The sequence below is a fragment of the Ixodes scapularis genome, unplaced genomic scaffold (genome assembly GCF_016920785.2).
Source record: "Ixodes scapularis isolate PalLabHiFi unplaced genomic scaffold, ASM1692078v2 PGA_scaffold9__187_contigs__length_104089568, whole genome shotgun sequence".
In the NCBI taxonomy this organism is placed as follows: Eukaryota; Metazoa; Arthropoda; class Arachnida; order Ixodida; family Ixodidae; genus Ixodes; species Ixodes scapularis.
Window position 1 is genome coordinate 39755550 of NW_024609884.1, and position 72089 is coordinate 39827638.

Below are 72089 nucleotides of genomic sequence, written 5' to 3' on the forward strand. Positions count from 1 at the left end.
TGAGCCCTTTCCAAATCTCTTTTACCACCTCATACCTGTTGTAATTCCAAAGTGCTCTATTTTTCATTACAGCTGCATTTCTGTTGCCCTTACCTATTATATACTTTGCATGCTCACTGAGATATTCTGCACCGTCACATATTCATACTCTTAGATACTTGTATTTGCTAGCTCTCTCAACTGTAATATTCTGTATTTTCAGCCTCTCAACTTCATCATAGTTAAAAATCATGACTGCTGATTTTTCACTACTGAATTCTAAACCTAATTCCTCTCCTTCCTTACCACAGATGCTCATTAATTCCTGCAACTCTGTCCTGTTGTTAGCCATTAATTAGTACAATATCATCCGCATACATCAATCCCGGTAAGGATTGCTGAATATTTTGGCCTAGCTTACCGTACGAAAGGTCGAATCCAAGCCCACTCTTCTCTATACTCCGCGACAACTTTTCTTGGCAATACGTCCCGCGTCCCCTCTCCCATTTTGAGTGTACGCAGGCTCTCCTCCTCCCCGAGAGAAGGCGCACGCACGGCGACACGCCGTGCGTGCGCCTTCTCTGTATGCTTTCGGTAGAATGTAGTAACCGACGAAAATGTCGTCCTTTCGTCTGAAGTGCACGGAAGTACCACTCGCGTATCCCTCCGCGAGCGCCGAAGACGCGAGCTACGCGATCGTCCTCCGCGTCGTTTGCTTCGCACACTTCGAAAACATGTTTAAAAACATCGCTCGCGTTATAAAACAACGCGATTATACTGTGTCCAGTGACTACACATAATGTTGAATGGTCAAGGAACCTTCCAGTTCGTTCTATTTTGGCGTAGGATGATTATTTCACAAACGCATGGCAACTTGAAACACACTCCTCCCGAAACTCGGCGCCTGCAAGGTCGCTTTCCCGCAGGAAGGTCGGATCCAGATCGGCGCACGTGACCGCTTCTCCGCCAACACGAAGTTGGCGACGAAAGGAAAAGGAACGCGATACTCTGGCTCTGCAAGCAGAGCCTGTGCAGTTACTCTATTTTGCTCCCAACGCCATCTATCAACACGTGCCAAACGCGCCCCGCCGCTCGATTCGGTCGTCTGCCTCCTCCGCCGTTGACCCTGGCAAGTTTTCTGGACAAGGTAAAACCGACCTGTGAAATACACCTTTGTCGAAAATTTTATTTTACGGGCCATTTTAGATCAAGCCTCGGCATTTTAGACGCCTATATTCAAACTTTCATCATTGTACGTGGTCTCCGAAGAGGAAATAATCGAAAATATGTAGATGTATAAACCGTACTTGATAAAGAAAAAAAAAAAAAAAAAAAAAAAAACGAAGTTGCCGAATTGCAAAATTATTGGCGGCTTCATAGAGTTTGTTTCATTCACTCAAGTACGCTTCAGTCGGGTCCATATCAGAAGAGCGAATGACATTTTAGCGAAAGGCGACATTTGAGCGAATGGTCGTTTTAGCGAATAACGGGGGCGCGCGTTAACCCATCCGTTGCGCTGCGCTTTACGCCGCTTCGCGGCGACAGTCTACGGCAACTCATTACAAAAATGTGAACCCATTTGGCCCACCCGAAAACGCCGCTTCGCGGCGTCTGACTATTCGCTAAAGTGTCGTTCGATGAAACGTGGGCGTTCGCTAAAACGTCATTCGATCAAGTGAGTGCCTCCCGCTTCAGTCGACCCAGTCTCCAGGTAAATGCACTATGCATCGCAGAAAGCTCGAACTCCGTGAGACTGTGACGCTAGCGTTTTGTAGCGTGATCTACACTGGCCGAGGTTGAGCAGTTTCGCGTGGCTCGCATAATGAGCCGTGCTTCGTGCTGCGCATGCGCGTGGAGCAGTGACGTCACACGGCGCACAGCTGGCGCGCCGTGTGACGTCTCTGCCCACCTCGCCAGTCTGCGCATTCCAGGGGAGTGACGTCATAGCCGCGGCAGACCATGGCAGACGCGCTGGCGCCGCCGCGTGCCCAGCTGTGCGCCTCCGTTGCGCACTAGCCAAGTCTGACGCTGCACCGGAGTCGCTTGATAGCGCCTCTGATTTTGTGCGCATAAGCATAGCCGAGTATAAGCCACCGCAATTTTTTCTATGAGCCGACGTCTATCTAAGCCTACTATCGTCAAAACAAGAACTGACATTGTGGACACTTGTGAGATTTATATAAGTGGAAAACACTTATCAGCAAGAAAGAGTATATTGTTTTCTTTCTTGATTGAGAAGTTTTACTGAAATAGATGTTACAGGCACCCACGATGTCATTTCTTGTTTTGACAATATTAGGTTTAGGTGGATATCGGCTCTTAAAGAAATTTCGTTCTTCTCAATTATCTTTTGATCTAGGTAAAGTCGTGTTTTCAAATATCGTGGAAATGGGGCGTGCTGATAAAGTTACGGTGTTGGAGGAGAATTATATAAATGACGATCGTCCTGTCCTCGACATTTAGGTAATGTTGTCATATTTTCGCGTTCTATCTCAACCGCTAGCCTCACATTCTCACGGTGTTTAAGCTTTGTGCGGTGTTTTTTGTTAAATATTTACACGGTTGGAAAAACACGATTCTCCTTTATATTCACTATTCAAATGATATTCAGACACCATATGGTAGATGGCGCAAGATACCGCCTGTTGGAAAACGTTAGCCGCCATATTTCTCCATTCATTCACTTATTTGTTCTTGTTTGTGGTGCCGTTTTGTTTTGTTCCTTAGCTTTCTGTTCGTATGTGCTGCAAAATTTGTGTCGCACTGCTGGCCCGTAGTAATGCAGTTATTCAGAGGAAAGGTGCATGACATTCCTTTGTTCCACATGACGTGGCTTACTACCTTTGACTTTGCTAATAAGAGCACGGAATGGGCCTGATCGAGGAGTAAGTTGATTTACTTTCTCCCGGAGAGCGCTGGGAGGGTAGTCATATCTTTAGTGTTCCTCTGTCGAGAATGTCCTTTGCCATTCCTCAAGGGGAAATAGCTTTGCCATATTTAATTGCATATTGTTTTGTTTTGTCTGTGTGTGTTATATGAGGCATTTTGACGGTCAAAGTGCTACCATAAATGCAGTTCCGTCATCCGCAGTTCGGTGCTGATTCAGTTTGACAGAGACTTTTTCCGTGGTCATTCAGTTATGTTTGACACACACTTTTCCAGTGGTCATTCTGTTAGGCCGAGCGTTTTGAAAGTTGAGCGGGGTTCTTAACTCTGAAATCTGACTCGACGTGTGCATTAATCTAGACATTTGCCCGTAGCGTCGTAACGGAATTCGCTCTCCGTAGCAAGTGTCATCAACCTGGAGTCCTCGAATTTCTTGTTGCGGATAGCTCTACCTCCAGGACGTACTTTTCGCGTTTTAAAATGATTTCTGCCCTGCTCTTGCTGTCTTGCCTCCAGCTGTATTTGGAAGTGTACGCTGTAGAGATAGGAAAATGGGGCAGTCGGTTTTAGCGTAACCGCCGTGCGACTTTCGCCATTTAACTGAGAACCCTGTCATCATTTCAGAAAATCCGACGATGACAAGTCGCCCGAGCTGCAGGGAATTCTCTGGACCTGCAACAACCCTTTGTCATCGATTTCCATCAGCCGGCACACAGTGACATGTCTGAGCTTTGGCTCCAACCACTGCCTTTTTTTGACTGACAGTGGTGATGTGTTTTCCTTTGGGAAGAATGACTTCGGGCAGCTTGGTTCTGGTGACAAAGTAGAGCATACCTCAATTCCTTTCTACATCTGCAGCATACAGTCAAAAGTGAGGGCCATAGCATGTGGTCCGAACCACAGTGCTGCCTTGACGGTTGACGGACTCTTATTCATGTGGGGGCACAATGACCATGGTCAATGTGGCTCTCTCAAGGAAGGAATCTACAGTCCAGAACTTGTTGAAGTTTATGAGCAGCTTGGGAAGTGTCAACAGTGCTCTTCTGTAGTCTCTAGTCGCGCTATTCTTGTTGATGTGGCTTGTGGTCCATCTCACACTCTGGCTGTAACGAGCAGGTATGAGGTGTTTGCTTGGGGCACAGGTCCACAACTTGGTCTCAGCATTCAGACGAGAAGCATGCCTGAGCGGATAGATTTTCTTCGGGGAAAGAAGGTAATTTCAGTTGCATGTGGTGGAACTCACAGCTTGGCTGTTACAGAAAGCTCTCCGGAGGCAGATGTTAATGATCCGGTTGTGATTTGTGCAGCCTGTACCACAAAACCAGTTACATGCCCTCTAGGCCTGCCATGTGCTCATGCACAGTCGGAAACCTCTGTAGATGCTTCAGCTGAAACTGTAGATTTGCAAACAGATTCGGACGCCGTTCTATCGATGCACTCTCTGGTTAATGGAGGCAAAGAAGGTGGGGACAGCTCTAGCTTTAAAATCTCTGATGATCAGGAAGACCACATATCCAAAGAAAATCCAAAGCCAGATGGTCTGACCATTGTGGATACAGCGGTGGACTCTACAGGTGGGAGCAGCTCTCAGTCACAAGCAGTGACTTCATCTGATGCTCTTGAAAGGACTAGGGACAGAGCCGAAACAGAACCAGCGGCACGAGGATGTGGGACCTCTAGTGAAACACAGGGAAGGAATGCCGAGACTGTCTTGGAACAGGCAGCTGTAGAGCCGGATGTGTTCGAAGGAGTACAGCTACGAAGAGCGCCACAGTTTACGGACCGCTTGCGATCTGCCTCAGTACCAGTTAAGAGGACGTCCTCCATCATAGATCCGGAGTATGCTATGGAGTTTCTGGATAGGCAGCTTGGTCACAAACCTCGAGACAAGAACTGTCATTCTGTGCCCGAAGAGTTTGTTGGTGCACCGAGTCGGGAAAGCTCATCGAGCTCTTCATCGGCTGTGGTCAAGAACATGTTAACTCGTGTTACTTCCTCAGTCGTGGAGCGTTTGAACTTCGTCTCTTTCACTCCCCGTCTTGGTGGGACCTCCCAGAACAGCTCTGCTGAGTCGTTTGAGTTCATTGATTCAGACGGAACTTCGAAGAGTGACTCCGACAAAACAGAAGGTCGGGGGGAAAAGACAAAGAAGAATTCACGTTCTACAAATTCAAGAAAAGTGCGACCTGTCAAGCAGGGATGCCGAACACAAGTCTGGAGTTGGGGCAAGGGATCGTACGGCCAGCTGGGGCATGGCGATGACCTTGACAGGTAAAACATCTCATTTCGGGGTCTGTCTTTTGTCTTAAGTGCTGAAAATGGCATAGCAGTTTTGACTGTAAGAGACATGCGACACTGTGCCCCATCTTAGGCTTGAGGACAATTCTTAGACGTCTGTGACAGTGTAGTTTATGGGGCCCATATGGCTAGGTAAACAAAAGTATGGTAGTATTTGGTTATGATTTTAGTGACGATGGTAGAACTTATTATAGAATATCAAGTTTGTGTTTATGCTGTTGTAATTCCATCCAAATGCCCATCCAAAAGGCCATGCAAAATTATTGCATGGCATTTTGCCCATCCAAAATTATTGCCATAATTTGGGATAGGCATTGTTAACCATTTTATAGTACTTGAGGAGGCAGGAGGCCTGGCCATTCAGATGAGGGACAGTGCCCAGCTAAGTTGTGTGTACATTCTTGGTGGATGCATGTACAGGGTGTCACAAAAGAAAATTTACACGGTCTTTTTTACCACAAAAATAAACTAGGCATCGCCGAACGCTCATTCTCCGCCCAAAGGCAGCGCTAAAGGTCACAACGAGATGCCAAAGTTTCAGCCCGATCCGATAACTTAATCAAAAGTTATAGGTGATTTTCTGAAAATTTCAATGGGAAAATGGCGGCCGATAGAGTTTTCAAACACATGGGACTCTATGGCACCAGAAACCGAAAATGGGCTCCATTTTCCCATTGAACTTTTCAGAAAATCACTTATAACTTTTGATTAAGTTATCGGATCGGGCTGAAACTTTGGAATCTGGTTGTGACCTCTAGCTCTACCTTTGGGCGGAGAATGGGCGTTCGCCGATGCCTAGTTTATTTTTGCGGTAAAAAAGACCGTGTAAATTTTCTTTTGTGACACCCTGTAGTAGCACTTTCAGGACAAGCCTTTTCAGTTCCAAAGGAATCCTTTTCAGGGGTGTATCACTGTGGCTCGGGCAACTACATGCTAGGTATTTAAGAAATGGAAATTTATGCAGTGCATTGTGCATGCATGCCTGTGGAGCAGTTTTTGCTGTGAAAGAATTGAAGTATAAACAAATAGTTGCATTCAGTTCTATTTAAAAGTGCTCAAGGTTTAATTCTTTAACATAAAAGTTTAGAAGAAAGGGAGAAATTGCAACTCGTGATGCTTTTCCCATTTAAAATGGTAATGGCTTAGTACATTGCTCTGTGGAGAGGACATCAACTAAGGCTTTTGGAGCTTTTCTTTGGAGAGAACAAGATTAAATTGGTCACTCTCTCTCTTCCACTATCCTGGTTGATGCTGTGACTTAGAGGTGTTTTGACTAACGATTTGAATTTCCCCCATCGCATAGACCCCTTTCCCAAATTAGTTACTGCACGGATTGGCAAACTGATGACTCTGTGCTGGCATTTTGTGTGCAGAGCCCAACCCTGCCTCATGAAGCATCTGAGCGAATCAGGCGTGTTCAGAGTGAGCGCAGGCCACGGACACTCTTTGGCACTTACCAGTCGCTTCAGCGTCCTCAGCTGGGGGTTGAATGACACCTTTCAACTGGGTCACAATGTTGCATCAAAGTGTATGTCCACCCCCAAGCTAGTTCACGTGAGTCCTGTGCCACCTTCTCCTGCAGAAGGGGCCGCTTCAGTGCATTTCAAGGCAAATAAAATTGAGATTTATATCTTTTACTGCAGCTGTTCCTTGTAGCTGTGGAAAGAATAAGAAAGCATTGCAGTTGGGTTGGAACGTCATTTACACATGTGATATGCATGTTGAAAATGCAGGCATGAATCATGTTCTTGGGCCAGATTTATTTTTTGCTAGCTGATATAATCAACATTTGTCTCGGTGTCTCTTTTCAATTCAAGAAAAATATATTGCAATATGTAGGTTTGTTCGTGGCACTTCAACTTCTAGATCAAGCTTGGGCAATTTTTTCAAGTTAGAGGGCCTCTCTTTATGTAAGAAAATGTTGTACGTCAGCTCTATGGGAAAGTCGTTGAAACAGGCAGATCTCATCAGCTGATTTTGGACATCAAAGGGTGGGCTATGGTGACTTTATTTGTTAACTATAAGGATAACAAATTCAGGTTATCTTCAAGCCTCTTAAATATGTCATGGTAATAAAATCCGAGACTCAGGAACACAGAAGGGGACGAACACAACACAATGTCCCTTTCTGTGTTCCCGAGTCTCGGGTTTTATTACCATAAACCACCACCAGCTAGCTTGCTTTTTTTTTTTTAAAAGTATTGTTGTAGTTATCCTCTTAAATGTACCACAAAATGCTGAAAGCATTTCAGTCCCTTATTTGAATTTGTATTTTGAAGGTTCAGTTCTGCTCTGGAGTCGGCCGGCAAAAGTAGTGTTGTGGAATGTATCTAATCTTACATTTTTACCACCTAGAATTTCTAAAATAATTTTTTAAATTCTATTTCAATGTATAGATTGCAAAAGAGGTAAACTATGTGTATGCTTTCTTTTTTTTTTCTTTTCACTCAACACTTGCAACTACATAACTTAATTTATCATATTTTCCGGTCTATAAGTCTCACCCCTCTATAAACGGGTGTTTTCACGAAAAAAAAGGTGGTATTTAAGTCAGCCTTATATACCCGTACGGTTGGTGCAGCAATGCTGCATTAATGAGCCGGCATATGTGTATTGTGATCACGATATATGCAGAAGGTTTAACATTCTTGTCAACAAATCAAACAAGAAATATAACCCCTGCAGCAAATTTGCACAGTTAAGGTCCCTACAACGCAAATGAGTCACCATTTTATAGGACAGAAATTTTGTAAAAAATCCACGACTTGCACATTGAAAAATACAGTAACTTTAATGCCACACGATTGCCATGACAACTAATTGCATTGGGTTTAATGAACTGACTTTTTGTTCAGATGCCCAGGAATGAACTGGTTTCTGACATAGCAGCTGGCCAGAGCCATTCATTGTTCTTGGTCGACTCTGGAGGATCTCAGCCAGTCATGTACGGCTGTGGCCAACATCAGTGAGTGCTTTCTAATGCATGCATGATATATATCAGACTGTCCCATTAATAGCTGATTTATAATCTTTTTAGAGCGCAGCTCTTAGGCGCCCGTTTCCGACTTAGCGGCGTCGACGTAACCACGCGGTGCATTATGGGTCAATTTCCCCGCTAAATCTAGCGGAAAAATTTCCCCGCTAAATCTGGCGGAAAAATTTCCTCGTTAAATCTAGCGGAAAAATTTCCTCGCTAAATCTAGTGGAAAAATTTCCCCGCTAAATCTAGCGAAAAAACTTCCCCGCTAAATCTAGTGGAAACATTTCCCCGCTAAATCTAGCAGAAAAATTTCCCCGCTAAAGTGGAAAAATTTCCCCACTAAATCTAGCGGAAAAATCTCCCCGCTAAATCTAGCGGAAAAATCTCCCCGCTAAATCTAGTGGAAAAATTTCCCCGCTAAATCTAGCAGAAAAATTTCCCCGCTAAAGTGGAAAAATTTCCCCACTAAATCTAGCGGAAAAATCTCCCCGCTAAATCTAGCGGAAAAATCTCCCCGCTTAATCTAGCGGAAAAATTTCCCCGCTAAATAGACCCTTTCCGGAATTCAATGCCATCTGGTGACTCAAATGGCGGTTAATCTTTTACTATACTAATGGCGGCAACGAACCTGTGGTCTGCAGTATTTAATGGGGCACCATCACTTAAAGGTCAATGGTAAATGAGAATGTGCACCTCACTACAATTATTTTCAATCTCTTTTAGTGTCAATGGCGAAACAAATGCAGCCAGTCGGAACGAAGCGCCAACCCACATAGACGCCTTAATAGAGTTCTATACATCAAGGAGCTTTGAGGCCGAGTGAGTGCTACTAACAGATTGACTGGGACCGAGTTAGAAACGAACGCTTACGCAGCTCTTACGTCCAATTCCCGCTTCACGCCGCGCTAACATCGAGAATGTATAGGCCTCGAATTATCTGCTTAGGAGCATCTTCGACTTCTTCCTTCATCAGTAAACAGAAGGCCGCCATTAGTATAGCACATATGCTGTTTTCAGATGATGATGATAGTGATCAAAGTGGCCAGTCTGAATTCCGGAAAGGGTCTATCTAGCGGAAAAAATTTCCCCGCTAGATTTAGCTGAAAAATTTCCCCTCTAAATATAGCGGAAAAATTTCCCCGCTAAATGTAGGGGAAAAATTTCCACGCTAAATCTAGCGGAAAAATTTCCCCGCTAAATCTAGCGGAAAAATTTCTCCGCTAGATCTAGCGGAAAAATTTCCCTGCTAAATCTAGCGGAAAATTTTCTCTGGGGGTCACGTGACCCCCTGAGGTCACGTGACAGCCCCGCAGATCACGTGACCCCCCCACGTGACCTTGGGGGGGGAGGACGGGTCACAAAACCCCTCCCCCAGGTCATGTGACCTCTCCCCCAGGTCACGTGACCTCAGTACCCTTCCCCCTCCTCCTCAAGAGCTGCGCTCTAATTCGGCCTTACAGGGAGTTGTAAACGGCTTTCATTTTTCTTTGGCCTCCTCCCATTTTTGTTGAATGGGAAAATAAACTATTTCATTTCATTATTTGATTTGAGTCATACTTGTGACATTCCAAGGTTGGGGAGAAACAGATTTTACATGACATCACGTACAAGCCAGAGGCTAAAGAAACACTCCTCTTTCTTGAATGCGAGTTGTACAGAAATATGACATTTTGAAGTTGAATAACAGTGAAAAATTTATTTTTTGTGCCAGAAAATGGTAAGAAATGAGCATAATCAAAAGCGATTGCTGCGTTCAAATTAAGTTGGAAACACACTGTGTTTTCTGATTTCTATGTCTAAAAAAAAACTTTAGGCAAACAGAAGGTAGAAGTTCGAATTTCGATTGTCGTCTTCTGGTCACTTTGCTGATGGGCATCTTGTCTTCCGTTGCATTGGTATGACACCTAACGCCATTCCATCGGCCTCGGGTCACTGAATGGGTGCTTGAACTGGTTGGTGAACGTGCCTTTGTCTTCCTTTGGGTGTTGTTGATGGCGACTACTAATATGGCCGTTTTTGCAAAGTGCCGCCATAGCTCACCGTGCCAACTGCGCTGATTGGCTCCTAAAGGCTACCGAAATTGACGGGTCACTGTTTACATCACTTTTGTTTTTATAGGGCTTGTAGGACAAGAAAGCATAACATCATTTTCGTTTTTGCCAGCTTTTTGTGGGTACAAAATAAGTATAAAAATTTTTGTATAAAAATAATTGGGCGTTGTACCAGGTTCCCACCTCATCGAAAAACACATTAAAAAAAATAGTTTTTCGTGAATCGAAGGCATCATACATGAATCACTTTCTTCAAAAGACGTTCACTTTTTCTGGCGCAGATAAGGTATTGTGATGCCGCCGACTCTGGACAGAGTAGCTATGGAAACTTCTGAAAAGTGTCTATTGCTTTTCATATTTGGGTAGAGAACTTTCGGTGCCACTTACGTAAATGAAGCACCCCATAACATCTTTTTTATTAATAGTATTGTGTTTATTCTTGTAGTAGTCTTATCTATTTGAACTGACTAATTGCTACAGCTAGGAGCCTATTAAAAATCTTAGCTCGATTAATCAACCAATGAATTGGTTTTACAAGTTCTTAAGTATAATGAGAAAGAGCCAAAGATCATGTTTTGTTTACAGTTGTCTTTTACACATAGAAGGTGAACTGAAAAATACTTTTGAATGGGACTTCAGAGTCTGGACTGGCCGACGAGCATACCAACATAAGTGCTTATTACCACATGGTTGATTGAGGGTCCGATTCCTCACAATATGTTGATTCAGTTGCGTTAACAGGGAAGCTTCTATCATTCTCAGCAGATTTCAAGTTTCATTCTTTTTCTTATATTATGTCTACAGCTGAGCTAATCAAGCATTCTCATGGGATTTACTAGCAGATATTTTTCACAACCAGGGGCCCTAATCTAAATGGTGGGATCAAGGTACTGCCTGCTGCGATTGGTCAGCGGTGCAGAGCTGGTTATTCGCAGCAGGCGATGATGTCCCGGTCCCGCGCTTGGTCCTGCCGTGTAGATTATGGCCCAAAGTGGTGGTGCAGGCAAGTTGGTTCATGATACAACTGGAAACAGCACACAAATAACAAAGACGATGAAGGTGTAGATTGGGCAAGCGCTGGTTTTGACGCAAAAGATGGCCTGGTTGGTGATGTCGTTAGTACACGTGGAAGGACCTGCCGTAGAAGAAATGTAATGGATCAAAGTGGCGATGCAGGCAAGTTGGTTCATGATAGAACTGGAAACAGTGCACAAATAACAAAGACAAGGAAGGTGTAGATGAGACCAGCACTGGTTATGGCCCCAGAACACCTTTTACTTCTCCCATTTTTTTTTTGTGTCTGGAAATGCTTATAAAGTTGAATCTTTGAAATTTCTTATTCCTGTTGTCCTGAGGACATTGTAAGTGCAGCGAATGGGGTGATCCTCAACCATCCTTTATGTTTTCTGGTTTGTATGGCTCAGAAGAGTTGTCTATGCATTCACTGGACTAAGCAAAACTTAGTACCCCTTAATAGCAAGAACAAAAGGGACAAACACTAAAACCTATTTGGTGTTCCACGACATGCACTCATAAATGCAGGAGTACTGAAGATTGGTGGCTTGCTTTGCATGACTTCTTTTTCCCACCCTTCCTAAGACCAGCACAAATCATTGTCACCTTGATAACAAGATAAAAGAAAAGTGCATAGTATATAGACTTCATTTTTAATTGTAAGTGGCAGAACAGCACCTGGAAGGACATGTAGACTGCATCAATAAACAGGAAACAAAAAACAAAACCGAGCACTTGTTTACCGCTTTCCTTCTGTGCACCAATCTGTATTTTAAACCATAATCTAACCGATAAGCTGATTAAAAAAAATAATTTCTTGTATTTGTGTGTGAACTATTATTCAGTTCAGTGTAAAACTAATCGATCAGTTCACTGGCCTTTTTGTCATGTGAACTTCACTGTTACATATTTTTCAATGATGTGTCACACAGGATATGAATCAGGCTTTCCTGCAGGAACTGTATGCAGGAAATTGCACACACACTTGCGACCAATAATTGTTACCATCCTGACAGTTTTTGATGGAGTTTTTGTTTGTTTTGGTGGCTCATTCTCATTTAATGAAGGTCTTACTTTAGCATGTATTAACATTTGAAAGCTGTCCATCTTGTAGAATGGCAATCCTTTTGTCATTTTAAACTTGCCTGTATAATTCTAAGTTCTTTTGTTTTCTTTTGCTTTGAGTATTCACAGTTTTATGCATCAACGGTAAAAGTTTGCACAGTGTTCAAAGGACTCTGTTAGCTTTCATTTTTATTTATTTTGTGTTTCTTTTTTAATTCTTTTTGAATTATGTAATTTTGTATATTTTTACTCTTTATTTTCCTACAGATGTGAAAGTTCTCCTTATGGATGTCAAAAGTCGAAGAAGATCTTCCCTGTGACTGCTTTGAAAAAGGTCTGATCAAAGTTTTAAATAACGGCAAACAGAGCTACAGAAAAGTTTTTGCAAAGCATATACTATGCATTATAAGAAAAACCTGTGATGCTCTCAATAACATGAAGACGATATAATACATGGAGTATCCACACATACAACAAAAGTTTCCAATTGACCTTCCTGCTTTCTTGTTTCAACAATCTATTTCTAGGGGGGTGGGGAACAGTCATGCTAGAGATCTGGGGAACATACAGATGTGTTCGCACTAGATATTGCCTTTTTATTTATGAATAAAATAAAAATACACAAGGGGATAGCTTATCTCTGTTTAAACTAGCACATTAGTTATGCTAATGTTTCAGTATAATTGCACATTTGCCAAAACCTTAAGCAAGAATTACCCAAGTCTACCAGGCAGTTTCTAGTTACATTTATTTAGTGCCCTTTGGTTTTGATGTTTGGAAACTGCATTATTGAAAAAAAAAACAAGGAGGGAGCTGTGCTTGAGACCTGCATGTGTTGTCCCCCCCCCCCCCCCCCCCCCTTTTTTTTTTTGTTCCTAAGCCTTGGGTTGTCAAGATGTTGAAAGTTCACCAGCTCACCTGCATGTTTTCTCTTATCTCTCTTATTTCAAGAAAAGTATGTTTGCATGTGTTGAAGGTGGTGTAATTTGATGGGAGATATCTGTTAAGTTACATACAAACTACTGTATTTACTTGAGTAATAGCCGCACTATTTATGAACAAGGCCCTTGTGTCTCCTTTTTTGCAGAACGCATATACAGCCAATCATCGCGTTGCGTATAAATAACATAGCAAATAACTAGATCGAGAGCATGATTCTCCATACAAATGCAATCTTCACAGATGGTATCTTCGCGCAAAGATATTATCTCCGTCCTGTAAACCGCTGGAATCATGCTGCCGATTGCGGTGATTGGCAAGCCGCATGCTCCGCGGAAAAGCGAACCCTCAGGTTTTCTTCATAAACAGTGCGGCTATTACTCGAGTAAATACGGTAGATAAAGAAAGACACAAAAAAATGAACCTTAACTAGCATTGAAATACTTAAATGGTAATCCATGGTATGGTGCACACTATGCGAGATGGTTTAAAAAGAGGTTTCAGATTTGCCAAGAAAGCAAATGATGGTTTGAGATCACTCATTTTTAATTTTATAGGGAAACTAAGCCCATTCTTAGAATTGGCTGTGTTCATTCATAGTCATGCATACGAGCCTGGTTGGCCTTTGTTTTTCTACATTATGTTGCTCCCACATATGTCAAGGAAACAACCAACAATAATTTTTAAAGAAAAAAAAAAGTCTTTCAATAGAAGCACTGTTCTGAGTGCGTTCAAATGCCGTCACTGATTTTGAATTTACAATTTACGCATTTATATTACACAAACTACAAGTATCTTAGAGCTAAATTATTTTGTATAAATAGTGTCTTATGTTGACCATAGACACAATTACTTATAGTATTCTGCATAAAAGATACATCAACCTGGCTCTGTCTCATAATGTCTTTGAGTGACAACATTGAAACTTTCTACACATTATATAAATTGTTGCCTTATGTTGTACATTCAGGAATTTACTGTGTTCCAAACATGTTTCAAAGTGCAAAGTTTCTCTGCTTCAAGGTGAAGCCGTGTGTGTGAGATGATCCATCAAAAGCATGTTGAATCATTTTATCTGGGTGAAAGCTGCGGCACATACCTTCCAATATAAAGTTTTTGTCTCTTGAGGAACTTTCTGTTATACCAAAATTGTGTCGAGTATGTTCACTTCACTCACTCATGTGTAGATCATTTTCAGCAAACATATCCACTTACTATTTACAAGTTGCTGACTTGAGTTTGTATGAGCCTTGCAGTCTTCCATGGGACAGTGGTGCTGAATGGATTGTAACCTGGATATCTTGCAGGGAGGCCTGATCACGCACGTGTTTGCTGGTGGTCCTTCTTCTGGTTGTATCATGGACTTGAACGAGACGGACGAAATGCGGACACTCTACGAGTTTGCAGCATCAGAGCGAAGGTGTCTCGACAACATGTGCATGGTGCAAACAAAGGTCTTCCAAAACCTTGTTAAGGACGGTGTGTGCCTATTTATTTGCTTCACTAGTCGTAGAGCTTGGAACACTGCATGGGCCAGGATTTCTAGGCCATACCCAACTCTGCTCGATAGAGACGTGAGCCTGAGTCTGGCTTGAGCCCCACAGTTTTATTTTAACATGGGCCCGACCTTGCGCAATAGCTTTCATTTGCTGTTTTAACTTGGTCTTCCACCATGCTATCTATACCAAGCAATCCAAATGGGACATAGCCTGTCAGTCAAATGTTTATTGCTCATAGGACTTGTAACAGGGCAGTTCGTTGCGTTAGAACACCATAGACCCATTCAAATGGGTCATTGTGAAATCGATACCCAGACAAGCAATAAAGAGAGAAAATGTTAACTAAACAATTCAAGAAAAAAGCTACAAAATGCTTGTCCTAAAAAAAAAAATATATATAAGAGTGAAAACACAGGGCGCAGGCACGAGCTGGTGTAAGTTTACCATTATGTTAGGACACCTGAGACTGGGTGTGAAAACACCTTAAACAACTAAAAGTAAAAGAGGTGGGGAAAGAAGTCAGTCAGACGACGTCTCAAATTAGGCCAGTAAGTTTATTCCGTCAACCTCTTATATATACATTGCAACCAAGGCCTGGACATGTCATAAGTGTGTACATAGGTGGCTGCAAAGTTTGTAGAAAAGATAGGAAAGGGAAAAGAAACCTTTTTTTTGTTTTGTTTGTTGTGTTGGTTGGTGACGACTTTGGTTTCAAAGTGTATAAGAGAGGTTTACTGAATAAACTTGTTACTTGAGTTTGAAACGTCCTCCGACTGACTTCTTTCCCTGTCTATTCTACTTTTAGTTGTTTCAAGGTTTTTTCACATAATGGTAAAATTATAAGAGGAATTATTGACAGTCTTAGTTCACTTTTTTTATTCCCAGAGTAACAAAAGGAGAATGGCAGCTCTGCCATCCCTCTTAAGTGAATTGTGCCCCTTCTCCAACCTACTAAAGCATGTCCTTTCCGTTTTTCTTTGAACCATTGGTTTGTAGTAGGCTCATATTGTTCTCATCATCTTGCAGAGTGTGAGTCCATGTAACACTCGCTTGTCCAAATGTGGCCCGAGCTCGAAATGAAGTTTCAAATGCGAGCCCAGCTTGCGGGAAAATGTGCACCACCTGGGCTAGGCCTGGGGTTTTGGGTGGGCCCGGGCCCGTGCAGTGGTCTTGTAGAGCTTCACCAAGCAATGGCCCTCTCTACCATAACGACCAGGCTATGCTGCTGGCCCAGAAACATTTGACCTTGACGCGGAGTCTTAAGAGGAATGCCTCATTGCCTTGCAACGTTGTTCTTGAGTGCCCAATAAAAAAATTATCTCCAGCGGCCTAGCCTGTTACGGGAACCATTGATGCTAAATGTTTTAACGGCATGTGAAGGACTAGAATATTTGAATGTTGCTCTACAAAAAAATTGGGCACAAAACTAAAAGCATGAGAGATAAAACATGAAACGAGAAGGGGAAAAGGGGAAAGGAAACAAGCATCGTTCTGAGCTCACACCCTTCGTCAGACTTAATCCCATTATTCAGTTTATTTCAAACTAGGGTTATTATTTTTGTAATTTGAAAGAAACAATTGCATTGTGTGGATACTGTTGAAAATATAACCTATACGGGGGAAAAAAACATTTGCAGGCAGCCTGGTGGCAGATGTTCCAGACTACGCTTGCAAGCCACTGAAGGTGATGGTGGGATCTGCGCACAAGCTGATCTCGTTGCTGTCTTGCAATGCGTACGACCTGACTGAGCTCCTGCAGAATCATAAATGTTCTGCTGCAATTGCAATCTTGGAGAATACACCCGAATGGATTGAAGCTTTCTGGAGTTACATCAAGGCACTCACCAACTTCCTTGCTGTTGGAGGTTTCGTGCTGCTCTCGAGGATGATTGTGTAAGCTATGAAGCGGCCTACATGTTTTCTTTAAACTGGATTGCATGCTAGGCAAAAATGCTCTTTGGTCTATAAATTTGGGGAGTATTTATGATCACTGTTGATCTTCTTGAATATCACTTGTTACATATTTATAGCACTTGTTGCCCCCCATTTCATTAATTAAAACACAGATGGTCTTGAGAACCACCTGAACCGCACAGCTCTTAGGCTTTGAGTTACTTCATAGTGTGATAACTGAAGAGTTATTGATGCCTTAACCCGGTGTCCTGACTTCAGCATGTTCTCCAGCACAAACATGATTTTGTTTGTGTTGTTGTTTCAGTACGTAAGTATCTGGTTATGGTGAACATACATTCTGGGCTCATCCTTTAACTTCATAGTGATCTATAACACCACGCCATACTTCGTTTGCTGTCCGATATCAACCGCATTTATTATATTGCCAGCCAATATTTTTCCTCTTGCATTCTAGGTTTTCTCCCAATGCCCTGAATCGGTTTGCCAAAGAGATTGTAGGAGACATCAGCCTGAAGAATTCCCAGTCCATTTTGCTGCAGCTTTTGAGTCTCCCTGTGAAGAGGATTGGGGAGTATACGAGGCTGTTCAGTCGGCTCTTGACCGGGGTGGACCAACAGGTTGGCCTCACCACATTTAGTCTTTGTTTCTGTTCTTTTTTTTACCTTCCCATAAAGTCCTGAACAAATGCCCACTGATGGGGTAGAAATAAATAGTGAAATATATTGGGTGAGCAATCTTTCGATATGCAACATTTAAAATTTATACAAAATGAGTATATGTCCATTTGCTACAGACTCTCACGATGTTAGAATGGATGCTGCAGATCATGGACAGGACAAACTTGCATACCACAGTAGTGGTCTTTGACTGCTTAAGACTGCTTATGTGTAGGAATGCAAAAGGCTTCCCTACACTCAGCACATTCCTACAAACAGCGCGCCACGTCTTCCTTTTTCACGCGGCCCGCCGGCAGTGACATCACGCTCCCCCACTGCGCAGGCGCGGTGAACCCCGCTGGCTTCACGACAGCTTCCGTGACGAAGCATCTGCGTTGCTGTGCTTTTCTTTGTGTCTTAAGTCCGAGGCACGTGCTTGATGACATATCGGTGTGACCATCTTTCGGGCACAACACCGCCACTTTTTCGCGTAATGGGACCAGTAAGGCTTGCTCCTTGATAGCTTTTGATTATTTTATGATTACGAAGCAATACTAGTGTGATAAGCTGGAGCAGCAATCAGTAAAAACTGGCTTTGTTCTCTAATGCCTAACGGTGGTAAGTGCAATCACCGCATGTTCCGGCAATCCAGCTTGTATTACCAGCAATGGCACAGGTGCCTCTCCTCAAAATTGAGCATTTATAAGCTCCAAATGAAGCCTTATAGTTAATTGTTAATGACTGCTTTTGAATAGCCATGTATGCGTCATTTGGCCTGGTACAAGTGCCTAGAATTGATGATGCCCAACCACTTGGAAACTGTAGCTTTACAGTTGGAGCTCTCATGTAGCCAGAACGTTGGCTGAGACTGCATGCTCTCGGTGAAAGGCTTGTGTTGCCAAGAGATATACCCTGTGGTTTTAAACCTGTTGCTGGCTATAGAATATGACGAGACTTTCTCTCTGGTGTCGACAGACAAAGCCCTGGCGACACTTTCAGTCTTGCCTGAATGAGTGGGCAGTCCTTTCGGACATTTCAAGCAAGGAACTAGCTTTGGCGGAGGCAACCAAAAATTTCTGGGAGAGTGTCTCCCAGAAAGTTGTGGTGAGAGCTGCTCCTTCACCATCATTCTGCTTATTTGGCTTGCATTTCCATATTATCTTAAGTAACTTTTTGTTTTGTAGGAGGCATACAGGCTTCCAAACTGTAGGATGCTGCGGGATAGCAAGGTTCACCCCCTACACCTGGTGTCGGCTGGCCGCTTTGCTTCGCACCACTTCATCTTGTTCAATGACAAATTTGTTCATTGCCACGTGAGTTAACCTAGCCCAGGTATTTTTTTTATATAATCCAAGAAATGACTAAAAGGGGCAGGAATATCACAATCTCTATTTTCAGAATTGTGTTCTTACTCTGGAGGCTTTTTTTTTTTTTTTTTTTTTCTTTCAATTTTCTAGTTTGGAGGGTTCCAGAACTACAACTTGGAAACTGCATGGGTTGAAGCGGACACTGAGTCAGAGTAAGTGAAGTGATTGTGTGCGACTTGCATATTTTAATGGGTGGTATGATTTTCTCGTAGAGCTAACTTGCATGTCTGAAATTAGGCAGGTCATTTGTTCATTGTGCTGCTACTACAGTGCTGCGCATTTTATGGCTGGGCGTTATATTTGAATTTGGCTGAGTGGATTCTGGTCTGACATTATCTCACAGGAACGTTTTTGCTATAACAACACCGGAAGAGGTCTTGGTGTTCAGCTGCCCCACTTCTTCTGAAAAAGTGAGTTGAATTGGAATGTCCAGACAGAGCTTCCATTTGCACTAAAATTTGTTGCAGCACTTGAAGCAAACATGTTGATGTGCTTGTTGTTACTATGCAACAGCATGACAAAGGCACCTTGGTTAGCTGATTGTGTGTGTGTGTGTTTGTGTGCCTTTTGTGGCATGAATTAGTTTTTTTTTAGTTGTAGAATGCTGCAACACTAGCAAATAACATCACTGGCAAATGTTAAGGTTGACTTTCTTCTTAAAGACCGACCAACGAAATTATTTTCCGCAAGGTAGGAAAATGCCCGTCGCGCCCTCCTCTTTTCACCCTCTCCCAAAAATCACGTGACGGCAGGGGCTCGTTGTGTGTCGGCTTTTTCTGTAGGGATAATCCTCAAAAACCGCGAAATGAGCGGCTAGCTGCGAGCGCCACAACGACCTTGAGACGTCCAGGTGTCTTCCCTCGTTGACGCGGGCACGCTCATTCCGCGAGATTGAGGAAGCCAGCGCGACCGAACACTTTTTCCCATGAGCTGCAGGTCCGAGGCCGCTCGGTCGGTGAAGATAGAGGGTCTTGGTATGCTGGGTTCGTTCCAGCAGCCGCTCTCTGGCATCGCGCGGCTGCTGGAACCATTCCCGTCTCTGCACAAGGATTGGCTTGCGCAATAAAGGGTTCATGTCGTCGATAATACATTTATTTCCGAAACTTATCAATCAAGTGGCTTTTTTTTAATCTCTTCATTACTGTTTGAAACACATCTCATCTCATAGGTTGTTCACCCCATTTTGGACTCTTTTGCGTATTTATTCGTCCTTACCTCTGCTTGATGACTGTTTTATAACTTGATAAAGACCTTTAAATATTGGCGCGGGCTTGTGCGATCAACGCTGTCCCGGATTTATTGAAAATTGGAAAGATTGGCGTCAGGAGGGGTTGAAGAAGCAAACCGTTATTCTTGCTTCTAATGAAGATGGCACAATCGTAAGATCGGTCTATGCTTCACTTGCCTCCACAGCGCACCATCGTTTGCACTATCGCAACTTCTCAGTGACATAGCTGTATACCACGTTTTACTGATAATTACTATAGATGTGGCCCCACAGGCTTTCCCGTTATCTGCGCGTCGACTTTTTAACGACCGGCGACTCTTCTGAGTGAGAATAAATATTATCCCCTTCCCAGAACATCCACACCTTTCTCTCCCCCCCCCCCCCCCCCCCCCCTCCACTCCCTTTCCCGAGTTGGGGAAATATCAGGCCACTCCAGGAAGCAGCCTGCAGACTGCGCTTTTCGGCTACTCATTCTCAACATATTCGAACGTGGAAGCAAACCCATTGCATGAACGACGCCTAGTTTATTTGCAACCTAAATAATGTGACTCTACTGTTGGGGCCCAATCAATTTCATCATCAATCATTATTTCTACGACTTCATGGTGAAAGTATGTTCGTCGTGATGCCACAAAGCTGGTCGATTCAAAGGGAGAAATAGGTCCTCGTATTTATTTTGCGGAAATTCTGGCTCCTGTGACGCTCAAGTGCGTAAGGTCAACGCACCGGAGGCAGTGCGTAATACTTTAAAACCGTCGTTGACGATGAAATATTTGTGGGAAGTGCGTAAAATTGTTTACACCACAAAAGCATACCTAAACACAACAAAATATCGCAATGGCAAAAAGAAAAAAAAAATCAGCTTGCGAAAACCGTTGCTTCCCCCCCCCCCCCCTCTCTCTCTCTCTCTCTTTTTTCGCTTCACTACAAAAATATAGCGGCCGAGCAACGAAATTCTATCAAAACCTCGCTTCTTGGAGGAAGGACACCAGGCTATATGGTAGTGAATCTGCCAGGGAGTTTGTAGAAATAATGGGCGACCATTGAATCTAGCCTTTTGCACGAATCATGCCCGGGATATTTCCATTTTCCTTCCACGCGATTAGAACGCAAGACGCTAGGGGAATTTATGTGCACTAACATGCTGCTTCTAAAAGAAAGTACCAGATTTCTAGTGCATGTCAATCTACATATAAATAGTTTAATCAGTGTGCACAAACATTCGCGGCCTGGGGGATGACATGGAAGCATGGTGGAAAGCAGCTTGCTGGAAATAGAAGTCTCTTTTGCATTGCACTGGTGTGAAAAATTATTACGTATTTTTGTTTTATTTACGTGTGAAAATAAAAACAGCGTTTAGAAACCGAACACTGTGCGTTTTGTGGTGCGCCGAAAGGACATAAAAAACCGGGACAACCTCAACAATACGAGGCGCCTTGCGTCACTCAGCTTTTCCTGGTTTCTTGTTTTTCCGGAGCCTTTCAAAAGGAGATGAAAAATTATGAACCGATTGACCCGACTTGCCAAATTAGAGCAGTTCATTTTCATTAGGACAGGCTCTCTTAGAGCGTCTAGCATAGTTCAGCTTGTACTGGTCCGTTTTTATTTTCGGTTCCTTTCAAAAAGTGAGCTCTAAGCCACTCGACAAACCTACAACATTCAAAATTTACGGAAGCGGAGAAGTGGTTGGGAGGGTCAAGCGGGCAAGGGTTGCACGCCTTTCGAACCACCGTCCGTAAGCTTTGCTTAGTGGCTGGGCTTTGCGAGCAGAATGCGAGCTTGCTCGAGTAACTTGGATCCGTTCAGAAGATAATCCCCTCTAAACGACAATCTCCGCCGCCTGGGAAGAACGATGGGCGAACGAGACGCCTCTGGGTTTTGCGTCGCGCCTGCACTTCAAGGGTCAGACTTAATGGTTCCCGACACCAGCACGATTGACGGCTCCGCCCGCGTCTTTGATTGTACATTGATACGGAGAAGAAGGAGAAGAGCGCGACGGCCCGCGGCCGTAGTGCGTTCTGGCTCGCGCTCTGGCGGCAATCAGATTAAAAACCTACCGCTGAAAACCACCCCATGTACATAGTCGAAAACATTATAAGCATCAACTGGGAATGAACATAGACGTATAATGATCCGCTACAAAGTTTAGCTTGATTCCTAAACGAATAATGCCATAGACAAGTACGCCTTCACATCGAATTGTTAGACAGAATTGAAAACAAGATTTTGTGTTTCTGGAAAAAATTTCGGCCCCCTTCTATCCGGTCCGCTTTTCTATAGGCCTCAAATAACGTGGGCAAATCATTCATTTTGTTGCATTTCCACTTCTCCACTTCCGCAGATTATGATTGTGGTAGTTTAGTCCAGTGGCTTAGAGCTCACGTTTTGAAAGGAACCGAAAATAAAAACGGATCAGTACGAGCTGGACTATGCAAGACGCTTGAAGACAGCCTGTTGCAATGAAAATGAACTGACTGCTCTAATGTGATAAGTCGGGTCACTCGGCTCATAATTTTTCATCCCCTTTTGAAAGGCTCCGAACAAGCAAGGAAGCAGGACAAGCTCTGGTTGTCCCAGTTTTTCATGTCCTTTCGGCGCTCCTCAAAACGCACATGGTTCGGTTTCTAAACGCTGTTTTTATTTTGGCACGGAAATAAAACAAAAATACGTAATAATTCTCCACTCCAGTGCAATGCAATAGAGACTTCTATTTTCAGCAAGCTGCTTTCCGCCATGCTTCCATGTCATCCTCCAGGCCGCGAATGTTAGTGCACAGTGATTAAACTATTTACATCTAAACTGACATGCACTATAAATGTGGGAATTTCTTTTAGAAGCAGCATGTTAGTGCACATGAATTCTCCCAGCGTCTTGCCTTCTAATCGCGTGGAAGGAAAATGGAAATATCCCGGGCATGATTTGTGCAGAAGGCTAGGTTCAATGGTCGCCTATTATTTCTACAAACTTCCTGGCAGATTCACTACCATATAGCCTGGTCTCCTTCCTCCAAGAAGCGAGGTTTTGATAGAATTTCGTTGCTCGGCCGCTATTTTTTGTAGTGGCGCGAAAAAAAAGAGAGTTAGAGAGAGAGAGGAAAGCAACGGTTTTCGCAAGCTGATTTTTTTTTTTTTTTTTTTTTTTGCCATTGCGGTATTTTGTTGTCTTTAGGTATGCTTTTGTGGTGTAAACGAATTTTACGCACTTCCTACAAATACAATCGTCAACGACAGTTTTAAAGTATTACGCACTGCCTCGGGTGCATTGACCTTACGCACTAGAGCGTCACAGGAGCGAGAATTTCCGCAAAATAAATACGAGGACCTATTTCTCCTTTTGAATCGACCACTTTTGTGGCATCACGACGAACATACTTTCACCATGAAATCGTAACAAATAATGATTGATGATGAAATTGATTGGGCCCCAACAGTAGAGCCATATTATCTAAGTTGCAAATAAACTGGGCGTCGTTCATGCGATGTGTTTCCTTCCACGTTCGAATGTGTTGAGAATGAGTAGCCAAAAAGCGCAGTCTGCAAGCTGCTTCCTGGAGTGGCCTGATATCTCCCCAACTCGGGAAAGCAAGAGGGGGGGAGAGAAAGGGGTGGATTTTGTGGGAAGTTGATAATATTTATTCTCACTCAGGAGAGTCGCCGGTCGTTAAAATGTCGACGTGCAGATAACGGGAAAGCCTGTAAGGCCACATCTAAAGTAACCACGAGTAAAATGTGGTATACAGCTATGTTACTGAGAAGTTGCGATAGTGTAAACGATGGGGCGTTGTGGAGGCAAGTGAAGCAAAGACCTATCTTACGATTGTGCCCTCTTCATTAGAAGCAAGAATTACGGTTTGCTTCTTCAACCCCTCCTGACGCCAATCTTTCCAATTTTGGATAAATCCGGGACAGCGTTGACCGTGCAAGTCCGCGCCAATATTTAAAGGTCTTTATCAAGTTATAACACAGTCATCAAGCAGAGGTAAGGACGAATAAATACGCAAAAGAGTCCAAAATGGGATGAACAACCTATGAGAGATGTGTTTCAAACAGTAATGAAGAGACTAGGGAAAGCCACTTGATTTATCAGTTTCAAAAATAAATATATTATCGACAGCCTGAACCCTCTATTGCCCAAGCCAATCATTCTGCAGAGACGGGAATGGTTCCAGCAGCCGCGCGATGCCGGAAAGCGGCTGCTGGAACGAACCCAGCATTTCACGACCCCTCGATCTCCACCGACCGAGCAGCCTCGGACCTGCAGCTCATGGGAAAAAGCGTTCGGTCGCGCTGGCTTCCTCAATCTCGCGGAATGAGCGTGCCCGCGTCAACGAGGGAAGACACCTGGACGTCTCAAGGTCGTTGTGGCGCTCGCAGCTAGCTGCTTATTTCGCGCTTTTTGAGGATTATCCCTACAGAAAAAGCCGACACAAAAGTAGCCCCTGCCGTCACGTGATTTTTGGGAGAGGGTGAAAAGAGGAGGGCGCGAGGTGCATTTTCCTACCTTGCGGAAAATGATTTCGTTGGTCGGTCTTTAACTATTTTTATTAATAGTTATGAAATTTTAAGAGAATTTTGATGTTTAGTCACTTAAATATATAAATAACAAACAAGGCAAGCATTTTGTTGCTATGATAATACTCTGGAATAGGTAGTGTTTAGCAAATGTACTAGCTAGGCCTTCAAATAAGAAAATTTTCTGAACAGCGTTTAAAGTAACCTTTCCTAGGTTTGCCCCTTCTGTCCAATATAAATTGGACGAGATGGTGTGGACCCCTGCATGGAAGCATTTAAATCCTCCATGTAACTTGAAAGTAAAAGGGGACACTGTCCAGTAAGAAAAAGAAATTGGACTAGAAAGGTAGATTTTGAAAAAGGGCATATTCACATCTACCAACCTCTAGAGAGTATTCCCAGAAAGTGTCATTAGTTTACACTGCATAGTTTTATTTCTTTATAAATTATTTTTGGTCCACCGATGCTAAAGAAAAGGTATAGGTTGGTGCACTTTGAATGCGAAAGGAAAGACTCACTCATTGTTTTTCCTAGCTGAAATTTAATGAGCAATCCAACTGTGGCATTGTTTTTTTACTTTGTTAATGTCTTCTATAAAAGATGTTAAGATTTTGTCGACAACGTAAAAGGCAAAACTTTATTTGATTTTTCACCGTGATAGCGTAAAATAAATTACTTTATAAAATTTTGTTTTCACAGTTGCACATTCCAGGCATTCTGCTGCGTATCTAGTGAAGAAAAATGTTGGGTATTACATTTGTTCTTAACAGTAGCTTTCCTTAACAAAGTCAGTCTGTTCCGGATAAAAACAACTATAAATTCTTTTACAAATCATGTACGCAGGTGAAACTTTACACTGCATTCTGCCTTGCAACTGCTAGTATATACTGTAATTTCATGCATATTAATCCAAAGATTCAAAAGTTGATCCTTTTGGGTAGTGTCCCGCATTGTTTGAATTCAGAGCAGGAATACAAGGAAGAGGTATAGGAAGACAGTTGGGGATATATATTTTTTCCAGACTGAGTGGGTCTGCAGCCTTAACCAGGCAATTCGTAACCTGCTGAACCATGGGAGGTCAGAAAACCCGCTGAAGAGTCTGAAGAAAGGCCTGTCAGATGGCCGACTGGTTCCTCCTAACGTCCGCCACTCCTCTTACGTCTTCACTAAGTCGGTGGCGTACAAGGATGCCACCTACAAGGGATCATGGCTCAAGGGTCAACTGCATGGATCGTATGTCACATTTATTTGACTCTCATTTGTTTCAGTTAACTCCCCAACATGATACTAGCCCGGCTTAGTAGCCTTACAATCTCAGTTGGGTTTGTTCTGAATTTTACAGGTGTATAGAGAACAAGTTGCCACTAAGCTAGCATTATCGCATGGTGAATGAGGGAGTGGTGAGGCAGTGCAATGATCAGATACCTACAATTTGGGGAAGGTTGTTACTTTGATGTGTTCCATACAATGCCTGTGTTAGACATATGTGGGGATTCATGCTTCCATTACCCCAAAGTGATATGTAGACCACTTAAAGTTTGTTGCTCGGTGTATAGCACTGTCTTTCTCGAGATCTCCTCGTGTTTTGCTATTGCCTGGGGTCACTCAGCTGAGACTGGGTAACCAGGCCCATGATGTAGCTTGGCCTTCTTTCTGACCGGTGACTACAGAGGCAAGCTTGTTTGGAGCGATGGCCGGAGATACATTGGCAAGTTTAAGAACAACCTGCAGCACGGAGAGGGCGAGTATGTGGTTCCTGGCTACGGAGGGGACACCGTTTTCCGGGGTACCTGGAAGAACGGCAAACTTCATGGGCTCGGGAGTGCCAGGTGGGTTGACTGCTTCTTTACTAGTGTTTCTTATTTTTCTCATGAAAATGCAGGGGAAGCACCAAATATTTGTATTGTCAGCTAGAAACTTTTAGTCTGAAGTATGGAGCTTGTGGTGTTACCATGTCAGCTGTAGTTGATCTGTCTTGGCTTGTTCAAAACCTTTTGGTTGGCATTACAAGAAGCCTTGTTGACTGTTTCTGGGGTTATTATATACGAGTGGCTCTATTACAGTATAGACCACTTACAACGTAACCGCTTATAGTGCAGGACCGGGTATAACGCGGTTTTTTTAAACCACCGGTTCGCCTCCCATAGAACTCCATGTATTTACATACCGCTTAAAATGCAGGCGCGCGAAGGGAAATACCGGTTATAGTGCGGTTTCTGGCACAGCCCGCCGGCCGCGCCGACGACCGGAGCAGCGAGCGCGCTTCCCTGTGCGACACTAGATAACGGCGCTGACGGCGCGAGCAGCAAGCGGCACTCGCGTGGCAGTTGCTCCAGAGCCGAGTTGCTCGAAGAAGCGGGAAGAAGCGAAAGCCTTCAGTTGCCATAGCGACGGAGGGACGCACGCACGTGTCGTTCACGTGCGTGCGTCCCTCCGCTGCGTTGGAAACAAACAACTGCAGCGACAGACCAATCGCAGGTCGAGGAGAAGGGTTGCGCGCGTTACCACGTTACATGCCGGTCGCGTGTCGGCTGCTCCTATCCGCAAACACGGCGTCGGTTGTGATCGTCGTCGTAGACGGCGTTCATCTCATCGTTCCGCGTAAAAGCGCTATCCTTGACTGTGAATTTTCGTTGTGCGTCGCTATGATAACCCAGCACGTACTAGAAGGGAAGATCCACCTACTCGTGCGGCGATGTCGTGGCGGCGCTCTCAAGACGGCAAAAACGCCCGTGTCGTCGTGTTTGTTTACTTCGACTACAGTGGTGATTTCTAAGCATTCGTGTCCTCGAACATCGCCCGGATTTCTTATTTGGCGCATTTCATGCGTGCGCTCAAGTTCAAGGTATTACTGGCGCGTACCGTGTGAAGGATGCGAATTTTCACGCGTTTTCATCTCCGGAGAAAAGTGATTAGGGTTAGCAATCCTGAACGCTCTCAACGTCCGTCCGCAACCCGCGACGCCGTTAAAAGGCTGCGCCAGGCAAAAGCTGCTCATTTCTTTCAAAATGTGTAACACACTTGAGACAGAACTGTACTAGTCAGGTGAAATAACGACTTTCCTCAAACTAAGCTTTATTTTTCATCTAACATAAAATAAATTCTTTTCACAAGTGTAAGTTGTCTCATGGCATGTATTTTGGCCTGAAAAATTGATGTTTTGGTTATAGTGCAGTACCGCTTATAGTGCGGATTTTCTCGACTCCCGCGACATACGTTATATGCGGTCTACACTGTATTAGCCCCAACAAGTTCGCGTGGCGCCCCCTTACGGCACACCGGGGTGACGTCACGGCGAGGAGAGAATTTTTCCCCGACTCGTCCCGCTCGCCCTGTGGAGGCTGTGACGACGCTAACTGTCGGCACGCTCGTTTCTATTTAATGTTTTTTTTTTTGCGTGCTTTTCGTAGGGAGTGTAAATTTTTATATGTGTCTTCTTTGAGGTATGGCCTGTAGCTACAGGCGAAACTTCAACCAACATTTGAAGCACGGTTGACAGGGCAGGCAACGCATGAATCGCAGCTGGTATATGAAAATAAAGAAATATGGCCACAATTGCAGGAGCATCACTATGGATTTACATCTCGCACAATAAATGCTGCTGATGGTCTGAATGAATTGGCAGGTTATGTATACTATTTTTTTTTTTTCGTATCTGTTTTTAAACAAGATTGCCGAAGCAGAAAAGCTGCATGCTGCTCGAGCAATATGCTAAATACAGTCTGGGCCATGGGGAGAGAATCACAAGTAAGACAGCCCAAGTGCCAGGGCAAAGTAAAAAAAACAAGGAACATTTATTATATACATTGCTCGCATTTGACCTTTGCTGGATTCGGATAGTATTTCAATGGACTACACGGGTGGTATCTGTGAACTTGTTTATATCAACGCTCAAGTAATGTAAAACAAACGTAAGCGAATGTGTCTAGCTCGTTATTAGTCCCTTAAGCCCTAAAATTGAGATTTTACTTAAATTGAATTGTTCTGAAGCTAAAATACCAGCTTTTCTCACGCAGACTGTCGCCCTTCACAGGTTCCAGATTTTCTGCTACTAGTGCTGCATCTACCACTGGACAGACGTTTGAACGCTTGCTTTTACTCCTGTTTTCCTCTGTTGTCAGAGAGTCCAGCTGTAGGGAGTTTGGAGGCTGAGGAAGCTTTTGGAGACCTCCAGCAGTGTCTCTTTAAATTGGAAATGACAATTCAGACTAAACGGTGTATTTTCCGAATACCCAAGGCTGGAATAAAAATGTCAGGAAAAAGTATAAGCATTCCTAATTACGGCACTATTGCTGTGCATATTTTGGGCAGTTCAATACGTATCATACAGGCAACTGGGGGCAATTCGGCCGTTTTTGCTGCTACCATACAAACTAATTTCCAGTAATTGCGCATCTTCTAAGAAATATGCCTGCATACGTGTATAAACTATATAATTAATTCACGAAGAAGCTACATTTATGTAAAACAACCCTGTTCCACGAGCATTTCAAAGATAATCAGACACAGGGCCTTTAAAATATCTGCGAACCAGCGCATACAGAGTGGCAGCGCAAAGTCGGGGTCGCAAGCTAATTTGCCGACCACCCAAAGGCCCATGATATAAATGACACTCAAATTCCTTGAAAGCGGGATGTAATATCGTCCTAAATCATGAACATGCAAGGAGGAGAATTCCAGCGTCTGAAACACTTGCGCCACCGCTTCACCGATCCCTCGCAAAATTGCCTTGTGTCGTGTGGACGGACGGGGAGGTTCATCGGCGGAATCGCCTCCGCCGATGGCTTTCGGGATTTGTAACCCAACTTTAAAGGTAAAAGGGACAAGCAGGCTTATGAAATGTACGGAAGCACGTCAATATCGGCCTAAATCAACGTCTTGTACACCGGGTAAACGAAGTCCAGATCCTCAAAGAGCTTGCGGCACACAACGCTAAACCAGGAAACCGGTACTGGGAAGCGAGCTGATGCAAGATCGCGGAGCGGAGTCATCCCCCTGAAGTCACGGCACACCTCACCCGATCAAGGCGCGGCGACCGCAGCAACGCTTGTGTTCGCTCTCGGGGCTATTATACGGTGTCCCAAATATTATAGACACCATAAAAAAAGTGACCATAGTCGGTGTTTGGATGCAGAAAGCTGCAGTTTTCCTCGAAAGTGTTATTTAGTTATTGGTTTTCCGCAGTTGAATTTTAGTCAACTCGACCGCCGTGAGAACTTGGGAAACTTCTCATCGTTTGTATATGATTTTGCTAAGGAGAGTATTTTCAGTGGAGAGGGAGTTACACTTCAAAATATCACAGGGGTAGGACAACTTCACTGTAGCTTCAGTAAAAATTCAGCTTGCTAGTTTCAAGTTTTAGATGCCCATTTTTAGGGTTTTAGGTTGAAGAGATGTTTGGGATGACCCTATAAGTGCAACTTGCATCAAGGTTATATTTTTTGCTTTCTGTTACTTCTAGATATCCCAACGGTGACCTCTACGAAGGATTCTTCAAAGATGGTTTGAAGGATGGTCACGGAATCCTAAAGGAAGGGAAATTCCTCTCTTCCTCAAGCATTTATGTTGGTCAGTGGTATCAGAACAAACGACATGGCTATGGTGTCCTTGACAACGAGAAAGAAGGTGGGTAGTTTTCCGAGACATCATTATTAGCTGGTAAATTAAAAAAAAAAAAGTACACCCACTTATAATATGAGCTGAAACACCAGATCCAGCCATTTTCGGTGTCTTAGGTCCCAACAAGCTCTGTTCTCTCTCAAGCTATTGAGTAATCTAAAGAATGAAACCCTGACTTCACATGCAATTCAGAGTGTAGACCACAACTCTTTCAAAAACTGGCAGCTAGGGCAAAGAAGCATGAAGGTCTGTTCCAGCTTATATTGTCCGCGATAGTACATGTAAATTTACTTGGGGTGTGCAAATATTTGAGAACTAACTAGTAAGTTACATTTTGTGTTCTAGTTGATTTTCCACTCTTTTTGTTTTAAAATAATATTTTTTTAATAGGGTTTTAAAATATTTGGGAAGCCCCACATTCATTGTAAGTATTTTTCAGTTAATGGAAAGTCACCTTAGAAGCTATTTAAAAACTTGTATTGTGAGTGCATCCTTCTGAGCCGTTTGTCGAGCATACAGTAGGTGGCACGAAACACCGAGATGCTCCCAGGCAAGTGAGCAAGGCATCGAGTAGAGAAAGGATGGTAGTGCAGCTGTGCATCATGAATTTTTTTTGCCTCGTGAGAGCGAGAAAGCTCACTGCTTCGTTGCAGCACCCCCCTCTTTTGTGTGCATCTCGGAATACTAAAGATGCTTTTGTTCTATTGTATGCCTGGTTAAACAGGACACTTCAGCTGTTTTCTTTTGTTTCATTTCATGAAATGCTAGGAAACTATTATCGCAAAACATTCTTTGGCTAGGTGTTCGGCATTTCGTGACGCCCAAAAGTGAAGCCTGGATAAAAGGCGTGGCAGCGAGGCTTGACGTTCGTTGGTTTTGAGTGGTGGGGTAGAGGCCATTGCAGTAAAAAAGCATCTATGCCAGGCAGGAATTGAACTCGGGCTATTTATATTATTGAAGGGACACTGACACCCCCCCGAAATTTATTTTTTTATTTTTTGGTAGGCAATCTATTATGGTGTCGGAAGACTACCCAATCAATATTTTGCTACAGTGTCACATATATTTTTAAGAAAATAAAAATGCTTAACTGCTCGAAACCGAAACTGGACTGGGGAGGAAGAAGAAATATATAGAGGAGGAGAAAGTTACCGTAATTCACATGACTGTGCAACTTTTTTTTTTTTTATATCAACATATTTGCAGCTTTTTAGAAGCTACAAAAATTTGGTATCATTTTGTTTCTATTTTTAATATTGACTGTGTGCCTTCGATGACCCACGACTTTTATTAGATTTAGTGACTGTCTAAACCATAGAAAACGGCACGTGACCACAAAGAGAGTGAGCGCGACTCAAACTGGCCAGTTCTCGATCGACGGTTTTCGGGCAGAAAGAAAACAAATTTCAAGCCGCAAATTGTGTTCTGGCCAATTGGGCTCTCGTATGTCATGCACAATTAAAAACCTTGGCGAACATAAATACCTTGTCAGTGTCCCTTTAAAGAGGAACTCTGGTCAATATTTTTGTATTTGGGAGTAGTACAGTGTAGACCGCATATAACGTATGTCGCGGGAGTCGCGAAAATCCGCACTATAAGCGGTACCGCGCTATAATCAAAACATAAATTCTTCAGGCCAAAATACATGCCATGAGACAACTTACCTTTGTAAAAGGATTTATTTTATGTTAGATGAAAATTAAAGCTTAGTTTGAGGAAAGTCTATATTTCACCAGACTAATACATCTGTCTGTCACACATTTTGAAAGAAATGAGCAACTTTTGCCTGGCGCAGCCTTTTAACGGCGTTGCGGGCTACGGGCGGGCATTGCGAGCGTTCAGGATTGCTAACCCTAATCACTTTTCTCCGGTGATGAAAACGCGTGAAAATTTGCATCCTTTATATGGTATGCGCCAGTAATACCTTCAACTTGAGCACAGGCATGAAATGCTCCAAATAAGAAATCCGGGCGATGTTCGAAAACACGAATGCTTAGAAAGCACCACTGTAATCGAAGTAAACAAACATGACACGGGCATTTCTGCCGTCTTGAGAGTGCCGCCACGACATCGCCGCACGAGTAGGTGGATCTTCCCTTCTTGTACGTGCTGGGTTATCATAGCGACACACAACGAAAATTCACAGTCAAGGATAGCGCTTTTACGCGGAATGATGAGCTTCCACCACGCCTTCTACGTCGACGATCACAACCGACGCCATGTTTGTGGATAGAAGAAGCCGGCCCGCGACCGGCATGCAGCGCGCGCGAACACTTCTCCCTCCTCCACCTGTGATTGGTCTGTCGTTGCGGTTGTTTTGTTTCCAATGCAGCGGAGGGAAGCACGGATGTGAACGACATGTGCGTGCGTCCCTCCGTCACTATGGCAACTGAAGTCCCTCTCTTCGCTTCTCCCCGCTGCTTCGAGCAACCTCCTTGCCCCGCGAGTGCCGCTTGCGGCTAGCGCCGTTATCTAGTGTCGCACAGGGAAGCGTGCTCGCTGCGCCGGTCAATCGGTGCGGTCGGCGGGCTGTTCCAGAAACCGCACTATAACCGGTATTTCCCTTCGTGCGCCTGCATTTTAAGCAGTATGTAATTACATGGAGCTCTATGGGAGGCGAACCGGTGGTTTAAAAAAGCCGCGTTATACCCGGTCCTGCACTATCAGCGGTTACGTTGTAAGTGGTTTATACTGTATACGACTGTTTTCAGCTCAGTCAGTGTCCCTGAGCGGCAAAGTATGATTTTTTTTTCTCTTGATATTGTGTGTAGTTATATTAATGTCGCAGCTCAAAGTTTGGTTTTTGGTATCTATAGCAAAACCGAAACTATCTGCTAGAGAGTGATGGCAACACTGATTGTCAGCTGTACGTCTTCAACGTGTCTTCACGGTGGGGCTGCGGTATGCGTCGTCCAGTGTTGCTTGCCTCCTGCTAAAGAGCAGCTGGTCGCATCTCTAAATTGGTTTTAATGGAATATGCGGCTTCACTTCAACAGAATATTTTGGCTGTCATCATATCTCGTGCCACTAAAGCAATACCAGTCATATATTTTGGTTTCGTTTTTGACTGGAGTTTCCCTTTGAGTCTCATTCCAGCATGTTACGACACCGTGAGTTGAGCTTCTAACGCCATGAGTTGAGGTGTTATTTGGCAGGAAAGTCCTGCGGGGTTTCCGCTCTGTGGCCGGCAGGTAGCCATTGGACACCCTGTCAAACGTTTTTAAAACACAAGTTAGCGCCAGTAGTATCTCCATTCCAGGGATTGCTATCGAGTGTACATGTCACGTGTTAAAGGGGTACTCCAGCCGTTTGTTTGTTTAAGCTACCCAAAAAAATTCCACTTTCTGAATACCCACACTTCTTCATGGTATGCTAGTTATTGCCTCGGAATTCAAAATAGCTATTGAGAAAACTGTAAGTGAAGATGACGCTGAGACCAACATTCAGATTTCTGCGTCCTCTCCAGTTGTGCGACGTCACAAATGGTACAGACTTTCAGATCATGCATGTAGTCTTAAACAGTCTTAAACAGAGTTTGTCAGGTTTTTTTTCGTGCTTCTCAGTGAATGAGCTTCCAAGCATTCTTTTCCCTCCATCAAACGTCTTGCAATCATTTGGGAATGTAGTTTATTGCCCGCATGGTACCATTTCTGTCGTCGTACGTCAGTGTTGCCATTAGCGGCTCTCGGTTCGAGAAACATGATGAGAACAAAATTTAAGAATTCTATAACTTTGCAAACATTTTTTTTTCTTTTCATACAATACTTTGAGGACTAGTACAGCCATGTCTTTGAGGACTAGTACAGCCATGGCAAATCAGCGATCATAAAAAAATTGCTGAAGTATCCGTTAAGCCAGTTGCTAAACTAACCAATGAAGAGTGCCGAGAGCATAGACACCACATGTTTCACGTGCAACACAATTACCCAGCAATTTTCTATTTTTAAAATAGGCTTTTACCTTGTTGCAGGTGAAAAGTACATGGGCATGTGGCAAGATGACTGTCGCCATGGCAACGGTATCATGGTTACCCTCGATGATATTTACTACGAGGGCAACTTTGTAAACAACAATCTTTCGGTAAGAACTTTTTTACAGCATACATGTGTACTAAGCACCAATTTCGTTGATTTCCAACATTGGAACTGCTTTTTAGGGACATGGCACTATGATGTTTCAAGACAACACGGTCTTCAAAGGAGAACTTGGTGCTGGCGGATCACTGAATGGACGGGTATGCAGTTGTGTGCTTCTGCAGTTACAAGCAACTGGAAAACTAACTTTATTGTCCTCATCATCATCCCTTTATTTCTGTGCCCATAAGCAACCAATTGTCTGTAATGTGGCACACATAATATAATGTAAAATCTGCTCAACTAACATAATAAGAAGGGCATATATAAAAATGGGCATATATATATAAAAAAAGCTCAGAAGCAAGCAAAAGCAAAAATGCACTGCTAAGAAGGTTAAGTATCTCACTCAACCGCCTCTGAAATCCAACATAATTATCACAAATATTGGAAGTTGGCACGCCCAAAATTATTTACATGTGTCTGCAGTCTTCTACAGTCTTGTTATTGATGATGACATGTATTGACTGTGCAGGTAAGTAGTAAGAGAACTCCTATTCATGCCAGCAGGTGCATCATTATTCACTGTACACAACCTTGAGAGTCATATCACTAAATTATTTTGTACAGAAAAAAACAACATAGACTGTGCAACAGCTTTCCGACAGATAGAACTTGAAGACCTGTGTATGACTGTCTGTCATGAACTGGGTACTATATGCACAAGATGTCACTTAATGGATTCTATTTGGGCTGCATGAGGTGCACTGAGCAAATTCCACACAGTCAAACAAAACTCTAGATCTGATAAGAGTAGAAAATAAACAAAGTATGCTTGCAACTTGCATAAAATCTTTAGTTCCGAGTATATGAGTGTTTAATCCCAGCATTCTAACTGCAGAGCAGACAATATGAGTGACGTGGCAGCTAAACAAAAAGTGACTATCCATATTCACTCCGAGATCATGAATCATTGACAGAATAATCATCTTACTGCATCTTATCATCTTATAATAATAATTATTATTATTTTTTATTTAATGACCAAACTTTAGTTTTATCTGTATTAATAAAACATTTGCTGAATACCGATTTAGTCTATGCAAGGCATTGTTCTGCAGAGGCTTAATTGTCGGCAGATTGTATACTAAAAAATGCTTAATGTCATTAGTGAATGGCAAGACATCTAACTACATATGTGGCAAAGTCGTTGATAAAAATCGGAAACAAGACATCCCAAATTGGAGCCCTCTGGTACTCTTGATAATGTACAAAAAGGATTTAAAAAACTATTTTAAACATGTACAACACATCGACAGTCAGTTAGCAGTTAAACCATTTCACTAAAATTGGGGAAAACCCATTCTGTTACCAAATTTGTAAAAGCAAAGCATGGTTGTCCTTATCAAATACCTTTGGTAGATAAAAATAAATAACATCAACTTTGCTACAATTGAAAACATCAGGGCACTGAATATTCTAGAAAGCTACAAGGATTTTTCTCGATACATCAACCCTTAAGGAAGCCATATTTATGGGAAATAATGCATTGTTTAAGATAAAGACACGTGCATGCATTAGAATCCCAAATGCCTTTGACAAAGAGCATAGCAAAGATAGAGGGCAATAGTTATTTACAGTTGAAGCATTCCTCACCTTATGTATAGGCACAATGATGCTTTTTCCACACAGATGGAGAAATGCCTACAGACAAGGAAATGAGGAGTTGTTTTTCTAAAATAGCCAAATCCATGTGAAGTGAAATTGAGATAAACAACAATGTGTGCTTATCGAACTAGCTTTAAACCCTGTACCACGGCCCCTCTACATTGGTCTTTGCTTGTATAGCATGACAAATTTTAGATTAAAGGCGCACTAAAGTGCTTTTTGAGATCCTCGTTTCATTGTCATAACTCAGTCTACGAACTCTAAGCACCCTAGAAAACCCCAAATTACATTCTTGTGCGGACGATTTGCATATTAAAAAATTCATCAGTTCCTGACACTTACCGCTGGCGCAAAATGACAGATGGCACTACTGAACCTTGCTGAATATGGTCGAACGACGGATGGCGCTTGTCAGCCACTTGCAAGCGATGGGTTCCCACATGGACAAGCGGGGCTGGTCGGCTGCTCGTTCACACGGGAAACCGTTGCTCGCGAGTGGCTGACAAGCGCCATCTGTCATTCTACCATATTCAGCAAGGTTCGGTAGTGCCATCTGTCGTTCTGCACCAGCGGTGTCAAGAACGGATCACTTTTTTGATATGCACCGCGATTGGTCTGTCGTTGCTGTTGTTTCCAATGCAGCGGAGGGACGCACGCACGTGAACGACACGTGCGTGCGTCGCTCCGTCGCTATGGCAACTGAAGCCTCTCTCTTCGCTTCTTCGAGCAACCTCCTTGCCATCCTTGCCCCCACGAGTGCCGCTTGCGGCTACCGCCGTTATCTAGTGCCGCACATGGAAGCGTGCTCGCTGCGCCGGTCGGTCGGCGCGCTGTTCCAGAAACTGCACTATAACCGGTATTTCCCTTCGCGCGCCTGCAGTTTAAGCGGTATGTAATTACATGGAGTTCTATGGGAGGCGAACCGGTAGTTTAAAAAAGCCGCGTTATACCCGGTCCTGCACTATAAGCGGTTACGTTGTAAGTGGTGTATACTGTACTTGGTAACTGATAAGTGGTTTCTTTATAAGGATGTAAAACAGTGGACTGAGGACGACAGATGAAGTGTTTCACTGGAGGGAACACAAAGTTGCAGTCGAGTGAACAGGAAGGTTCAATAGCTGCTTTTCTTGAGTTTGGTTGTGTTTGATTAGCTTCAAGTTAGAGCCACCCATGCCGGTCGGTGCGTTGGCTGTTTATCTTGGCTGTTTTTCGCCAAAAAAGCCTCTGGACCACACTGAAGAAGTTAGGCCGATTTCGCAATTACTTGATTCAGGAAAACCTGCTTGCTGCATATGATTAATGAGGGAAATTATCTGCTTTCAAAAGGTGGGGGACGAGTCTCGCAAAGTTAGAAGCTGTCACGGCATTATGATCCATCGCGCCTCCAATTTTATATTATACTCCCGTCGAAGCCAGCAGCAATATACTTCTACATTGCTCAGATTGACCGACCACAACAAATACTCATTTTTTCCGTTCAGGATTCGAAGTCAAGTTCAATGCCCAGAGAGGTTCTGCGTGAATCTCCGATAAAGGCCCTCTTCAGTTTGTCCGCATTCGTCTCCGGCTAGAACCATTTGGCTGAGTTGTATATTTCTCTGTCTGTCAAATATACTTTTATTCAGCAGTTCACCTAATATAATAGCTAGTCAACTAAGCTCATATTTCAACTTGAAGAATATACTAATATCGCTTTAGTGGGGCATAGTATGTAATGTAATACATAACCCGCTCGTCAAAATGACTTCTCGATTACTGCTAAAACCTGAATTGAAATACAAGTATCAGCTGCTTAGTTAAGCGCTAGCGGGTTAACATGCTCCTTAGCTCAAGAAGCGCTTGCTTAATTTTCGTAATTTTCCTGCAGCCTGTGTTGTTGACCGAGCAGACAACGGGAGCTGTTTCTTAAATGCGGATACGCACAAAAGCTCGATTTCGCGGACAGATAAGTTGCATGGTTGAGGCATGCGAGTTAGCTGAAAATTACTCTCGGTGGAACAATTCTGTAGTCATCGCCGCTTTCCTTAGATGATCAAAACTGATTAGAGTCTTATCACCGTCTCTCCGGAGCCCATAGTTTCGGTTTTGAACAAAATCTCCGAAACGAAAGTTTGACATGGAAAGAACAATTAACATGGGGAAAACAAAACTATGATCTGCAAGTTTATGTGCACCGGCTACACTTAACCGTCTCAGTTCAAATACCTATAAAATTGGGCATTAAACAAAAGAAAATCTGTTAAATTGACTGCGCCACCCGTTCAGGCGGCTCGGCCGAGCTGACGCGACCTGGACCCAGCCGCCATGTCGGTTTGGTGGTGGCGCCCCCTATAGGTCGCTGGAGTCGCGAATTAGGACTCCAGGTCACGTGTCCAGTGTGAGATAGCCGAATGATCAACAGCAATTAAGACGCCGCCTTCAAATTACTGACAAATATAGCCTCTCTGACATCTGCCAAACCTTATATTTTGATTTTTCCAAGGGAATTCTGAGCCTCTCTAATGGAGACAGCATTCAAGGCAGCTTCTACGGAATGTGGAGCGAAGGGATCAAGATCTCTGGTGTCTACCAAAAGTCGGTCGCTGACGCATACAGCCTCTCTGAAGTGGAATCCATGATTCACAGCCGAGACACGTACGTGAATGAAAGATTTTGCTTAACTTTTTACTACTTCTGTCCTTCTGTGCATCAAGCATTTCTTTTGTTCTGAAATTCTCCTTTTTTTTATAACTCTTCACTTGCACTAGCTTAACTAGTATACCTTGACTGCTTGCTGGAACAACTGTAATTTGTTTGTGCTCTCACCACAGTGCCGCATCCCAGCTGTGTGTGCCAGCTTCTGAGAAGTGGAAGGACATCTTCGATCATTGCCGGGACATGCTGGGCATCCAAGGGGTCTCAGATGCTCAAGACAATAGGCAAGCTTGGGATGCCATTGCCATCGCCATCAGCAACCGCAAGAAACTGTCTCATCTCAAGGAACGGTATGCATACAGCTTCTTGCCTACAGTTTTGCACTAGTACACTAGCTCTAATGCAGAGCCCTTTCTTTTAAGGAAACTAGTAGCTTCCATGGTGGCAACGTTTTAAGGGTACTACAGGCCAGTTCACCAGTGCAGAGAAGTTACTTGTTGCTGTAAGCTGTCACTTTGTTGTATGCTGACTGCTTACTGTTAAGGCGCGTAATCACTATCAGAATGGCACAATGTTTTAAGTTTTGAATGGCGACAATTTGCATTGAAGCCACTGCTCTTATCTACCTCTATTCCTGCTACGTTCGTTTTCATAGCCTGAGTATCGCGCCAATGAGGAGCTATAGGGGCCCTGGGTTCTTTGAAGGTTTATATGTGCTCACGAGTGAATATCACTTCTCATTTTAGAGTGAAGTGCGGCCAAGATGAAAGCCTAGACTACCTTGAGCGCATTCCACGAACCAGCAAGAAGCAGAACAGTTTGACAGTGGAGCAGTATGGCGAGATCAAGGAGTACCTTTATAATGCATTTGACTGTGTCCATCACCCCTTGGGCTACTTGCTGGATGGTCTGGTGGGTGTGTTTCGGTAAGTTTTTCTATCTTGAGCAGGGTGACATTGGGATGTCCATGGACCGACACGCTGTTTACAAACAAGGTGGGATTTGCCCACACTGCTGGTGGGGCACTGTGTGTGCACAGAAGCCAGATCCGTGTGAAGTGAAGCATCTGCGCATGCGCCATGCCAACAACAGCACCACTACAGCGGCATGACGTTGAGGTCGCGTGTTAGTGTATGGCTCTAGTGTCGGTGCTTCTCAGTATACATATTAGCAAATGGTGGCCACACTGTACTGAGGAGGCCAATAAAACTGTGCTTCGAGCAGTCTGGCAGACACCATCATAGTTGACCTTCACCCATTCTATTATATCATTAATTCATCCCCACAGTCCTACAATATATTGGCATATAGTTGTTTTATTCACCTTTGTGTTTGTCCTTATTGTCTCGGGATCTAGTTTCTGTTTTTTTGGGTGCATAAAATTAATGGCATAAGTAAGGCTAAGGCGTGAAGATTGATGCTTACTGGTTACTTTACAACTCTCTGGGCGTCTGCTACTGAGAAGCTCCAAAGCAAAAAGAGTTAGGTTAGGTTCATTTGTTCTTTTGTGTGTTGTACTTGCTTCCTCAAAAGAGCTAAGTAAGCCAAAGTTCCACTTTGTACTGGCTGTAACTGAATTTCGGTTTCAGCCTGACCTATTGTGGAATCGGTGTTCATCCTCGGCTGCTGGCACACGCAATTCAAGAGGTCAGATCATTCTGCCACCGGCTGTATGAGCTAGTGAGGTACGAAAGCCTTATCCTTGTTCTCTTACAGTGCCAAGACATGCAATGGGCTAATGTGATGACTGTTTGTTTTGTGCAGAATCCTTTTTCCTGATCTGCCACTGGAAGACAAGCCCTTGGTTCTCACCTCATCAGGGAACATGGAAACTCCCAAGGATATGTTTGACCTCAATGAGTAAGCTGTTTGACGACTATGATCAATCAATTGTGCCCTTCTATAAACTATATACAGGGGTGGAACGGCTGCGCCATTTGCGCCATTTTGCGCCAGACGCATTTGTCTGCGCCATCCTGCGCCATTTTGCGGAAACTGCACCACTGCCAATAGCTTGCGCCATTATGCGCCAAATCGCACAACGTGCGCCCAAAAAAATTGTATTTTGTCTTGGTTTCGGTTTCTATCGACTCGACTGGCAACAATGAGCACGTTTAGCTTGGTCGGCCCTGCAATCCTTTGTTCTGTTTATTCTCCCTATGTATCTCGAGTCGGAAGCGCGCCTAAAAACTCGGGGATCGGATTCCAAGCGCTACACCACCTGCATGCGACTGGATTGTTATTCTTCAACCATCAGTGATTAAGCAAGTCGGCCGAGGTGAGGTCGAGTCGTTAAGCGTCAGATTGCCTGAGGCTCTGCGGCCCGGGATCCAGAAGTCAACCAGTGGGAAAAAAATGAGCAAAAGATTCCGTTTACTACTTAATCGTTATAAGTTGGAACCGCATTCCCGCAAGATAAATTGTGATTTGATAGAACTGGAAACGCTGTCCGATCCGAAATTTTGCCGTCCAGCAGCTCTCACGCGAGCGGTAGATCTGCTCGGCGTACTTTAACCTTGCTCTTGTTAATCGCTTTGAATACAATAACTCTGTTAATCGTAGTCTGCTGCTTCGATATTGAGTTGCACAATAGGATAAACTCGAAATTTGTTGCCCTGTTCCTCCACGCAGCGGCACATCCGTTGCTTACGCACGTCACGTGGTTCGCACATATAATTACTATGTCGAGCACGTGAGTTGTGCGATAAGCAGTGCTGGTTTGCATCTTGAGCAGCTGAAAGCCACTCAGAAAATATCAAGTACATTATCTTCAGAAACGTATGGTACTTGCGTTTTGGCTCTCATTAAGGCTCACAAAGTTCCAAGTTTTCGCATCTGTTACACTGTTATGTGTTATCCCATCTACCTAGGTTCCTAACCTCTCATGTTCATCTGTGCTGCTAAGCACTATTGAAATTGCTCCTGTGCTCGTCTAAGACACAAGCTGAAGTGCAATGAAAACTGATCTGAGCTGCTCCTAGCCTGCTCCAGAATGTAGTTTTAGCTGCTCCCAACCTGCTCCAAAACAGCGGTTTCAGCTGCTCCCGTGACTGCTCCCAAATACATTTGATGAGTTCCACCCCTGTATATACCTATACACTCATAAAATGTTTGCATGTATGTACATTTCCTTTCTACTTATATCTAAAAACACTTGGCAGCCACCTTAACGGGCAAGTAGCTGAATTGTCTTGATAGATTCAATGCTTTCAAAGGCTGGCCACGATATGAACTACAGTCGTCGACCGATTTTCCAGACAGCAATTTTTCGGGCACGTCCGATTATTTGGACGTTTTCGCCGAACCGTCACTCACCCTATAGAACTAATGTATAACATTGGCCGAAATTTCGGACACCATAAAGCTTATTTCTCTATATTTCTGACATAATTTGTGTGATTTCCTCAGTTTACAGCCACAAAACAGCCACCGTGATAACGTCGCAAGCTTAGTCACCGCTATTTTGGTTGTTTTGATTTTGCCCCGTAGCCTCAATACCATGTCCTATGCAATCAACAAGCTGGGTTGAGGCTATAGTCGGGTTTTCCGGTTCCGCTACATAGCCAACATGGCCGCCGTGTGCCCATTCTAATGGCTCATCCAATTCTTTTCATGGACCGTGTTTTTCGAATGTGACCACGAGAAGAGTGGCCGTCTGCCGTTCTTGTGGTCTTTGAGTGCGAAGGCTTTTTTTTGATGGGCTTAGTATTGAAGCGAGCTGGTTGGACTAAACATTGTCTACAAATAGTGCCGAATGTGTGAACTTCAACTTTGCTGTCTGTGTCAACGAGGGCGCCGACAAAGTGCAGCACCATGATCAAACAGATCAACAAACAATTGAAAAGTGAACAGTAGAAAGTGGAAGTTGCACGAGAACTTAAAATGAACACCAAGCAAGTGGAAAGTGGCCAATACGGTGCGGAATATGCGCAGAAATTTGGTATTTTGGCTGAAATTGATTTTTCGGACTGCTTGATTATTCGGACAATTTCGGGGTCCCCTCCGAGTCCGAAAGACAGGTGAGCACCGAAATTGTGATGTCAGATTTAAGTTGTTTTCCAAAAGTTCGGAATGTGAAACTGGCATTTAGGAGTCTGATGTAAAAGCCGATGAGCAGCCAGAACGAGCGAAACTCTCCCTCAATTCCTCCTTTCCATCTGAGAAAGAGGGAGACTCTTCTCACTTCTGCAGGGAGTAGATCAGAGACTCTTCTTTTGAAGGAGGAGGTGGGTAAAGTGCGAGAGGGAATGGAGAGAATGAAACTGGGAACTGGTTTCCTGCCTGGCAGAAGATGACCCTGTAGGTCTACCTTTAAGCTGCAAAGAACCATATTTTAACTTGGTCTCAGAAGGGCACCAAATGAATCTAGACTCTCCAGACAGTCCAAACACGTATATAAAACCTGTTTGCTTTTCTGTCCCAAAAATTTAGTCTGCCCTCTTTTTTTATGATCTTTTCCCTTGCCTAAAGTGAGGGCTAGAGGGAAACTCTTCAAGGTTCCTTAGTTCTATAAAGTGATTTTTTCTCTGTGCCATGTGAAAAGTTTCACCAAACCTAAGAAAGGGCATGTTCATCTTGAACAACACCTAGTTTTTTTTTATAAGGAAACAAGGCATCTAGACTTTTTTTTTTCTTCACTTATGAGGGTACACCCTGCATATGTACATATGTAGAGTGTCCCCTCAAAAATTTTTGTAGGGTATTTTTCACTGCAAAAATGAACTATGCATCGCCAAATACTCATTCTCCTCCCATATGTAGCGCTAGTAGTCCAAACCAGATGCCAAAATTTCCCAACTAGTAACCGTTATCTTATTCTAAAGTTATATGTAGGATTCTGTGTTTTTGGAGTTTATTTTTTGTCAAAAACCGGAGGGTTTTATGGAGTTTATTTTTTGGCGACGTAGTTTATCAAAGTTTAGTTTTCGGAGCTTCGGAGCTTAAAGGGATACTGAATCGAAACTTAAAATATACCTGTCCCATTCAGAAATAAGTTCAACATGATCAACTCAATCTGCTAATGACAATCGCACTCTTGTATTTTGAACAGATGGCTATATTTTTCATTCCAAAGAATCGATTTCAGCGAGTGCTCGGAAGATTAGCCATCGAAGAGTGCGATGCGTTACGGGAGCTCTACCAATTGATGTCACAGAGGTGACGTCAGTTGGTGCAGCACAGCCATAGCTGCTTGGGGGCTGGCGTGGTTATTAGCTCTGCCCCTTGGCGTCAACAACATGTTACAACCTGGCTGTTTTTAGTTGCCCGTCCCCGCTCCTCGTAAGTGATGAGTAGGCCGGGAGAGAAGGGAAATCCGGTTTGACAGGGCTCGCATGCACGCAGCTTGCTGCCGTACGTCCATCCGTGGAGCTGCGCTGCTTTTAAGTGCAGAGTGACGTGACGACATTTGGTTTATTCCTTTTAAATAATGTTTTGGTGTCTTTTTGAGCAAGAATATGGTGTCTCTCTGTGGTGTGGCAAGAAAGTTGTTGACATTTAGACAATAAAATAGGCATTAGAATTTTGTTGCACTATCCCTTTAATCTTGCAGTGTTTTCTGTTTTTATCGAAAATAAAAATAAATAATATTCGGGCAGGGGCAAAACCAAGGGGGGGAGGCGACGGGGTGGCCCCCCCCTTCCCCCCGTCCAAACGAAGTCCCCCCCCCTCCCCCCTTCTCGGAGGGCAATTTGACATGGGTGGACCTCCCGGTGCACAAGAAAGAATGGGAGAATAGTATCCTTACAAATTCCCCCCCCCCCCCCCCCCCCCCCAAAACAGAGTTCTGGATCTGCCCCTGTATCCGGGTGTAAATGTGTGCTTGATTAAAAAAAATGCTCTTGTATCAATTAATATTTCTTCAGCTGGATTTGGCATTGGCACCATTGGCATTGGCAGTACTAATATATCTCATGACAAAAGTTGCAAACAAGGATTACCCTGATAAACGTCGATACCTTAGAATCAATAAACTCCGGGAGGTAGTCGCTGGGAAGCTCGTACTTATCCCATCCTATCTGTCGACCCTTATACCACGGCTGTACGGGGTGGAGTGGTAGAGGGTGTAATATAGAAGCTTTAACTGCCCACCCCCTCTTCCCCTTTCTATTAAATCTCTTCAATTCATAGTTTTCACTGTTACAAATACACAACCCCTCCTTCTAAGAAACACAAACATTATGGCTCAAGCTGGAAACCGGAACAGTGGCTTTTGTCGTGACCTGAAAGTACAATGACCTCTTGTCCTGAATGAACCTTGACAAGATAAGTGGTAAGATCCTTTTTTTCAATGGCCCAAGATTTGAAAGAAAACTGGGGTGGGCATTTTCTCAGGACCATTAACCCTCTGCGCTGACCAAACTTAATTGTAAAATACAGTCTTTTTTTTTTTTTTTTCATGGGTACATTGAAATTTGGAGTTTATCGGCTAAATCTGAATTGTCAAATATTTTTCTGACGTGTTTTTCGGAGTTTTTCGGATTTATCTGATAACACTGAACCCTAGTTATAAGTGATTTTCTGAAAATTTCAGTGGGAAAATGGCGTCCGACTGAGCCCTCAAATGGATGAAGCTGAATGGCACCAGTTACTGAGAATAGGCCCCATTTCCCTTTAACTTTTTTTAGAAAATTGCTTATAACTTTTTTATAGGATGATGGTTGTTTTTTTAACTTTTGCATCTGGTTCAGACCGCTACCACTACATTTGGGCACAGATACGGCATTTGGCGATGCATTATTTGTTTTTGCGGTGAAAAGAACACAATTTTGGGGGAGGTTGTGCTGTTTATATCCTTTCATATATTAGATGCATGCCCCTGAAGTTACTGATGATCTGCAATAATCGCATTTCTAGGGGCCCTAATGTTTAACTTGGGATCTTTGTTGGTAGTGCATCGTGTATCGCAGAGTGCCAAAATGCAGTGCACTCTCCACATAAAATGTGGAGATGGTCGAAGCGGGTGAGAAGAACTTTTAAAGGGAGCTCCTGCAAGCCTCAGAGGGGCTCCCGATGTTTTGCTAAGTGGCTTGGCAAAGTCCCTTAGCAAAAAAGGGAAAAAGAATAAGTAGTAAATTTATAAAATAAATAAGAAAGTGAATTCAGAACATGAATAAATAGTCAATTTAGACTGGAAAGTCTCAAAACAGCTTTCAGAGACCTGAATATTCTTCACAGTGGGGTGTACGGAGTTGTAAAAACTGAGATATTACTTGATAGTATTGACTTTCATGTGCCAACTAGAGCCAGTCGTCGTTTCGAGTTTTTTTTATCCTCACAGAATCTGTACACAGTAGCCGTTTTCTAGAATACATACGGCTTATTGTGAGTTGGTTAGTTTTAGTGATTTTGATGTATTGAAGGCAACCTTGCAACTCCTAGTATTTCTGAATATCTATTATTGCATTCTTTAGCTTCGTTTTTAAATTTGCTTTCTTTGTATATTATGTATATAGTGCATATTATCTGTGCTAGAGCTTTAATATTTCTGCATTTTTGTATGTTTTGAATTTGCTTTTTTGTCTCAAAAAGAAACTTAAGCACATCACAAAGTAAGCTTTACAACTGTTGATGGGCACTGCACAAAAAATAAAGTATTATTATTTTTATGCTAAAATGTCAGCTTCCACTTCGAGGCTGCCGGGAAATTCTTTTTCAAGTAGTATGCTCCCTGTAATTTGTTACCAAAGGGACCTCAGGTAAAAATGTGACTGCAACTTAATTGTGCCTACAGCTAGAGGTTTATTACACCTGTAAAAGCATGTTGATTACCAGCATAAAAGTTGGGTAGCTTCAGTGATGCACTTACAGGCAGAGCCAACTCAAGCTATGAGGGGAACGGTGTCTAATGGCTGTTTTGTGGGAACGTTTGCAGAGAGTGCATTACACCAAACACCCTGATCCAGCCAGTTCTGCTGCCAAGGCTGTACCCATCCCTGTCCACTCTGTATGCATTAAACAATGAGAAGGAGGACAAACACTACTGGGAACGCCTGCTCAAGTGGAACAAGCAGTCTGACCTGGCTCTCATGACATTCCTCGGCGTGGATGAGTAGGTTATTCCAGCCTTCCTACCGGAGAGAAAGAGAAAAAAAGAACTGATGGTTTTAGAGAGATTACCAATTTTCTAGAAGAAAATTTAAGATGTTTTAATGACATGCTGAGACCTTTTCAAGCACGCCTAACACATATAATCCAGTCATTTTAAGAGTAATCGTGCTTTTAAAGATATGTACCGTATTTTCTGGACTAGTCTGTGAACTACACATTCTAAAGTTGAAATTTTATGCAGTGCTGACTATCACAGGGTGCAGACTCTACAAGGTTTTGTTTTTTCCAAGATAGTTCATTATGACGAAGTATGACAACGTTTACAAATGACAAACCGTGTTAATGATGATTTATCTATTATACAAGCTTCTTGTATAATAGATTGGCATTTGTCAAGGTGAGCTGTGTGTATTGGCATTTCTTACGTGCAGACGGCACCAGGGGCGGACTATACCGCGGGTGCGGATTATGCACCAGTTGCAAACTTTCAAAGGAAAAACTTTTTTTTTTTTTTAAACCGAAACATTTTTTTTTAGTTACATTGCGTGTGGACTAGTCCAGAAAATACAGCACTTCCACGACATTGAGAAGTAGTGCTATTCTTTTAAAGCATTGTTTCAGCACAGACTTCAAGGCAGCTCCTGCCACTTTATCTTCACCATGGTGTGCAATTTTTGCATTTTTCCTGGGGCAGTTTGACATTATTTCAGCGACATCACTTAATTGTTTCCTTTGTGAGTCTTGGAAATAGTAGTCAAAGTGACGTCAATTGGGGCTGGTAGTACTTCTTTTTTTTTTTTGTTCCTTATGTCAGCATTTTTCTTGTTTATGGCATTCTTTTTTTAACTCTAATTACTCTTTTTAAGGGCTACCCAAAACTTGAGAGTTTCCAAGGGTGTGAAACTGGCAATTCAGTAGCTTTGAAGGGCCTGTGGAAAACCCCACCCTCCCACCCCGCATTTATGTCTCAAAAGGATTACAGTTGCCATTCTTTTTCAGTCTGCCCTGACATTATCTTACTCGAGGTAATCCAATTTGTTTCTTGTTCAATTTTTTGCAGTAGTCCTCATTGCACATACGGCTGTTTTGTGTATATACCCTACAACTTAATTGAGAGCTAATAGGGGGAAGAGCATGAAGCCAAGTTGGAACTTCCAAACTCATTTTTATACTCTATGCATTTATCAATTTTGTTTTTCAGAAAATTTGTGTCGCTGAAGTTTCCAGAGAACTTTTTGAGCATGGAACGTAATGTAAGTCAGATTCTGTACCACATGTGCCTCTTGCCTTTAAGGGGGGACCAGGGTGTAAGATAGACAGGTGGGGAAACTGCCCATAGAAACTTACCGCAGCGCCGTGACCCGATTGTGTACTCGTCTGCTTGCGGGTGGCTTGCGGGTACCCCCGATTTGCGACAGATGGCGCTGCGGCGAGAAGAAAAAAATTGGAATCGAATTTGCATGGAACTTTATGGGAGAGTGCGCAAAATAAACTGAGAGCACGACAGTCCTCCATTGAAAATCCATGAGAAACCTTCTCCGTCAGTTTAACCGGTCGCCAGCGTTCGCGCACCCGGAGTGAAAGTTCGCGGTGCTCCACATAGGTGGCGCCACAGAAAAAGAGAAAACCGAGGGGGACACAATTCGGTCGCTCATTTGGCTCTCGTTTCACCACCTGTCTATCTTACACCCTGGGGGGGACACTACCTGGGACTGTCAACTTTTGAACCGCTCACTCAATCGGCGGGACATTTGCAGGTGATGTTTGTAGCCATATAGAAGGAGGGCATGCAAAGTTTCAGCCCTGTGAACCAATTTTATGAGGTACTATACCCCCAGAACAAAGTAAAGCATAGCTTTGTATAGATTCTGCTCAATAAATCTATCGTTGAGAACTGGTGTTTAGAACCACATATTCTTCTGGTGGAATGCATACTGGAACACCTGTTTCCGGTCACTGTGAAAAGAAATTTCAGAAAATATGAATTTTTCAGATAAAATATTTATGAATTTATTTTTTACATTTATTAAGTTTTGCAAATTAAAATTTTTCATAATAATGGAACATGAAAATGCAAAATCTAAGTTCATAGTAACCGGCTTTATAAAAGTTTGGCATAAAGCCGCAAATATTAAGTCTCGATAGTTTCATACTGAAACTATTGTTTTATTAAGGTGCGATTTATGCCTAAAAATGGATTGGATACAAATGCATTAAAAGTGCTCGAACCTCTACCTTTTCCTTAGCATGTAATGTAAACAGCTGAAACTTTCTGGGAATACTCTAGATGTTGGCGAATGTAAATAAGGCATTTTTCATAATCAACATTTTTTACAGAAATTTTTTTTTTCTGGGTAGTGTCCCAGTTTTTTTTCCATTGCTTTCTTACCGCACGGCACCCTCCCTTTTGCAGCGTATCTCGAGTGTCAAGGATGAGTGCTTCACTGCTGCAATTGACGCTCTGCAGCATATCAGGTGAATGAAGCTTTTAAATCCAACCTTTTGCATAGACTCAAGCTGTTGTCATGTGCATTTTGCAAATTCATACTTTCTGCTTTTTCTTACTCAGCACTGCTTTTACGGCAATTGACAAGCTGCAGGCAATTCGGCAGACCTTTGAGGAAATCAACAAGGTAACAATTGCACACATTGCGGTTTTTACTGAGGCACCCCCAACATTGCAAAGACTGCACAAGATTTTTGAGAAATGGCATAACATGTATTATAATCACTTCCCCTTACAGGGAGTGTACTTTCCCAGATTTTACAAAAAGGAGTTTTAATTAGTTATGTGCAGTGATGTGACTGCTGCGCCAAACTGCGCCAAAGTGCTTACCCTGCTTCATAAAGCTACATTTAGACAAAATGGGATGAATTTGCGCTAACGTTGCACTAAAACATAATTTCTCTTTATTAATACTGAGGACCCGCTACACGGCTGAATCATTACGGTATGCTTGTCCGAATTTTCAGATCTTTCGGTTCGGTTTATCGTTTGCTGCTTTGCAACAGTGCAGCCACATACTTAAGGGGAAGCACCTCGCCAGAAGGAGGCGTTGCACATGCAAGCGTCAAGTATGTTAAAAAATATAATAACTTGGTAAATGCTCAAGTTGCAATTCTATCTTGCAGTAATACATTCTGAATAAAAGTGCGGCTAGTACATACGATATACTACAATATTCTGATGACTTTTTGTTCAAATTCGAGATTTGGCAAAGATACATGTAAATTGCGGGAATATTTATATGGACTTCTCTATAAGCTTGTTATTTATATCAGCTCGGTTTAATTATTGACTTTACACACGTTCCATCTGTGCGGTGGCACAGTGAGCAAAGTAAACTAAAACTCTACTAGTCGCAAGAGTGGATGGAATCTTTGCAATAACCTTAACGAGTTCGACTGGGTTGTTTCGAGGCTTATTTATTGTTTACATTCTGATTTTTGTTATCATGAAGTCATACATATAAATTGTAGTTAACGTTAATAATCAAATTACAAACGCTTTGATTTTATCTGAAGTAATAATTGCAGTTTTATTACAACTTTTAGGACATAAGTGAACCATCAACTTGGGTGCTCAGTATTGTTTTGTTCTAATATGATTTCCGTGGAATATATTATTTGGTTCACCTTTGGCTCTCTACCTAAAATAACAATTCGCAGCAGTTCATACTGTTCTTCATCATTCAGCATATTGTTGTCGTGCCTGGCACTTGCATGCACAGCAGATAGTTCTGTGTGTGTGGGAATAAAACCAGCCGTGCATTTGATGCTAACAAAAGGTTGCACAGAAGTGGGAAGGCAAATTAAACAAGGTCTCCTGATGGACAGGCCAACACATTAATATTTACGTATAATATTTGAAGTGATATAAATAATAATAATTGTGAACATGTGCTCCAAAAGTTCATTTTGCTGTTCTAAAATGGACTTTTAGCTGCTCCAAAAGGTGCTCCGAAATGACTCGGACAGATCACATCACTGTATGTGTGAATATCAAACCTTTAAAATACATGTTGCACAAAAACCCAAGTCCATTCCAGATTGAGTACTGAAGATGCATATAATGCAGAAAGGTAGCTAAAGTATCTTTTAAACATTATTCAAGGCTTCTATTTGGAAATGGGCAGAAGTCCACACTTCATATTCCAAAGAGACATAATATCAGGAACCAATTGTTACACTTCTGTCTTTCTTGCCTCAATAATTCGAGCACCAGGAAAATCTGAAGAAATCCAAAGTAAAGCTGAATTTTGTAAAGAAAATTAACTTTGCTAATTTTGGAGCACAGAAGGAGAGAAGTAACCAACTGCTCAAAAAACAGTTAGTATAACTGTGGTGCAATCCTTCAGTTTAGATGCACGTTCAAGCGTATTGGACAAACTTCACTTGGCTCTAAGAAATTGAATAATAATGGATTAATTATTTATGGTGCCAGGCTTTCTTTGATGATGCAGTTGATGGGATGTTTTTATACTACATGTACTTGTCAGTTGTGGGGTGTTCACTGTCCTGGTTTACATACTTTTGTTTGCCTTTCACTGTGCATATTCATAAAAAGAAGCTTTGCTTCCCAAAGATCATCATTAACTCCTGCTTAGTAAACAATCTAAGGTGTGTGCTATAATACAGTATTCTTTAAATTCCTTAATGTCATATAGGTGCATTATGTTATGTTTGAAGGAAAGGTCAGTGTGGGGAAAAGAAAGAAACTTCAGGTTACATTTGCAGGAGGGACCGCGCTTTGCCATTGCCACTGTCATTGCCACTGTGTGACATTATCCTATTGGAAGTGGCATTGTAATACAGATTTAATGTGACTGTGATGGCAGGAGGTACAAGTTGGCCTGGGTGACTTCCTGTGGAACATGGACGACCTGTTCCCGGTGTTCCAGTACGTGGTGGTGCGGGCGAGGATCCGTAACTTGGGTTCCGAGATCCACTTTGTGGATGACCTCATGGAACACCATTTCCAGAATGGAGAACTGGGCATCATGTTCACCACCGTGAAGGTAACAAATTACCCGGTTTGCCTGTTTCGCTTCAGTGCATGTGCCACAATGTCGAAGCATTTTGCCAAGAGAATTGGGGTATGGGATTGGACGTTTCAGTAACATTTGCTCTCGACATATCACGAGATTGGTTCATTGCTCTTTTACCGGTCTTGGCGATTTTGTGTATTTCTGGCGCAAAAGCCGTAGAGGCCATCTGTGCCAATTGCTGGTTTTGGGCTTCGTTGTGTGTAATTCTAAGGTGATAGTTAAAAGCTGGTGTGCCTGTCAAGGATCTACCTGCTAGTAGTTGCTGGTGGCTAGAGTTGAATAGTGCTGCATCATTTATAGTGTCCACACTGCAGTGGAAAACTGCTAAGGTACATGTGGGCTCTCTTCAGTGTTGAAGCTAGGGACGACACTGAGCTATTCGATTTGAAGATGTATTTGCTCACCTCTATTAAAATTGCATTTCATTATGGTCAAGTCTTGACAAATGCAGACCTAGCTTGCAGCATTTCATTTTTTTTGTTTGTTGCATTGTTTTGCACCTAAAGTTTATGGGCATTGTCATAACTGGTAATTGGCAAAAACTACAGTAAACTTCCCTTGTGTCCATGTTTTTTTTAATTGTGTTTTGAATGATTATAGAACCCAGATGATGAAGCCTTTTTTATATCAGTGTGTTAACGTATACGGGAATAAAAAAAAAATAAGAACCCGATTCAGCTTTTCTTCCTCACTCAGCAGTTCAACAAGCAGTAGTGTGTTTCGTGACAGTGTCTCTCAGAAGCGTGTTTGGTACCATTAGCTGTTAGGTCTTTTTTCATTAGCTTGTGCTGCCAATGGTTATCACATTCACATGCCTGGGTTGGCAAGGCTTATAGCATGTGCTGTGTGGTGGACATTGTTTGTTTAGTGATTTCCATCGTGCCACTAACTGACCTCAAACGTTAACCTGAATGACGGAGTGATTCTTATTGAGTGCAAACTGACTGATGACGCAGTGCTCTAGTCACGGTCGGCTGTGACGTGCCCAGCACTATTTGACACTATCAGGAAGCTTTACGAAAGAGAAAGAAACAGTGTGCTCTTATTTTTAAAAATTCGCAACGAAAATCACATTTATGGCTACCCTCCCCTTGTGTGTTGCTTTCTTGTGCCCCACAAAGCTTTATGTAGTTAGTGAAATTCCAACTCATAATCGTTTCACGGTCCCTCTAACATACAGTACTGTTAAAAATTTTGCCACTCTAGAAATACTCGCCCGACAAATTGTTTTCATTTAAGGGAGGATGTGGGGAAGAAAAATAACTTTTTTGTTTTTAAAGTTATTGGCATGAAACTTGCAGACTAGGTTGGTACAGGGGCCCTAACAACCACTGCAATGTTTCACTCAATTATGCCTGTTGGATTTCGAGAAACACGAGTTTCCATGTTTCTTTGTTTTGCCAATCCCGAGATATTTTTGGAGCACAGTAGCAAAGTGAAATTAACTGGACAAGTGCTTGAATATATACCAAAGGGGGAGACAGAGCTCTTTTTATAAATTTCCTTCTGGAACGGCTTTAGTGAAAGTTTGAATGTTCATGTTACCAAATTTGCAAATAAATACAAAGACATTTTATAACTTTAAAAAACATTTTACACTTTATTGCAGAAACTGAGATTGTCATGCCCTTCTAGCACTCTCTGGCACCAAAATAAAAAAGACTGCATACAAATCGAGCCACTAGTTAAGAAAATATCAATGGCAGAAACAGTCACGGCTCAAGAAAATGCGTTCCTGAGAAAAAGAGTCCGAAAGTTTGAGGCACGGCAATAGTGTCAGAAGGAACCCGCAGCATAGTCTTGTGTGCTGCGTTGCAACGTCCTCTTCTGGCGTGCTTCGGTTTTTGCACTGTGGCGTTTGGTGGCCTTGTGTAAGCGGAGGGAGTCCTTCTCCGAAGCCCGCCGGAGAGCCAGGTGCGCAGGCTGCAGGTTCATGGCACTGGACATCTCTAGGTGTGCCCTAGCGCACCCAGCATTAAACCTGACGACTGCCTCGTGCAGCGCAGTCTGTACCGACACCAGTGAGGCGTGCTGCTCCTTTGGCATCAAGGCCCACAATACGGAGTGGAAACTCTCTGCAGCATTTTGCGTCTTGGCTCCCAAGCAGCGTTCAAGAAGCGATGTCTGCGACAGACTCTCATACACAGGCAACATGGCTTCAGCAACGTAGTTGGGGAGGCTGTACTTGTGTTTGGGTTGTGGCTGTCCCTTTGCCTCGGCGACCTTGTTCCGGCACCAAGACTCCGGTCCTCCTGGACAAAGGTTGTGCTTTGGATCTTCATCCGTCGAAGTCACATGGTAATATGTGGCCATCACGGCTCGCTTCATGGCTTCCACATCGTTACTATGGCTTCTGATGGCCCATCCGTAATACCCAGTCAGCCTCTCAATGAGCACCTTTGTAAGGCGGCCCTTTCCTCCAAGAGGCTTGTTGCTGTTCTGCAAGAGCTTCCGCAGAGCAGTCCCCATACGTTTTTGTACATGGTTGAGGCACTCCTCTTTCTTTATGGGGAGAAACCCGTAGGTCTTGTCTTCAACTAGAGCACAGAAAGTTCTGCTGTCCCCGTCAGATATTAGTGTTGTGTAGCGCAAGTCATGTTTCTCCAGAGAGCGGCCAAAAATGGCGAGTGCCGCATCAACCTCCATTCTTCCCGAGTTTGCGTCGGTGTTTTTCTGACACTCGTGGTTCTGATGCCACTCAGAGTACCTCTCTTCTCCCGGCTTGGGTCCAGTCTGGCAGCCGTGACACAGATTGGAGAGAACCTCAGCATCTAGGATGAGGCCAGTGTCATACTCGATCACGCTCCCGACACCAACATGGGAGCTGTAGCCTCTCTTGAGCCATGTGCCATCGTAGACGACAGCAACATCCTTGGTGAAGTTGGGGTTCATTTCCCTGTATGTGCTTTTCACAGCAGCGGCTGACTCAGTGTAGATCTTCTCAGCAGTAGCTGCAGCCGACTTACTAACGATGTTTTTCAAGTGATCTTGGTAGGTCTGGTGGTGGAGCCCTCTATGTGATACATTCATTACTGCCCAGAAATCATTCAGGGCAGTCTGACCCTTGCCAATGCTTCTGATTGCCGAAATCGCTCTCAAATTCACATCAAATGCGTTGGAGTCGACCTTGCGCGGAGATGACCACGTGTGAGTCACGACTTCGCAGACGGGGCACACAAGTTCAAGCTTGACGGCAAGTCCCAGAGCGGTCGATTAATGAATTCTTACGCCCGTCGCCGAACAGCTTTGGCAGACTGTATAGCCAAGAAGCTCATTTATAGCGTCAAGCTGCACAATCGTGAACTTCGCCGATGAGCTTGTCGCGATAGGGGGGCTTGCTGAAGCAGCTTAAACTTCCTTTGCGTCGCGGAAACGGAGGCAAGCTTCGCACGGACGGCATTGCGATGTTCGGTTGTCGCATCAGCTTCTTCCTGTGACACGTACTGCGTCTGTAGATGAACAGTCGTGTTCTCTATCGTGGTTTGAGACGCACAAAAAACGATGTTTTCTTCGGCGGCGGCAGTCGATGAACACGCAGGCGCAGTGATCTCGGGCTCACTCCTCGCGGCGATCGTCGGGTCAAGGCTCGATTTCGCCGCTCTGACTTGTTTCATCCGGCGCTTACACGCTCCATACGCATATCGAGTCTTGCTCTTATACTTGCTCCTCCACATCGCAGAAAAAGAAGCGTGAAAAATATGCGACGCGATCGATCGAAAAATGTAAACAAAGGAGACGAGAGCAATGGAGGAAACTTGCGGATAGCAGACGACAAAAAGCGGAGCGAACAAGGAGGAACGCCGGAGAAACCGAGCGCGGAGAAAGAGAACGAGCGAGCGGGAGAGGAGGAACTTGCTCGGAACTGTCCGGAGCCTCTCGGCGCCAATAGTACAGCCCGATTTTCCGAACGCGCGCATCGGCCAATCACGGCGCCGCGCTCCTTTGGCGGGAAACCCAACGAAACGGCGTTGCCTCGAGCGTGACGCCAGCTTGAAAGGTTGCGAAAGAGAGAGCAAGAATTCACGAACAAAACAAGACCAAGATGGCTGCCGTCCGGTAAACGGTTCGGAAACTAGGCGCGCGCGAATCTCAACTCGATTTGGTTGATCGATCAGCATTTCGCGACCGCGGAAGCATCAAAAATGCGTTATTATAGGTATTTATTTGGCGTTTTGGGATTCAATACGTACAGCAGAGATGGAGAAAGGCATGAACAATCCAAATATTCAATTTTTGAAAAAGTGATTTTTTCGCGATTTTTTGCTTTTCAAGACCCGCGTCCTCCCTTAAACAATTTGAATGCCAAGTTGTTTTTTTTCCTGCTTGCTGAATGCAAATTTTGGTCTCAGTAACACTGTAGCATGCTTTGTAAAGACAATTTATTTATAAAAGATACTATTTGATGGGCAAAAAAGATAATTGATGTCTGCATGCCTCCAACCTATGATGTACTTCTTGTATTATATTAAGACTGCAAGTGGGGCCAGTTGGTTCCAATTCATACAGAGGTTTTGTGCAAAGAAACATGGGGGAAAAAAGCGAGAGGCAACACTAGACACTTTGCCCCTGTGTTTGTTTTTTGCATAAATCCTTGTATTGTACTTTTCAAGACACAATACTAAAAAGTGCATGGAGGTAGGAAGCTTCTGGAGGCGACATGAGGCCGCCAGAGGTGAAGCCAGATTTTGAGGGGACACGCCCCCAACAATGACCAAAACCAAGAGACTATTGGACAAAAAAGAGGGTTGACTCAACAGCTGTTTTGGTCACCCTCGGGACCTTTGAGGGTGACCAAAACAGCTGTTGAGTCTTAACCTCAAACTTCTGGGGGTATCCGGCACAAAAACTAAAGGGAAAATATCATTCATTGAAACATATTTATTTAACAGCCAGAAGGGAAAATAGAAAACTTGCCACCATGCATTTCATATGTTGCAAGTTTCTCTGTAAATTTCTAAAGTGAGTCACAATTGTAAGTGACTGAAAGGTTATATTTTATGTGTTAAATATTTTGTAAACTTGTGCAGTGTTGATTTTTGGAAGATTTAATCTAATCTTGTAACAGCTCTTACTGACATCTGGAGTTGAAAGCAGTATACTAATCAAGTGTTCACACTATGCTGATTTCTAATCCACATAATTGGTTTTCTATTTTCAGGCATGCTATTTCCAAATCCGGACAGAAAAGCTTGTCCAGACTTAAGTGTGGTATTCTGCTTCAGATGTTTGTAACTGTGTTTAGTTTTATGGTGCCCTTTTTAACAAAAAGGGTTACATACTCACTATAGCAGCCGTTATTTTTATAGTGTTTGTAACACTGTATTTTGCAGATCTATTTATAAGTGCTAGTGTCATTCATTTAAGTTCAAAGGCTGTGAGGCATTGCAGTGCCAGCAGCTAGAGGTCTTGCAGATGCATCATGAGCTTACACTGTTTAATGCTGCATTGATGCCAGTCCTTGACCTCATTTATAAAAATATCTTTATTTGCTATATGTGTTGAAAGTTGACTGTTGTATGTTGCAGCCATAATTTCAGCTGTGTCGGATTTTTACATGCACTTTTCGAAGTAGTCGGAATAGTAGAGATTAACTAGATGACCTCAGAGTTCTGTTATGTGAAATTTTTCTCAAATGTTTTTTATGGTTCTTATGTATACAGTACCAGCTATTTACATGATCCTTTCTTTAAAAAATCAAAATTATAGTTCTCTCACATTAGCGGTGATTTTGTTACAAGGGTTTTCCTTGTGCCACCGAGAAATGTTGCCCATAAACTGTTAAAAAAAATTTTTTTTTTTTAAGTTGTTCGTAAAATTTGCAAGCACAAGACTACTAGTCAAGTATTTAGCTGGCTATTTGCCCACATTTTTACATATCAGTTATCCATCTCCTGTAAGCTATGTAGTATTCTTCGCATGTTGGCAGCTACTCTTAAAGGGAATGTCACTTTGGTTGAACTGCTATATAATGAATTGTTTGCACATACAATTTCGAGGCAATTTACTTTCAATTGACTTTTGATCAGACTTTTAATGTGTTAGAATGTAAAAAAATAGATATACCGTAGAATGCTGAGCATCCACTCGTTCCACAATAAGTGCCCACCCCTCAGTTTGGTAACATTTGAATACTACGCAAAAGACATCTTGAAATGTGTTGTTAGGCAACAAAGTTGTGTTGACCTAAGTAGCACCCATCCCCCAATTTTACTTGATTATGCCTAAATTTGAGCAGGCGCTTGCTTGGGATTTTACGGTAATCGCTTGGGGTTAAAATTGAAGTGTTGTGGCTTAGGTAGGTGTAAAAGTTTTCTATATACTTTTTTGTTTACTTGAAAAAAAAAAAAAAAAGGAGGAAGTTGCCACTTTCGGGCACAGCAAAATGTGCATTATAATATCGATAACTAGTTCATGGATATATAATGGAATTATAAGAGCTGTGAGCTGCAGTCACCCAGGAATTGATTTAATAGTAGCATAAGGCATTTGTTTAAAATGCACAAGTTTGACGAATGGATTATGCCACATATAGAGAAGCTTTGTTATGGTATTGTTATCACTAACAGAACTATTGAATTTTAACAAAATACTTGTCTTGTCAGTTTCTATCACTTTAAGAATTATTAGGTCTCAAATAGATGGCAGCCACCCTTGTGTGCATGAGTGCAGTATGTTTCTGAACACCTGCAGAATTGGGTTGTGCTGTTTAATGCATTATCCACAAAACTGAGTTATGTGTTATGTTAGCCTGGTCAAATTCTGCCAATATCTTTTATTGCTGTGGGCATAGAACATTGACCTGCCCAAGTACATTTTCTTTTTGGAATGGCAGTGAGACTTAAAAATTTTGGGATACTTGATAGGTTGATTCTTGTGAAGTGTTCATGGCTTGTGCCTAAACTGAATTATTTTTACAACTTGGCATTAGAATTAAAGGCATTGAAAGTGATATCCCAAGTCACTCTAGCTCTTTCCACTTATTCAAATAAAGGATTTTCCACTTGTATACTTCTATAAAAGATGTGACTTGTCTTTTTTTCTAGAGCAGGGGTGGCCAGACGGACATATTCGAAGAGCCATAAAAATAAACAAAAAAACATTCGAAGTGAGGGGTAGCAAAAAATAGGGGGCATTGCACTTTTCTAAAACTTCTATCTTCTCAATTGGTAACCATGGCAAATTACACTGATAAAAGTAGTTGCTCTGTTTCTTTATTGCGTGTCCCCATTCTTGTCGGGATGTGTGTAGGATGCCACAAAACTGACAAAACGAGCATTTTTTTCTTTCTTTTTAATGCTTTTCGTTCTGATCATGCTGGGAGGGGGGAGAAGGCGGGTTAGGTTTATCAAGGAGTCGCAAGCCACGGTTTGGCCACTACTGTTTCTTCGAAATTAGTTTCATTGTCACTTAATATTTAGAATGATCGCTAGTTTTTTTGTTTTTTTTTTAAGACTTGGAAGGGGATACAATAGTACTGACTATTTTTTAACATGGTATACTATAAGGTATGGGTCCTTAAAAAAAGTACTATATTTTTTTTTTTTTTTTTTTTAATAGACACGCGTGTTAAGAAATAAATGTTCCGCGGAAGAAGAAAATTTTACAGCAGTATTGGCGGCGCGAGACGGAATGTGGTAGGTAGTCATTTCCTTTCCACTTGCTTTCTCTCGGCATTTCGGGCGCATGGAGGAGAGGTAGATCGGCTTGGCTATCACGTTGAGGTGGAGAGAGTGTGTGACCACCTCGTTGAGGTAGAAATAGTGTATGACCATTCCGTAACGTCATGGACTTTGCGCGCAGAATTTGAAATAAATCTCACGCCGTCAATGTTGCTCTAGAAAATTCGCGTAAAATTACTTTTTCGACACTCCTGTCCCAACCAGACTGTTTAGAAAGAACTTTTTTTTTCTTCTCATCAGTGGCCCTTTAGGTGGCGACGGCAAATTACACTCGTAAAAGTAATTGCTCCGTTTTTTTATTGCGAGTCCCCTTGAAGGGAACAAATGGTCTTGTACGGCAAATTTCATATATTCTTGCTTTATACTGTCCACGTCAACCTTACGTATCAGTCATTTTTGGCAGTGGCAGCTTTTCTTTTGGAGGGGGAGAAGCGCTGCGCCATTGTGCGCCAATAGACTACTTCCATAAAGCCCTGCATGCAACACGGTGCGCGTTGCACTCTGGGAACTAGTTGGCCAGGGAGTAGGGTGGCATGGTTTCGGTTTCGATCGACACGTCGACAAGAGATTGTTTTCTGGTCCCGAGAGCGTCATTTGTGGTCTCTAAACTAACCTAAATGGCCAGACCTCGAAGCTTTAGCACAAGCCCGAGACGTATAGCTTGTCTTAACACATGCTTGTATTTTTGTACTTGAGCCTTCCTGTTAGCGCTCCAATCGAGGTATATGTGGACGAGCCAGTGCTGGGAGTCTCGACGCTGCGAAGCTCGGGTGCTCGGGGATCTTGCTTGTGTACGAATCAACAAGCTGTAGCAAACAATAAGTATGCATACATCGAGCTCGCGCCTTTACATTAGTGTTGTTGATCAGGAAGTTTGTTTGCTTCGTGCGTCCATAGACGAAATATTTCTTTTTGCAATTACTGTTTTATTCAAGGCGCCTGAGTATGTGAGGTAAAACTCGGAGGTGCCATTGAAAAGCTCAATTTTAACATACTTCTTATCTCTTATCTGTACTGACCCACAGCACTGCCCGAAGTGAAGTCCCCACCCGCTTGCATTTCACTAATATTCAACATCGCGTAAGCGCATAAAGTTATCCTGCAATCATATAGGCACATTCGCGCATACAGACCGTTTTAAGAATGCAAAAGTCGAGCACTTGTGTGAAGAATGTCGCACCGTTCACCGGAAGTACGTCAGACGGGCATGAACCCCTATGCGCATCGCATTGGGGTTCATGCCCGTCCGGCGCACGGTGCGACATTCTTCAGACAAGTGCTCGAACGAATTCAAAGCGCATTTGACGGTTGCTAATGGCCATAATATTTGTTGTGTGTTTGCTTTCTTCCTGCCTGAGTATGCCGAGATAATTTCAGACACACCGTTCCCGGCACAGATCTCGGGCGTCAGTAAAAGCTCGTCCAAAAAGGCTTAGCGAGGAGTAGGGGACGCTTGTTAGGGCCTCCGTCGTAGCTAGCCGATCTCAGCGTTTGCGAAAAGTTAATCTTCTATCAGCATAAAATTTGAGTGGGAGATATATGATGACACGAGGAAGACATCATAGTAACTTTTGTGCAGTAGTGAGGTCGAATTTATTGCGTTTCCTTGAAAGTTCATGCGTAAACGCTGGCCTCAACTTTGATACCCTGTGAGGATACGGCTTGCTTTTCGCCCAATGAAGTAACAAGAAGCGGACGTTTGGCAAACAAAATGCGTGTAAGGCTCCAGACGAACAAATTTCAGTTGTAGTTCACTGGTGCTAGACGGGATTACTGACATTGAGCTCAAAGATGCACTCGTGGGGTGAGGTGACTAAGCCACGACTTACTACGTTCGCATACGCACGCACAATATCCGGTGTTTCGGGAACCAAGGAAAGTGCCCCGGTCTTCATTTTGTATTGCTCGAGTATGAGTGTATTGTACGTTCGTGAAAAGTCAGATAATCCAAAACGCAAGCAGCGCGTTCTGTTGCGGCGTGATAGCATGAGATGAAGCTGCTCAGTCGAAACCGAAACTGAGTGGCCAACTAGTTCCCAGAGTGCACTGCGTGGTATTTCGCCGCGATGGGGCGCGTCGGTTTTGGAAGAAGTCCATTCACTTTCGCTGCGCCATCCTGCTCCCAAGCGCACATGTTGTGCCAAAACTAGCCGAACAAGTTTTTTTTCTAGGTTATATTTATTGGAGTACTCTATTGGCCACAGTGGTTTACCGTGTTGTGTTCGTTTAGGTAATTCTGAACCAATCGGGACTTTTAGCAAACCGTTACCGCGTACCGCGCGCTCAATAGGGAGTTTTCGTAGGTCGTTTTGGCCGTCCCGCAAGGCCCTCCGCAACACGCTACGATAGCGGGAACTCCACAGTCAAGGCTATCGGCGCGCAGGCGCAGTAGCAACTTCTTCGTTGCGGAACGCTTAGCGGAGGGGGCAGCGCGGTCTACGAAAACTCCCTAATAGGGAATTGTAGTAGACCGTTCCCGCAGCCCGCTAAGCACCCGGATAGCGCTCCGTAATCCGCCACAAGACCTTGAACTATGCAGACAAGGCTGGCGGTGCGCATGCGCAGCTGCGGCGTTTCTTTGTAGTAGATCGTTTTTTTTCCCCCGCTACGGTATCCGTGAAGAAAACGCCGCAGCTGCGCATGCGCGCCGCCAGCTTTGTCTGCATAGTACAAGGTCTTGTGGCGGATTACGGAGCGCTGTCCGGGTGCTTAGCGGGCTGCGGAAACGCTCTACTACAATTCCCTATTGTGACTGCGGGGCGCGCACTTAAAAGCATGCTTCAAAGGTTCCGGTAGTGCGCGGTACGCAGGAACGGTTTGCTAAAAGGCCCTATTGTTACGCAACCACCATACCGATGTGGTCTTATTAATGGCGTGCAAGTCTGATCTCCGAAAATGATCCAGTACAGGCACAGGTCGCTTTGTCTCGGTTCTCATCAGAACTCTGACAAACGACGAAACGATGCATCCTTTCGTCATTTAATTATATATATATTTTTTTTTTTTTTTTTTTCACTGGCACTGAGCATGACCGAGTGTTTTCGAAATACCACATACACGGCATTTAATCGCCGTAAATTCTCGTACAAACGCACGCCCCCAAAAAATCGCATCAATTATTTGTTTTATCGCATTTACTGCGTGATTTACGGTACGGTACGCGGCAAGCATGCTCGCCGCGGGTTTCCTCGTGCTTATATCCCCGTGACACGCGAACCTGCAGCATCCGTACTATGCGGGGTATCCCTTCCCATCGTTCCCGCATTTACTTGTTTATTTTTTTTTTTCGTTGATTTTTGCGCGCGATATTGTTTCCCCCGAGTTTGAAGGTGCGTCCGCGTTCTGCTGCCGTACCCGTGACTGGGGAGTTCATAGCGAATTCCCACATACTTATTGCACGCGCGAGTTCGCCGTGTCTGCGATATGTATCAGTAACGAAAAGACAGTGACTGCGGAGGCGAGCTGGTTACAGTTAATCATAAAGTTTAAAACCGAGACTGTGGTGAGGGAAAAGTTAGGAAACTTTGAAGTTTAAGAGTTCCCGTTTCACGTAACTTGTAGTGCCCCCCCCCCCCCTCCCCCAAACCCAACGCACACGCAAACACACCATTTACCTTTTCATTTGGGGTGGGCATTCTTTCAGGACCTTATGTTATATAATGTACTACATAAGAGCTTGCTGGCATTTTGTTCACCAATCAACTAATTTCTGGGGAAAGCAATAACTACTCTATAACTACTCCACGCGAAGGCTAACGAGGCACTCGAATCCAATCAGCGATGTGCTGGCTTTCGGGACGGGACGTCCTGTGACGTGATGCGCAGGCTTGAAAGCTGTCTAGGAGGTGTTGGTTGGCGTAGCGCAGAGCACACAAATACTGAATGGTCGCAGATATCGAGTTCCGGCTCGCCGACCAATGAAAGGCGCCCGTTCTGCTCTACGCTCTGGAATCTCGGGGAATCTCAGACCCTCCATGGATTTCGAAGGGGGATCCAGCTGAGACCCCTTTCGGGATTAGGTTCAACCATCGCGCCCCTAGCGGCGAAATGGAAAACTAAATCCATAGATACACGATTTATTCGGGCGTTTTATGTGCATATTATTAGTTTATAAAGGCAAGCTGCTTGTCAAAAAGTGCCCCCTGCCACGGGTGCGAGACTTTAAGCACTGGTCAAGCGGCAGTGGATGTTTAAATGTCTACCCACTTGCTGGACGCGAAACCTCCCCACCGCCGTCGCACGCACAGTAGCCGTGCTGTAGCGTGGATTGTAGGTATTGCACGGTCGCCGTTTGCGCATGTGTGTACAGTGGCTAGCGATCGTATCGCTAGCCACTGTACACTAATGCAACTACACATTCAATCGCACCGTTCTTTAAACTCCATGCTGATGCATGTATGGCTACGCCCTTTTCGAAATCGCATAATTAGCCTTTGGCAGAACTCTGCTGACAAATATTTAAGCAGAAGTGTGTGCGTATCTAAAAATCAAATTCTAGACGCTGAAATGGTAAAACAAACGCTATGTTATTGTTTTACTTGAAACGCCCAATTTAAATCTAAAATGGTGCAAATAAAGTCGTGATTTACGTAACCTTGATTTTTATTCTCCATTCTGCTTAATAGGTACTGGAAAAATGTTATGGAGAGTCAAATTCATAATCATTCCGGGGATGACTGGCATGAGTCGTAAATGGGTAGCCGGTGACAGATCACCATTGTATCATTTGGTTTTTTTCTGAACACCAACAATCGAAGACACTTGAGCGTTATGTGGCACATCTTCCATGCATCTGTGTGGGTGCTCTGGCAGTTGCTAAGCTATAGACGCTTTGCAGCAGCTGTGCATGGACGCCGCCATAACTGACCTTCAGTTTTGCTTCCTCTTATTTCGTTTATTTCACTTCATCATTACCATAGCACGCCAGGTTGTTGCCATATTAGATTCAACTGTGTCCTTTTCTAAAGCATGGGCCTTTGTAGAGAATCGCCAAAGACCGTTTCAGTAGCTCGGCATCTCGATAAGACAAGAGAAGGTCAGCAATGGCGGCTGTAATTTGGCGCGTGTGTAAAGCGTCTATGTGTCCACAGTCGGTGCCCTCGTGCTATCTCTGCGCCTGAAAATCCCTAACAGTTGCCTGCAGGGCGATGATGCGGATGTTGCTCAGTGTATTCTCAGAAATCATACAAAGTGTGTTGCAGTTGTAATTCAAATTCTATATTTTTAAGGCCAAAAATAATTAAGTTACAACTGCAATTACTTTATGTCAAAAGTAATGAATTGCGATTACAAATTATTCGCAATACTTAAATTTAAGTACAATATCCATGTACGATGTGCATCATGAAGACCTGCAGAGGCGGTCAAACCAGCGTGAAGTAGAAATGAACAAGGATCGACAGATGCATGTTTGTCCCAAAGCGATATTGACATTGAAGATACATACATCAAGGCGATTTATTTCCCGTACATAAGCACACACATATTTGTGAGCTCTGCGAGCCGTTTTGTGCAAAACCTCTTGTCAAGTCAAAGCTACAAGGGGAGTCCCACGGGACCTGAGCCAAGCTTTAAAAATATTTTGGTGCATATTAGGAAGACTGAACCAAAGGAATAAGTTTGTTCATTGTTTGGAGCAAGTCAGGCTGTTTTTTATATTTTTCCCAAATCAATAATTTGTTGGAATTAATTATTGAACTTCGTAAATATGCTACTTAGAGCAAAAATTTCAACGATAAAGGTGTACAGCGTCCTTTTCTTGGGGGGGGGGGGGGGGGGGAGGGGAGGGGAGGGGAGGGAAGGGGAGGGAGGGAGGGAGGGAGGGAGGGGGAAGAAAAAAAACTTGCAAATTGAAAAAAAAAAAAGTGACTTTGCACTTACGTGCTTTGTGCCACTCAAAGGTGGCCCGCATGCTGGACCGGGTGCTGTTGACAGATTCGTGCTACACTCCGTTTCACCGCGGGTCCGAGCGCGGCCGATGTTATGAGCCGAAGAGCCAACCAAACAGCGCAAAAAGTGCAACGTCACGGCGTGTTCTGCGCTTGATAGAAGAAGGCGGCAGATGAGCACGCACAGAAAGACTGCCAACACAGGCTGGCCCTATCAACCGCAAAAAACATGCCATGGCTTTTTTTTTTTTTTTTTTTTAATTTGCTGTTGCGTATCTCGTGGTCAGTGTGCCTTGTTTTGTCAGCAGCAGAGCACCAGGCCGATGTTTGAAACGCAAGGCGCGCGAGCGTGCAGTCACATGTTTTCATCGTAATTCGCAAGCTTATTTTTTTTTAATGAAAAAACAGGGCGCAGGCGAGCTGGTGTAAGTTTACCATTTTTTAGACCACCTGAGACTGGGTGGAAGAAACACGACGACGTCTCAAAACTTTTGAGACGTCGTCGTGTTTCTTCCACCCAGACTCAGGTGGTCTAAAAATGGTTATTTTTTATTTGTATTTATTTTTTTTTTTTTTTTTGATGCCCAGAAAAAAAATAACCGTGTTGGAGGATTCTTGATAACAAACACTGAATTGAATGTTTCTGAGGACGCTGCACAACTTTATCATTGAAACTTTTGCTCTAAACAGAAAATTGGAAAAGTTCATTAATTAATCTTAATAATTTTATTGAACAAAATACAAAAAATGGTCTGACTCGCTCCAACCAACGAAGAATTTTATTCCTTTAATTTCGTCTTTCTAAAATGCACCTAAATGTTTTTAAACCTTGGCTCAGGTTACGTGGAACACCCTGTATATGATAATATCAGGCACTTTCATTGGGCCTGATCATGCATAAATAGTGAGTTGTGGGTAAGTAGTGGAAAGCGCAAAGTGACGGGTGTGAGGTGGCAGTCAGCATGGCCCTCCCACGATGAAGCATACTTCGGCCGGTGCATGTGAGATGTTCATAACAGAGTAAGGCACCCCTGGGAAAGAGACAGCATGCCACGCATGTCAAAGATACGCACAACACAAACAAGACAATCGTACACGGCACATAATGACTGGCTTGGTGCTAGCTGGTACCACTGCATGAGCATGTGCATCTAACAAAAAAAAAAAAAAACAGATGGGTTTGTGCCAGTCTTGTACACGTTACTTAAAAAAAGTAATCGATTACAATTACTATTACCATTGGCTAAAAAGTATTCGATTAGAATACTTGATTACTCGACGGCAAAACTAATTGGACTACCTAAAAAAGTAATCGTTACTTTTCCGATTACTTTATTGTGTGAAGACACATCTTTAGCGCTCATAACAATGAACTACTTCCAACCTATATTTCACATTTGCACAAGTATTGAAAACTGGCTCCCTCTTCGTGGTCGTTGCACTTTCACAATGCGGACACAAGCATAGAATTCGTTTGAAGACGTTTAATGATTTGGGCGTTCGCCAGTGTGTGTGTGTGAGTAAGGGGGGGGGGGGGGAGTAAGGGGGTTCGCTTGAGCAAGGGTTCTCGCTCAAAGTTTGCGTCGCTCATTTTATTACTCACATGTGGATGAGCTCGCATGTCATACAAAAGAACAGCAGCTCCAGGATTTGAAACGGATCATGTGTAGTATCCATTGGCGGAAGAGATCGCCACGACCACTTCTCAACTCGAAACATCGCTTGTCACAAAGACCACGTAGGGGAAATGGGGAAATATTTCAACTGCCTTTGTTATATTTTGCATCCGCTTTAGGCATTCTTCGGCTCTGGTTCTCCTACGGGCTGCGAGTAGGTACCCTAAGCAGGATTTTTTAATTTTTTTTATTTCTGTGTGTGTGTGCGCGAGGGGGCTAGTTTGAACGAAGGACTCACAAAGCTACATTCTGCTTCCTCAAACTTCGCCCTGAATGGCCTTTGTCACGCACTGTGGCTTCCCTGGGGCTTCCCACTCCCAGTCCCAGCTCGAAAACAAAAAACAAAAAAACAAAACCGGACATTTCACAGAAACTGTACATAGCAAGAGATTGACCTCGTTTCCAACAGCTCCGCAAAAATTTTTCTTTTTTGCCGATCGAAAAAAAAAAACAAATTTTATTTTTGTGAATTCATAAAAAAAAAAAGCGTGTGCCGGGGGGAGGGGGGGGGGGGGTCCCTTGGACAAATTGTAATGGCTACAAGTAATTTTATTACTTTGAAAAGTAATCAGATTACTCTTGTGATTACTGCCTAATAAAAGTAATCAACTGATTACAAAATTACTCCCAAAAGTAATCGATTACAAGTAATTTGATTACTTGTAATGCGTACGGTACAAGTCTGGTTTGTGCATACGGCAACAACCTCCTGGCAGTATAATTAGACATTGGGAGGCGAAAGCAAGGTTTTAGAGAAAGGACATTGCAATAGGTGGATAAATGCAGTGCGGTAACAACCGGGTCAGTGTGTCTTATTGTTGCTAGGGACACTCGATTATTGACCCTTCCTATCTGTAGGTTGTAGAAGGTGCACCGGAATCAACATGGGTGCACCGTTCAACTAGAAGAATTTTGAAATAGAATCGTCTTGTTTTAAGGGCTGCAATAAAATAATTAAGAAAGGGTGCACTGCGACATTTCTTAAGCAGGAGGTAATGAATTGTACACTATGCGCTGTTAAATTGAAGGTTTAATCCATACCAAGTTGACGAGACTGACAAATCACTTTTGGTGTGCACAGTGCTTCGCATCACTGCAGCATCGAAGTGCACAAACAACACAGGACATTGTAAGTTGTCTAAAGAGCCAATACACTCGTACACAATCTGGCACGCCCCAGCGGAGGACTGAGGATTAATTTCGACCACCTGTGGATCTTTTGACGTGCAACCGAAAGCTCGGTTACACGGCGCCTTCTCCGCAATAAGCCTCCGTCAGATTGCGGGCACCTCGGCCGGGATTCGAACCCGCCATATGGGGATCTGTAGGCCGGCGCTCTCGCCTCGGAACCACCGCTACAGAAAAAGCAGTACCAACCAGCTGCTGTATATACCACGATTCAGAAGCTTTTCTCTATCACTGCCAATACGGAACATTGTTAGGGGCATAGTATGCGATCGTATGGTGATCCTATGCACCCGGAGGAGCAAGCATGATCAGATAGAGGCCGGCATGATTAGACATGTGGGTAACATAGACTTCAGAAGTACATAACTAACAGTAAAATGTTTGCTCTGCAGGTTGTACTTTCCCACAGTGCAGCTGTACCATGCGGTCTAAGGAGACTCGACAGAGCTAACTCCTAAACAATAAGAAAACATTGAGTGCCAGTGTTTAAAATGAATGAAACTGAATGCCAAGTTACTTTAATCAACATCATAAAGTTTAGAATAAGTGTACAGGTCCCGTCAAAGTAAAACGGAGCACCGGAGCGGCGACCGAACTGCATCGCCGCGCAATCTAGCAGCTCCGGCTGCAACTAATAGCTGCCGTCTGCGCACGCGCGCGTGCCGTTCGCGGTGTCCTCCGTCTTTCTTGTTTGATCCTCGTATTATCGGCGTCTCGAGCTGCCAAACGCTGTTCCGATAAATGCCGCTAGGTGTTCGGCTCGGGCTCGCACGGGGAGGTAACACTGAAGGCAAGTGGGAGAGAGGGGCGTGTGTTGTCGATGAGCACCGCCCCTTGTGCTATCATGCGTCGATTTTAGGAAGAGCGCTGCGCCACTCGAACCACCGATAACGTGTGGGTGGGAAGAAGAAAACGGAGGCCCCAGCGGAAGGCACGTTCGCATGCGCAGATGTAGCCTATCAGTTCCAGCCGGCGTCGCTAGATAGCGCGGCGATGCAGCTCGGTCGCCGATCCGGCGCTCCGTTTTACTTTGACGGGACCTGTACATGCCCACCACAAGAACTCGGCAATATAGCGGAGCAAGAGTTATTCCGTCTTAGAAGAAAATCGTCTTCCTGACAAAATGTGGCAGAACGTAACAGGGTGAGCATCACTGAGCAGTTTGGCACAAATGAGGCAGCAATCGGATCACGATAACTCTAACACCAATTGTAGCATGGGACCGAGACAAGCATGTTTCTCTATTAAGACGGCAAGTTAGGCTAGTTGGTTTTATACATTCTTGAAGTAAAACGCCTGAAGACAGAAACAAGAAAATAGATGCTATCAGGTGTTCTGTTAGCATCGATTTTCTACACGTGCACACACGTTTCAGCAGGCAATGAAAGTTCCACAGGGACTTGTACCCATTTCATTAATGTCGATTGCAGAGAGGGCAACCTTATTTTAACTTAATTGTGTTACAAAAAAGAGAAAAGCGTCCTAAATTAGGCAAGAACCACTGTGACCAACGTGTAAGGCATTGTGCCAACCACTTAAGTGGAATTGGCACATCTCAATCATTTAAACCAGTCTCTAGTTCAAGTGAAAGAAGGCTGCTCGGCATGGGCAGGCTCACCCTTGCTAATGTGGCAGCAGCTATTCTTCGTGAGCAACTGCCAAGTGCTTGTCCCCTTGACTAGTACGGTGTTGTCTGTTGCTAGGAGGATCTGAAACGGAAGGAATGCAATAGTAATCCCCAAGACACCAAAAGCTGTTCGTTTCCGCGCGTGTGTGTGTAGACGTTGTAGATGGAGATTAATTGGGGGGGGGGGGGGGGTAAGAGAGAGCCAATTGTGTACGCGCACTGTTCGTTTCCGTCTCGATTGATGGTGGAATGTTAAGCTACGCACTGGAAGGGGGGTGGTAGGCCCGATCAAGTGTTGGCCTTCAACACCACGGCCAAAATTTCGTCTACATTTCCACATGTTGAAAGTGTGCTAGGGAATGGTGAGACAACACATGGCAGCTCTGTACAAGCAGGTTTAACCCTTTACGGTCAGCAATATTTAACGATTTTGCAGGTCTTTTGATCAGAAATTATGCGTACCACTTATGAGAGAAAAAGAGCTGTTATGAGTATGAATAAAAGAAAAAAAAACATGGTGTTTATTTCTGGAGCTCTTCTTTTTGCGTGCTCTATCAAAACAATTTCAATGTGGACTATTTTCAAAACATTCTCTGGGGTGAACGCTGGGGATCTCGCTACATGTCTTACAGTACAGGTCTGCTAACACGTGGAGCATCCAAAAGCTTCGTAAAAACCTCGTCCGAGGGAAGACTGATGGCAAGGATGGCATCTTGTTCAGGCTGTACTGTGAAAACTCCATATCAAGCTTCAGATTTAAGACCACGTTTCCAAGAAAGGCTCTGAAGTCAAGCACTGAGGCATCATCCCAGTTTTCACATTGATTGTTTTGAAGGGACTCCGTGACCACAATTTTTTTTTGACCTGTTCGTTTTTTTGCACAATTCTTCCATCAGTGCATCCATGTTAAAGAGTTGGAAGCAGCCAAGCTCCGAGTGAAATTTGAGAAGGCTATCTTGTTAACTTGATGGTCCAAGAAGTCACCGTTTTTAAAGTGACGAGTAAAAGAAAGACTTTATTACTGTAAGATAAGGTTAAAACAATGACAAAGAGTACATTGAAAGGTTTCCGACGCGAACGTCTTTCATCGGTGCCTGGAAGCGGAGTCTCTTCCTTCACCCACCCGGGCCGCCCGGACGACTCCGAGAGCGCGGGGGAGGTCGAGGCCCCGCGGCAGCAGACGCTCAGCAACCGATCGTCCTCGTCTCCTGTCTGAACATCCTTCCTTGCCAGTTCGTGCGGTTTAGGCATAGACGGCATACATGGGTAAATTACTCTCAAAATGTAATTTAATTACAATTACTTTGCTTCAAAAGTAGTTTAACTACAATTATTACGACGTGAAAAGTAATTGCAATTATAAATTACCTTTAAAAAGTTATGTAATTACTTTAAAATTACTTATTTCTGAGAGCGACCCTACTTGGACCATACAACTTTAATGGAGTTGCATGGAATACAACACATTTGTTTGTTCCTTGCCCCAATGTTTCAGGAGGCTTAGGCATCGCTGCATAAATGTCGTGTATTGTACTTTCCTTTTATGAATTTTGTTAAATTCATAAATTCAATGCAGTACTACGTTGTTATATTTTTAACAAATAATAATAATAAATAAATTAGTTGATATGCTGGAAGACGTCAGACCGCTGAAGAAAAAATTGGGCTGACAGACCGTTGTTAGTCAGGCAAATAAAAATGCGACAGTTAGTCATATATGAACATTTTACAACTGTTAGTATGAAACTAAAACCCACACGCGCTAATACGACCGCATTTACATACAAACATCATAATGTAAATTATTTACATTGAGCTGAAATTATAATGGCTCAAATATAAAAAAAAAAAAAACGAATCGGGGTGACAATATTCACAGGTGCGTGGTCAGTCTCCAAAATGGTTATGCAAATAATATCCGAAGTAAAACCAACAAAAATAAACTTGAAAATAATACAAAGATACAAATATGCGACAGTACTAGAAGAGGAACGTAAGAAACTGGCAAAAATATAACTTCATGGACAATTGAAGTAACCAACCTCGGCTGAAAGCTGAAGCTCAATTTCTTTTTTTTTTTTCATTCAATATTTTGGCATGTTTACGCTATATTTTTCTGCTCGCGCCCAGTTGGCGCCATACGGCGCCATTGAAGTAAGTTCCAAAGAGTATTGTCCCTCGACCCGCAGTGTAACGCCACATTATTTTTGCTGTGCGTGCGTGTGTGCGTGTCTATGTGTGCTAGTGTGTCTCCGAGCACTTAGGCCGCTTGTGCGATTGCTGAGGCTTTCAGAGAGGGTCCGTCGGCGCCGCAAAGTCTCGCAAAAGTAATTGTAATTGTGCCTGAAATTTTGCAATTACTCAGAAAGTAGTTAAATTACAATTACAATTCCCTTTAGCAGAAAGTAATTAATTACAATTTACCAAAGTAATTAAATTACAGTAATTCAATGACTGTAATTGAATTACTACTCAAGTATGATAGACCGACACGCGGGCTTGACGTCGCGGAGCTGCGGCGGCGCTGCGATCTCGGCGGGGCTAAAGCCCTTC

The 72089-nt window shown here is 43.4% G+C and overlaps 2 protein-coding genes across 2 annotated transcripts in view; one reads left to right on the forward strand and one right to left on the reverse strand.

Moving 5' to 3' along the window:
* Positions 1–2657: 2657 nt before the first annotated feature.
* Positions 2658–58497, forward strand: LOC8030416 (alsin). Its single transcript, XM_029971364.3, has 28 exons — positions 2658–2864; positions 3490–5136; positions 6537–6717; positions 8019–8128; positions 12541–12607; positions 14520–14691; positions 16349–16604; positions 17080–17242; positions 18257–18385; positions 18466–18594; positions 18739–18800; positions 18992–19058; positions 25409–25620; positions 26058–26216; positions 29849–30012; positions 33977–34086; positions 34163–34240; positions 38230–38381; positions 38558–38731; positions 39128–39307; positions 39971–40066; positions 40146–40241; positions 46255–46431; positions 47632–47683; positions 48844–48905; positions 49000–49063; positions 51269–51448; positions 56637–58497. The coding sequence occupies exons 1-28, from the start codon at positions 2848–2850 to the stop codon at positions 56679–56681; spliced, it is 5001 nt and encodes a 1666-aa protein (XP_029827224.2). The 5' UTR covers positions 2658–2847; the 3' UTR covers positions 56682–58497.
* Positions 58498–66002: 7505 nt separating this feature from the next.
* The window catches only part of LOC115331375, a 23049-nt gene continuing 16962 nt past the window's right edge, over positions 66003–72089 (reverse strand). Inside the window, exons 2-3 of the mRNA XM_029993501.3 lie at positions 69528–69618; positions 66003–66076 (exon numbers count right to left, since the gene is read on the reverse strand). Of these exons, the coding sequence (XP_029849361.3) occupies positions 66003–66076; positions 69528–69618 (165 nt within the window). The remainder of the gene's footprint in view (positions 66077–69527; positions 69619–72089) is intronic.

Bases quoted from the DNA above. Each gene is read 5' to 3' on its own strand.
- LOC8030416 (XM_029971364.3), top strand. The intron at 30,013-33,976 runs GTGGGTAGTTTT...ACCTTGTTGCAG, and splicing joins CCTTGACAACGAGAAAGAAG to GTGAAAAGTACATGGGCATG. The intron at 40,067-40,145 runs GTACGAAAGCCT...TGTTTTGTGCAG, and splicing joins CGGCTGTATGAGCTAGTGAG to AATCCTTTTTCCTGATCTGC.